Raw genomic sequence first — 56,320 nt, 5'->3', positions numbered from 1 at the left:
ACATCCCCTAAACCACCCCTATGGGAGACCAGCGCTGAATAGGTAGCGCGCATAAAAAGAGCACTGGCCGACAGTCGTGACATAACTGAGCTGCCCGTGCTCACACGACTGGCCACAGTGTAGCACTCTGCAACAGCAGAGTGCTACACTGCGCAGAATGCTACTGAAGCATGTGCGTGCACCGCTGCCGCGCTTCATTTTGGAACGAACAGCTCGAAAAGCCATGGCACCAGTAATACAGTAATACTGCACTGTGGTTTATTTAAATTGGTTTCTCCGAAGGATACTCTCGCATTGAAAGCACTAAAAACGGAGAAAACCCTGCAAAGCAGAATGTGTCTATGCATATAGTATCAAAGGGACATTGCTGTGCTGTGATGGCAGCTCTCGTGTCCTTATTTTCTAGTTGCAAACTGGGTTTTGGGCTAATGCTAGTGCTGGCTGACATGCTCCCATTGATAAGTCAATGCTGCGACGATACCGCACTGCGAACATCTGCAGTAAAACAAAAAAAGCACAGTAAGTGGCAGCTGCGTCAATTTTTGGCATCAATTGTGTGCCCTGTCAGTGGTATATATGCGCAGGGATGCAGTTCAAGCAAACCACCGTGGCAGCATAGCTCTTGTGGTGTCACGCTGCTATCCCCTATGAAAATGGCAACGCCCTGTAAGTGTACTGTATGGTTCCTTGAGGCAACATGAGGACGCAACCTGTATGTTTCCCAACTGTAACGATTTGGCCGCTGCTTTTAGGTTGCCTCGAGGCGTAGTCCTGTATGTGTCTCATCTGTGACCGTACTGTATGTATCCCAAATGTCGTGATTTGACTCCGCTTTAATGTTGCCTCAAGGCGACATCCTGATGTTTCCCATTTGTGACCATCCTGCACGTCTCCCAAAAGTCGTGATTTGGCCGACGCTTTTATGTCGGTTTAATGTGTACGTCCTCTATGTTTCCCATTTGTGACCGTTCTGTATGTCTCCCAGCTGTCATGAGTGGGCCGCCGCTTTTAGGTCGCATATAAGTCTCCGTCCTGGATGTGTCCTGTAAGTAGCCACCTTTTATGCAGACCAGAAATTAGGCCCGTTGCACTGTCTGCATGGTGCGGCATAATACGGCTGCTGTAAATGAAATGTACATGGACATGTATACAAAACTCTGTAAAAGTATTGATTTATTATCGTTTAACTTCAGTTTAGAGCATTTTACAGACAGTATTCAAACAGGTAATGTACATTTGTAGGCGGCAGAAGAAAGATAAGATTAACGGATCAGCCTTAACCCTAATAGGCTTCAGCACATCATTAACATCTTAAAGGTTTTAATTTTTTACCATCTTTCTAGGTAAAAGATACCACATTCATTTCTCAAAAACACACCCTTCACAACAGCAACTTCTCATTACAAGGCATTCAAAACACTATGGATTACTTCAATAGGCTCTGCACACCCAAATTAGCCATTTTATGTACGATATGCAAAGTGTATCACAGTGACTTTTTTGGGATTTACAGGCTAATAACAAATGTTTGCAGCCTTACAGACTATAAAAGAAGGAACAATCATGACTTCTCAACTAACTCACAATTCATGCAACAGTCGTTAAATATTGCAAAAGATCAGGAATGTAATAAACAACAGCAGCACGCACTACCCAGAGCTGCAGAAGAATGCGTGCATGATAAAATAATTACATATTGCAGTAAATCAGCAATGTGACAAACACGACGTCAGAGCACTAGCAGAGATGCTTGGTTGGCACACACCACTCTACTTAACCTGCATCATTGGAAGCAAGACTACAACCCACAACCAGTATACTGTTCGCGTAACCCTCGACTGCAGAACTGAATGAAGGCCACAGAATTGACCCTGGCTGTGGCCACGCCCTCGATCAAAGAAGAAACGGTTGAGACCTGTCTGCTTAGACATAGGTGTATTTTAAGAAACGCCAGGTGGTCAAAATTTCTGAAGCCCTTCACTACGGCGTTCCTGATAAATAAAGACCGGAACATTGGGCGAAATGCCTATTTTTTCTGGAGCCCGTTTCGAGCCTCTTTCACATATAAACACGAACTAAGCGATGGGTAAAATTTTAATCGCATATATATTGTGCCTATAAGTGCCTAATTCAAGCTTCGTTTCTATATGTGCTTTTCAGTGCCTCGAAGTTCTTTTTCATGTTCGTCGCGTGAACGTTTTGCTTAAATGAGCTCTTCATATGAAGAAAAACAAGAAGCACTTGATGTGCTATATTAACGACAACACATGCATAGAGCGCTAGTTTTATTTTTCATTTATGTTTTTAACTACTGGTAAAGTGGGATTATGGTTCGACGTAGGGTCGACGCGCGCATACACTGTGTTATATTAGCGAAAACAGATCATAGGTCGACGCACTGCAACAGCCAACGTGTACCTAGACTCGGCGAATGTGCTCAGACGCATGTGACGTTTGTCAATGCTCAGATATTATCACACTTTCAATGCGCATTTACATGAGCGGGGCTTGTACCCCAGTGAGGAAGAGTGAGGCTAGCACCTATAGTGCTAGCAGGCCGCCCTAAAAGATTGCCGTCGCTTGGTTCGAGAATATTGCGGCACGGCTGCTTGAGCGTGGCTAGAGTGTACTGTTGCGAAGCGAGGAGAGGCTAACGCTAGTATATCCACCGTTCCTTAAAAATCCCAGTCGCTAGGTGCCAGAGTAGTGCAGCTCGGCGGTTGCGCCATGGTTGAATATTTCGCCCCTACAGGTGACCACTTGAACTTGACAGTTTCCGGGGCCTGATCTGCCGTCATCACTTCATTCAGGCTGTCTGACAGATATTTATCATACACAAATGACTTCTTTTTGATCGGCAACACGTAGACTTTGAACGAGCCGATGAAAGTTTGGAAACAGTGCCAACGAAATGCTGCCGTGTTATGCGTGGCAGTTTTATTGGGCGCCAAAGTCTTGAAATTATGGAATGTTATTGACGATCACCCATCACTATACTACTGGATGCATCACAATATTTGAAAACATGAATCTCTTATTTGATCATTGTCACAAAAATCATACCCACAAAATTAAAGCAATTCATGTGTCTGATAAAGAGCCAAAAAACGAAGTTGTTGTGCCATGTGACATTCCTGTAACGTTTAGCCACTTAATTGTTTCTGAGCGGGCCAGGAGTCTGATTTTTTTTCTTTGAATACTTGCACGCACACGTACTCAAAATGTAACGATCGAGTTTCAGGCTGATGGCAAAACTATCAGCTCAAACAACCCCTAAATCTGAATGCGCTAATGGTCTGTGCAATGGGTAAATAATAATTAGCTCAGAAATCTATCGAAGTCTTTGCGAAATATTAAGCACATGTGATCGATATTCTTCAATCAAGGGTAAACTTCATCAGGTGCAGTAGGTTATTCTATTAATAACCTGTAGTGTATACGCGTACGTGCATTAAGTATTTATTTGCAAAAAGAAGCATGCATATCCTCAATCTGTGTAAGCGGCCGGGGCTGGTAACTAGCTCTTTAAAGTATACCTTGCAGTACAACTAAAGCATCATCAAAGCGTACATGCGTTTGCATGTGTGCGGGTCCATACTTTCACATAATGTAACAAGTTTCGAGCCGATGGCAAATGTATAGCGCCTCAAACCACACCTCTCACTGCGTTATACAAGTGGCACTCATTAGCTCAGAAATCCCTTGAAGTCATTGCGAAATATCAACCACCTTTCATCGATATTCACCCATCATGCATCAATTTTATCGTGTTCGGTATCGTATCAAGTCGTTGCGAAATATCTAGCACATGTCATCGATATTCACCGATCACGAATCAATGTCATCGTGTGCAGTACTGTAATAAGTCGTTGCGAAATATCAAGCACATGTCATCGATATTCACCGATCATGCATCATAAGCAGTACCGTATGATGTCGTTGCGAAATATCAAGCACATATCATCGGTAGTCACCGATTATGCATCATAAGCAGTATCGTATGAAGTCGTTTCGAAATATCAAGCACACGTCATCAATATTCACCGATCATGCATCAATTTCATCATGTGCATTATTGTATTTTATAATAACCTGGTGTATACAGATACGTCGTTTACAAAAGAAAAAAAAGCATATATACTATCTGCAGTGTTAGCATGCAATCCGCATGTAACCGTACGTGTAAAAAAATCTGCACCAAACAAAGGCTAGAATGTTGGCAGCGGATAGCTGCATAGCCCAATAAAGAAATGGTGAATGTCTTCAGCGTCACCTCTTTATTGATATTTGAAGAAATAGTACAAATGACAAAATCACGGCCCATTTAAAATAACCCAAACACAAGCTCTAGACTGTATTTGGTGATATGTGTGTGTTATTGTGTCAATTGCACGCTACTTCATTAAATATTAAGGCTCCTCAAGTAGTCAATTGGTATATAATAAAGAATTTATTGGTTCATACGTTTGTCAAAACCACAAAACAACAAAAAAGCACGTTACATCTATGTGGCGGTTGCTGCCACTCAAACAGGGGCTTATATATACCTACACATATCTACTTCTAATTACGTTCGTTTATCTATGTGCCAATTTAAAATTAAACTAGAAGTTCTTTGTGAACCAGTTAGAAAACTGTGTTTTTAACCTAAAACCGTTTTATTGTTGTATAAAACTTTAGCCAAACACCGTACAAACTGTGCGAAGGAAGAGAAGGAAAGAAACTATATATTGTAGCGTCATTAAGGAGCAGCAAGAAAAAACAAAATTTCTGCAGCAGTACCTCTGTGTGCGTTTTATCAAGGTGCTTAACGCAACGCATGCACTTTTTCTATCGTTTGCTAATTACAATTTTTGACAACAGATGGTGCGAAAACTGAATAGTTCTGATTTTTCGCTCCATAGTGCACACACTTTTTATACATAAGATCTACGGGGAGTTTCGCATCTAAAATAATTAAGGAGCCGGCACTTGCGGCAACTGTGTTCTGTGATAACCGTTCGTTATACGACAACATTCGATTGCAAGGTCAATTACGTGTACATAGCTCCGACTGCAAATGCAGTCACTAAAAAGCTTGTGGCTCAAGTTATTGCCTTATTGAATCGGGGCACCCATAACATGCATTTACACGTACTATAGGTTTTTGTGGCCGTCACGTATGTCGTTACGTGATGCATGCAGCAGGCCTGTAGAATAGTAAGTGAATGCGCTACGGATGATCTGCTGAATACCGACGGCAAGCCTCCTACGCTATTGCTGCTACTTGGAACCAGATAAATCGTCGCACAAGGTACTCCGACAGACTGTGTGGAGCCACTGATAGCAACAACCGCCAGCTGCATCAACGGGGAGTTACGCTGCATTTGTTAGCTTATATAAAACGGCGCCACGGTCTTTCTCCGTGTAGTACCCTCATCTTGTGGGCTTGGACTACGCATTGTGTACTGTTATAGTTGGCTTCTCTGCATGTCATTATTGCTAAACGTGTTCGCCACTCATGAAACATCTAGGACGGCAGCAGTTTCTATAAACTGGCACGAAAGTTATGGTTTATTATGGTAATTTGAGTGAGTTGGTAAGCTAATACCATCAGCTGAACGTGCAGCGCCGACGAAGCTGAGCGTGGGGTAAACGTGCACCCAATTATATTTTTGTCCCTCGCCTGTGCCGCGCTGTATGGCCAACTAGTCTCTCGGCTTGGAGGTGTGTACGCGTTTAGAGAGATGGGGGGGGGGGGAGGAGGGTCTCCGGAAATTCCGACAATCCAGTGTTCTTTAGTATGCACTGACAACGCACAGTAAACTGGCCTCTATCATTAGGCATCTACCGAAATGCGACTGAGGTCGAACCCACCACCTTTGGTTCAGCAGCAGAACATCATAACCATTGATTCATCAAGGCGGGTCGTTAGTCTTGCCTTTGGTCATCGTGAAATGCAGAAAATTGCTTTTATAAAGGCGGAATAAACGAGCCACGCAGACTGTACAAGCGACAATTCCAATCTACATGGTGTTGTTCTTCTAGTCTGAAGTGCTTAATCTTGGGCTAGTTGATATAGCAAACACTAATATCAGACACGCACGAAAAATTACGCGCGAAACAACAAACAATTGCGCTTTGTCAAATGAAACGTTGCAAATGACAATTACTGTGGTCTTTGGCTTGTTTATGCAAAACGACTTGCATACTCAGGAAAATTAGTCTATTGATGAAACACCCATTTGCTCATTGTTTTCTCGACAATTTTAATTATGCTGCCTTTGATTAATTCAGACGGTTTCTTCGGTCTCATGAAATTCGAGCCAACGCGCTTATGCTGTAAACACACACATACCAAGCATGTCACCACTGCTTTACACGTTTTATGCTGGGTGAATTGTTGAAGATTTCACGGCATTGTGATTGTAGTGCTAAAAGAGACTGCTTGCATGGTACGACAAAACAAGTGCTTGTTCCGTCAAATCTGTCAGAATTCTTTGTATAAGATTTTTCACCACATGGCCAGTTTAATTTGAGCACCCGCTCATACCAGTTGTGACACTCGTAATTTGTTTGTTTTGTTTATAGGTCTTGCCTGGTTCCATGTATGAGAGAACCAAAACTCGCTGTGCCAGGCTATTGGCTCATTTCTGTATTGTTTTTTATCTTTTGTTTCCCAGCAGACAACCTCCAGTGAGCCATCTCATGACAGTGTCCTGCTTGAAGATGGGCCAGGTTCACAAGATAGCTCCCTTGTTACAGATGACGAGCTTCCCGAAATTTCAAACAATGAATATATTGGTCTGGAAGACAGAATAAGTGCACAGAACAACAATGCAGAGATGGACAGGCAGTTTTCTGACGGCTCAGAGTGTGCCGAAGAATGTCCAGCTGATGGGCCAGACCCAGAAGACCGTGACGTCAACGATCCTTTTGTTGATCTCTCGGAGTTTATTGGGTATAATACATTTGTACATCTTCCTGGCATTTCCACGAGCAGGTTGCAAGCCAAGCTGCTGGTACTAACTTTTGTTGTGGCAGCGGGACTACCATGGATCTGAATAGACGGCTTGTTGAAGTTGCTCAATGCAATACTTGGCCAAGAGGTTTTCCGTCCACTAAGTATGGATTTTGAAAACTCTGGGATTCGCAGAAATCTAAAATTGTTCAGATAACACGTATTGCTCAACGTGAAATTTTCTGACTGAAACCCTAGGCCTCAATGATCAGCTATGTCGGATTTACTCCCAGTTGGTTTCACTATCTGCATTGCTGAAAAAATGGAGTTTTTTATCCTGATGTACCTGAAGATACAGTTGCAGCAGCTTCTCAAAACAACGAGAAACATTGTTGGCAACAACTTGCAAAAGCTCACTTCAACCTCCTCGGACCGAATAAATGATATTAGCGATGGTGCGCTTTACAAGAAGATGCGCCATGTGCTCAAGATGAGGCTGAATTTAACTCTGAACACTGATAGCTCACTATTCTTTAAGTCCAGCAAATGCTCAATATGGCTGATTCAGGTCTCACTGAATGAGTTACTTGTGCTTCTTCACTGGAAGAACATTCTTATTGGAAGACTTTGGATCAGCAAAGAACTTCCATCTGCTAACCTTTTCTTGAAGGTCTTTGTTGACACGTTTCAAGGTCTCGGAAAGAAAACGTGGTCATTTGTGCCGCAAGTGGTTCATTCTGTCGTGAAAATTGCTTGCTGCTGTGTTGACTCGCCCGTACAAGCTTCTTCGCGGAATTCAAAATAGTTTAACGGGTACTAGAGCTGTTCTTGGTGCCTGCAGAAAGGAGCTCTTCTGGAAGATCAAGAATTTTCTACATTGCTTAGTATTGGCGCGTAGCAGTCTTAATATTAACCTCTGCTTATCCACGACCTTGGAAGCAAGAGGTAGAGGGTCTGCATGCATTAGGCAAAATGAAACACACAGCAGCTAGCATCGCGAGCTTCCACTATCCGCTGTGCATATGCATAAACTATATGTGATCAAAAGATCTAAGGCATCTGCAGGCATCAGATGCTTGGAGATGGCCATTTGTGGCTCATTTGAAGCACAGCGCTGCGTGTTATCAGGGTGGTGTTCAGGAATAGCGCATTCTCAGTTGACAAAAATCTATTGAACTGAACTGCTACTTGATTGGAATTGACTGTGACATAACTGCTTTAATACATTTATTTTGCATATTTGTTCATTGCTCAGGTAATAGAGCTCATTTTAATTTGAAAGTATAGTTCCACGGGTTCTGTTTAATGAGTCTGCCTTATAGTAGCAAAAATGTCCGCTATCTCCAAGATTTGATGTCACAAAACTGTCCAAGAACGCCTTGAATACCTTGCGGCTTGAAGGCTAAATTTGTGAGGTTTCTCTTATAAGCAGCATACTAATAAAGCAATATCTTACCAAAACCTATTTTTTTGTAGCGCAATGTTGTTTCTTATACACAAGTGTCTGTTAGAGCAATGTCTCTTATAAAGGCTTCAATGTTATTCAACTAAGTCGAACCAAACTAGGCGGTATTATTTATCCTTCAGAAGCTGTCAAGTACTCTTACGAAAGAGCGGACATGGAAGAGATGTGCCATGATGTGGTGCTATCAACAATGTCTCTTGCTGCAAAAGAGGAACTGAATGATTGATGGCATAAAGGGACCGTTTGTTCTTGCAAAGCTGACATCGCTGGATTTGTCTGGAGTTTACCTCCAGACTACATGCATTGAGTTGTTAGAGGAGTCACCCAGGAGATCATGGAGCTTAGGCTCACTTCCACTTGCAAAGCCTTCTACATTGGGAACAACATTGAGGAGCTCAATGAGCGCATAAAGAAAGTTTGCCCACCAATTTCTTTCACAAGGCTGCAAAGGCTACTTTCAGAAAGGGCCTTCTGGAAGGCAACTGAATAGAAAGTCTGGCTTTTGTATTACAGTGTCCCATGCCTTGATACCATTCTTCCACCGAGGTACATCAGGCCTTTCATCTTGCTTTCTGAAAGTGTTTTCATGCTGTTGAAAAAAACTGTTGAGAAGTCCGAGACCTTTATTGCTCAGAGTTTGTTGCAGGGGTCTGTTCAGGAGGTTTCCGTACTGTATGGTGCAGCTGCTACGACTTTTAATGTCCACCAGCTTCTTCACTTGGCGAAATCTGTTAGGAATGGCTGGACCACTGTGGGTCACTTCAACATTTCCATTTGAATAAGGCATTGAAGAGGTTTTGAAGTTTGTTTCCACAGGAAAAGGTGTGCCTATACAGATAACTGAACGTATATTATGCACGGGGTGATAGAGTCGCCTAAATGCCTGTTAACTCTGTCACCATATTTGATAAGGCAACAGACACTAATTTCAAGAAAGAGTACTGAGGAGAGCCAGACTTGTGTATTAGGTGCTCTTCTGTGTTTGTGTGTTTTGGAGGAAACTGTTCAAGCACTAATAGCGGAACCAGTTGGTATAGGTGTAACCTTTGGAGAATATTTCAGGGCTTGTGTCGGAGGCATCATAGCAGAGTGAAAAATACCCGCGTGCCGAGAAAACATGTTTTAGTTATTCTGAAGACCACAGTGAAAATTTTGTTCAGGTACAGAGTGGCTTTGCCGCAGGGACAACCAAAATATTTTTCTGCCGGGAAGTTATACGGGAGCCGTATTTTTGCCTTTTATGTACACCATCGAGCATCCGCCGGTACATGTAGGGCAGTGTCTTTCGCATGAAAGCAACGTGGCTTCACCATGTGTTCTTGTCTACCAGAAGAAACATTTGTTGTAGCCAGAATTCAAAATATTTTTCAAAGGGACTAAATGTATCGTACTATTTATCTTAATATACAAGATGTCTTTGCCAGTTAAGATGGTGCATTTTACAACAGTGTAAATGTTGAAGAGGTCTTGTCCATATGTGTACAAATAGCTCCTTTTTTTCTTTTTAGTGGAAGAATTGTATGTGCTCTAATTTTAGTTACAGAAGATGAGCACTGTTGGTGTAGTTCTGATGTTGGCCACTAATGTCGTTTGTACTGTGTTGGTCTAAAGTTTTAGTTTGGTTTCGATGTCTTTGCACTCGGAAGTGATCTACAAGAAAACCTTGCATGCTAGCGTGTGGTCACGTGGATGAAATCATTGGTTGGTCTATTTCCTAGCCCTCACTGGCTTTGTATCTCTCATGGCCTAATAGATCAGAAACTGCAGAGTTCTTCTTTCGTTTTTTTATTGTTGAGAGCTTGTGTACCACACACGTCTTTTTTTTTACTCTGAAACTGTTATAATGTAACTGTGTTCATGCCGTGCCACGTACTTTAATGGCGAGGGTCTCGTGACAGCAATTTTTACAATATTGTGAGCCTTTTTTTTGGTAATTCTTGATATTGCATGCCTGAGCTCTATGTGTTATAGCACAATACATATTCTCTCACTAATGCTATACGAATACAAACCACAAAGACAAGGTACAGCTTCAATTGCATCAAATGATCTGCAACAAAGAAACAGCGAAACGTGATATTGATGCGATTTGCTTGGTGCATCGTAGAAAACTTTGTCCAACTTTTTGCAGACATATCTGGCAGTGAACGTTTTTTCTTAGATTTTACCTATTGGAGAGCTCTACAAGATGTTGCTATGTTCTCAATATAGGGCGGGGTGCCTTGGCTTCACCTCTATAAACTTGTGACTTGCCAGTCTTCAAATGCAGCAAAGGTCTTCAAATGCAGCCAGTCTTCAAATGCAGCCAATTCAGGTTTCATTGAAAGTGTGGGCTATGTCTCTTCATTGAAGCAGCATCCTGAATGGAGCAGCTTGGTTAAGCAATGATTGTCCACCTGATAACATTTTCTCAAAAGGTCTTTTTTGAGAAATTCCTAGGTCCGGGGGAACTAACATGTTCATTCGGACAGCAACTTGTTCACTCTGCTGTAAAAATTATGTGTTGCGTTGTCAACTTGCGCGCACAATCTGCTCTGCTGAATACAAAACAGTTGAGCGGATACTATGGCTGTTCTTGGTGTTTTTTTTCACAAAGTAACTAATCTTAAAGGTAGACATTTTTTGCAGGAGTGGCCATGGTCAAGAGGTGCCACGATGTGGTGCTGTTGGCAACGTCTCTTTCCGCAAGGAGGAACCTGAGTAATTGGCATAGAGGGGACATCTGTTACCAAGCAGACATCGTTGAACTTCGTCTGGGATTTGCTGCCAGACTTCATGCATTGCTTTCTTGTAGGCGTCACCCAGCTGATCACGAAACTTTTTCTGACTTCCACTGGCAGAGCCTTCTACATTGGGCACCGAATAGCGGAGTTCAAGGAGCGCATCGATAAGGTTTACCGATCGGCTATTTTCACAAGGCTGCCAAGGTCAAATTTAGAAAGGGCTTTCTCCAAGGCAACTTAACAAAAATTCTGGCTTTTGCCAGATTTTTGTTAATGTAATGTAATGCCATCGAGACGAGTGTCCCTCGTCTCGATGGCATTATTCCACCGAGGTACATCCGGCCTTTCATGTTGTTTTCTGAAAGCATCTATATGCAACTGAAGGAAACAGTCGAGGAGTCTCATACCTTTATTGCTCAGAGATTCTTGCAGGCGTTTGTTCAGGAGGTTTCATACCGTATGCTGAAGCCACTCAGCCTTTCACTTCCCATAAACTTCTTCACTTGGTGAAATCAGACGACTGAACTCACTTTGAATTTTTTATCAGCTTCTTCACTTGGTGAAATCTGTTAGGGTGACTGGACCACTCTTGTCCACAACGACATTTCCATTTAAAGAAGGCAATGGAGAAATCTCGCAAGTTTTTGCGAGATTTCTCCATTGCCTTCTCCAGCAAAAAGGGCAAGGTGTGCCTAGGAACACCTTTTGCTTAGCATATAGCTAGGCATGTGGTGATGCAGTCGCTGAAACGCCTTGTGTCCTTGCCACCGTACTTGAAAAAGCAGCAGGATAATTTCAGAAAAAAGCACTGAGTAGAGATAGGCTTGTATGTTGAGTTTGTTCGGGAAAAATTGTCCGAGCACTAATAACAGAAGGAGTTGGTGCAAGTGTAATCGTCGGAGAGTATTTCGGAATTCATGTGGAAGGCATTGTATTGCACAGTGCGAAATACACGCGTGCTGAGAAAACTAGTTCTAGTTATTTCGAGCCCTAGGGAGAATGTTTTTCAGGTTCGGGATGACTTTGCTGCAGAGACAACCATAACATTGTTATGCTAGGAAGTAATTCATATTCAGCAATTTTTACTTTTCATGTACAGCATTCAGAATCTACCGGCACACGTCCTTTTTTTGCCCTCGTATTGCTTGCCTCACCACCATGTGCTATGGCACTGTACATACTCTTCCACCATAACACTATTCATAAACTAAGCACAAAACAAGGTATTGTTGTAATTCCTTGCAATGATCTAACAATAACAGCTTTTTCCATTCCTGTGTGGGAGGACATTAGCTTTTCTTTGCTTGGTTGCTAGATAGACAAATTATGTCTCGTACTGGCAGCTCGTTTTTCGTGTCTTTTTGTCTCTGCCATACTCAGCAGACAGAGACTACGGAGATCCAGTTCTGAATTGCTTCTCGTCTCAAAAGCTGTTGTGTAATGCATTATATAAAAATTTTCTGGCGTCAGTCGTCCAACAGGTGTATAAAAAGAGGTGTGGATTGTTGAAGTTTTCTACCTTGTAGCCCACGTATATTAGTTTTCGTTGTTGCTTCTTGATGACAACAGTTGATGTGTCTACTGTAATGAAAGAAAAATCCAGCCAGCTCCTCTTAGCGGAAACCGTCAAAACTGCCAAGCTGATATTGGCGTTTCCTCGGGCTATAGTATTTTATGTTTCCAAGTTTTTTTGCTAAGCATACAGCTTTTGTGTCTCTGCATAAACATCGCAGTTGACTCTGCAACCTGTCCATTCCAGCCGATTCTCAGGTCGGGTGACTTCTTCATTGGTGCTCCCCGATCTGAAAGGGCCAACTCGTGAACACTGACACTGGCCTGCCATTTCAAAGTCCACTTACCTCGTCATCACCTGATCCTGGTGCGTGTTTCGAAGGTTCACCTCTGCTTTACCACTCGACTTTGTCTGTCCTGACATTTCCAAGCTATCACAATGCAGTCCTCCCTTTTATACGAAGCTTCACTTTGGCCAAACTACTTTGCTGTTCAAACTTGTTTCATGTCGATGTGTAGATTAAGGAAAAAATATGGCACTCCAACTGTTTTTCTTAAAGGGCCAACCTCCGGTGAGCGATATGAGGACAGTGTCGTGAAAAATGAACCATGTTTACTAGGTAATAGGGGAAGAGCTTACCGAAATTTCAAACAATGAATGTATTGGTGTGAATAACGGGCAGTGCACAAGACAACAATAAAAAAGTAGACAGATAGTTTTCCGATAGCTCAAAATGCGCCAAAGAAACTGCAGAAGATATGCACGACCCAAAAAACTGTGAACTCAACAATCCAGATGTCGATCTCTTGGAGTTCATCGTGGAAAATTCATCCGTACATCTTTCTGGCGTTTCCACAATAAAGCTGCAAACCATGCTGCTCGTTGTGGCAGCTGGACTACCATGGACCCAAGTAGACTGTTTGTTAAAGTGGCTTAATACAATATTAGGCCAAGAGGTTTTTGTGTACACTTAGTATGTGTTTCAAAAACTCTGGGATATGCAGAAATCTAAAATGATTCAGGTCCACAAGCATTGTCAACGTGCGATTTTCTCGCTTAAACCCATGGCCTCAAGAACAGCTCTCGCACATATTCTCCAAGATGTTTGAACTTTCTGCACTGCTGTAGAAAGGAAGTTTTTTATTCTGATGGAACTGAAGATACAGTTGCAGCAGCTTCTGAGAATATTAGGAAACATTGTTGTCATCAACTTCCAAAAGCTCGCTTTGGCCTAAATGCAAGGGTATAACATATGGCGAGCTGTAAAAAATGTGCCATGTGCTCAATATGAGGCGGAATGACGTGACTTTATCGCCAGTCTTGAAATCCCGCAAAGCCTCAGTATGGCTGATTCAGGTCTCTCTGAACAAGTTACCTGTGTTTCTTCTTTGAAGCAACTTTTTCATTGGAGTACTTTCATTCATTTATGAACTTTTACCTGCTAGCATTTATTTCATGGTTTTTGTGGACAAGATCCATTCTGTGAAAGATAACATTGTTTTAGCTACAAAATAGCATCGTATAGAGCCAGACTGGTGTGTGTGTATGTGCGTGTGTGTGTGTGTGTGTGTGTGTTATCATGGGTAAATGAGATTTGTACCGTATCTGACACAGTACAAGGCTTTTTTCTTAAAGTTAAACGATGCACCTGTTCTTTTTTCTCTAGCTGAACCTGTTAATATTTGTATCTTGTCAATGTCTAGGTATTCAGCACTATATGTCTGCTTTTTATTATTCGTATAACTCAAGCACCAAGTATTTATTTATTGTTTGCTAGAGACCATGTTTTCGGTCTTAAATTTATACTCAATATGATCAGTGCACGAAACACAGAAAAACACAAGATGTTGCACGACACAAATGCTGTCTAATAACTGAAGGTAATGGATGAAACATGTCATCCATTTTCAAACATGAAGGCATAAAAACCTTAGTATCAACACGAAGCACATAATCAAGTATGTTGCAGATAGAAATTTTGGCATCTATGAGAGCAATTGAAAATGGCGTGCACTTTTTTGTGCACTGATTATGATAAGTATGCTCAAACTAGCCCAATTTACTGCATGAATGCATCGTTTTTTGTATATTTTCTTGTGCGTATTCGTCCTGCAAAGTGCATGAAATGCAGTTGCAATCTCCTAACTGCAAAGATTTGAAACACTCATTCTTAGTCCCCCATAAAAAATTGTGTTGGGCCTTTTATTTCTTGCGCCTGTCAGTGAATTTATTTTTCTAGTCTTGGTTCTCAGAAGTCTTGTCTGGTATTTTCAGCTGGCTTGTTGTGCTTTTTTGGCCCTGGTCTGCAGCTTTATGACAGAGGTCATCCGAAATATCTCGCAATTTTTAATGAGTTACCTTAGGTTGGTTTTGGCTGCTTTTTATATGGAATGTTTCTTAATGTCGAGCAGTTTTACGTTGCACTGGTATAGGATCTCGAAAATTTCAAACAGACGTCTCTGTTACTTTGAATATTTTGCATTATTTTTATTGGACATTCATGTATGCCTTCACCTTTTTTGTTTTTCAAACAGTACGAAAATTGTGTTCTGCTGATGTGGTAAATAAATCAAAATGTGGCTCTGCCTTCGCCTTTTTATCCTAATCAACTACTGTCTGCTTTCCAGCGAAGTATGTGCAGGTACTAGATATCTATGTCCATGTAGTTGTCTCTTCGTCTTTTGTGTCATAGATAGTACAGTACAAACACAAGTACATTTAAATATATTGTGTTTATGTTTAGATTGTGTAATAGATGCATCTGCTACCAAAGACAACATGGGGACCTACAAACTACTCAAAACACATCTGCCTAAGACATTCCAAATTCGATTTGTGCACCTACTACGACGTTGGGGATATCTTCATTCTTTAAATCATCTGCATGACTTACAATAAGGGCATACTTAATAGCACCCTAAAACAGTGCATAGTTCAGAGTGCATTTATTATATTTCAAACCAATTCCCTAAAAACTTTTTGGTTTCAATAATATATAGTAGTAAGATATGTAACAGTATACAATGTATATATCGCGTCACAAGACGATAGTAACACTTGATGTTCTTACAGGACTGTAGGTTGCATTAGGTATGACGTGTTGCATGTAAACAATGTACACATGCAGCGAATATAATGCAACAGCAAAGTAGGTTGGATCCCAGATGCAGTGTTTGCAAATACAGTACTGCATTGCTATGTCCTCATAAGTTCTTTTACAGGGTTGTCTTGCAGATGCTGGGCGACAAACGTTCAAGATATAATGCACATGTTTCCTGGCTTTAGTGTGTGGAGTGTATACTAACACTAGATGCCGAAGAGGCTAAAGAGCATTGACTCAATGGTTTGAAGAGCTATGTTATAAGTTAACTCACTAATCAGTTCGCTCAGACTGAGTTATGAGTGTGAGTGCGTTGGGCTCAGTATTTTTCGGTGAGTGAGTCTGGCTGAGAAAATTATGAGAGTAGAAGCCAGAGTGTATACCGTTGAAAAAAATCTTAGCCCAAGTAAGCCGCAAGCACTACCAGAACACATCCCAACAGAATACACCACACCAGTGTCGTTTACCCATCAGACACATCCTACCACAACACACCACGCTGGGTCCGCATTCTCACACAGATAAACCAGACTGGGTCAAATTTCACATCAGTACACAACCCAGCAGAAAACATTCACTCCAAAACACAGCACGATGTGATGGCTTTTTTACCAGAACAAATCTCTCTAGATTACAGTCACACCAGGACACGCAACGACGGGTCGGCTTTCCCACCAGAAGCTTGCACACCACGCTTAAGTATTCATCAGATTAAACCACCGCGTTCTGGTGTATACACCAGAGAACATCAGAACACACCAAACACACTCTGGTGGGTTTTTTAACTGGGACTGGTGCCAGCTAGCTGGTGGCGTACTGCTAGCGCTGGTCTGCAGGCAGCAGCTGACAGGCGCTGATCTGCCGGTAACTGCCTGCTGGTGCTATGCCTGTAGGCATTGCATTGGGCTTGCGGACCAGTGTAATCCGCCTTCTCGTCCACCCTTCCACTCGTGAACCATTCTATTGAGCAATTGTAGGTGCTGTTATTAGGTGGTTACTACTGCAACAACAGCAAAAAATACACAAGAAAACGTTACCTAACGCGTAAAATAAAGAAAAATTACAATATCTCAGTGCGCATTCGAGGCACAATGATTTATGTCCGTTTCTTTGCATGTATCGAAGGTTTTTACCCACCTACTTTTTGATGGGCTTCGTATAATCCGCCTTCTCGTCCACCCTTCCACTCGTGGCAGGAGAAATGAATAAAGCTGTGATGAACCATTCTATTGAGCAATTGGAGGTGCTGCTATGAGGTGGTTACTACTGCAACAACAGCAAAAAAATACACAAGAAAACGTTACCTAACGCGTAAAATAAAGAAAAATTACAATATCTCAGTGCGCATTCGAGGCACAATGATTTATGTCCGTTTCTTTGCATGTATCGAAGGTTTTTACCCACCTACTTTTTGATGGGCTTGAATTGTTCGCAGCTTCTTCTGAAGGTGTCTCGCTCGTTTACACATAAAATAAGGCTACACAAAACAAAGCGAATTATTACTATTTTCAATTTATCCTATCAAATTCTTATTGCAAATCCCAGCGTCACTAGATACCAGCGTCCTATGCAAGGCCAAATAAGAGGCCAAGTATAACGCTGGAAACTCAGACGTTGGAGCGGAATATCACTAGGAGGGGCTAAGTACACAATGCAGAACTCGTTTATAGCGTTAAAACTGGTCGCGTAGTCACCATAAAATATTTATTATAAAAGAATTGATACAGGGCACACGGATGCAATAAACGAAAAAAAAACTATAGATCAACCACCTAGAGGATCGCAAATTGCTACCTCCTGATTTCTATCCTCGCTAACTCCTGATTGCTACACCCAACCAGAACCCGTCCAGCTGCTAGTAAAATGATCATTTATTCAATGGACTTGCTGCTTACCTTCATGTTTACAAGTCGAATAGTTAACAAAGGCGCAATGTTCCTTTCCAATTGACAACTGCGTCTTTATTCGATACCAATGACTGGCTGCCGGGAGCCGACATGCGCATATTAGCAGAAACATAAAGTTTAATGAGGAATTCACAACTTAACTCTAAAAAATATCAAATGCTCTGTAGAAGCAGCCTCATAATGCCAGCTGTTAGTGCATATTTTTTTCGATAGCCGTTTCTCACTCTTGCGACTGGTCAAAATATGCAGAATGTTTATGGCATGTCTGATATATATGTGCGTACACAATTGAGTATTACCTAGTGTTCTCGCGCAAAGAGGATTAGACACAATACAGCGGACGTACCAGTGTACCTATTTGCAGTAAAATTGACGCGTACAACTACCCTGCAGGGACGTCTGTGCAAGCAGGCATTTGGTGTGGAGCGACACCATGGACGCAAGCTAACTGGGGTTTTCACCTCTCCCACGTTTAGCCATGTGTGGCTTTTCTGTTTCCGGGGAAAAGGGGATCTTGGAGCTTGAGCCGACACCGCGTTATTGGACCTTTGAGACCTCCCGGCAGAGACAACACACCCTTTTGGCCCCGGCTTCGCAGACGGCGCCCTGGGTTGATCCACCCAGGGGAAACCAGCGGTCAAATTTTCCTCTCTCTCTCTTCCTACATCTCCGACTTTTTTTTTCAATCTTTTCTGTCATCTTCTCATTTTCGCTTACTTGCACCTTCGAGGCGGCAAGCGTCAACCTTGTGCATGTGCCCTCTCTTAGTCACATACTATTGGGTTATAGTGTCTTTGTACAGCTGGCGCTGGCATGCCTTTTTATTTGTGCTGCGGCGTCACCATGGTGGCATGGCTGCCCAATATACATACATTTATGGCCTATTTTCTATTTCCCTAGCTGTCTGATCACCCTCCGTCTTAGATGAGGTGCTCCGAAGGAGTCCTGAATGTCTTCCTAATCCCAAACGAATGTTTCCCCACTTTCACCTGATTCACTGTGAAACAGAAAAGAACGCAAGAGCAATCTCTTCATTTGTCCTATCAAAATGCCTCACCAATAGCCTTGGCACAGGTTATCAGGCTACACGAATGGCTAGTGGCGACCTTTTTCTCGAAGCACAAAACAAGGTTCACTACGAAAATCTCTCAAAACGCACTTCTTTCGGAAACACAACTGTATCTGTCACACCACACCGTTCCCTGAACATTTCCCGAGGCGTACTGTCTGATCAAGACCTAATCGACCTGACAGAGTTTAATTTCCTTGAGGGCTGGATCGAACAGTACCTAACACATGTTCAGGTAACTAGGATCAACCATGACAACAGAGAAACCGACAAAGCGCCGCGTCCTTACATTCTGCACAAGCACACTTCCAGAATAAACCGAAAGAAAAACTTGAAATTGAAGTTCTGACCCTACATCACCAAACCCCGATGTTGTATTAGCTGCCAGCATTTCGACCACAGCTCTCAGAGCTGCCCTGGCCGTCAAACCTGTGCAAACAGTAGTTCGCGCGAACTCGCTTAGGACAACTATGAAGAAGGAACTTTTACTGTGCAAACTGCAACGTTGGACACCCCGCTTACTATCGCACATGTGCTACATATAAACACGAATAAGATATACTTACGTTCAAAGTAAATGAAAACATCTCATTTAGGAAGGTGTCTGCCTTTGCGGGATCCTTCATTTGCAGAGATGGCACGAAAAGGGGCAGTGCCACGCAAATCTGCGGCACCCGCACGTACCACACAGAGTGGATCGGTGACTGCGCCAATCACCCCTCAGCGGAAGTAGCTCAGGTTCTTCCGCCACCAAAAGGCTTGCAGGCTTCCGGACCTGAAATCCCAAGGCCTTCTGTCTCGACAGATATAGCCATAAAGCTTCCATGCCCGCACGCGTAAACCATAAGCAAGCATCGAGCACCTCGTCCGAGCTGATAGGCACAAAAGCAAGTCCTCCGGTGTCTTCGGTGTCGAAAGACAAGCGCGACACTTTGGAGCACGCCAGAAAGTCATAAACCATCATCACGGATCCTGACAATGTCTCCTGACCTAACACAATACTTTTTAGTTCACACAGCATTATTTACACTCATAGTGGTTGCACAAATAATACAATTGAGCGCCTGCGAACTGCTTAAAAACCTCGACGATATCTATAAACTCTTACATAAACATACCCCAAAAGTGTCATGTGTATAAAAGACGCACCTACATTCCAGGAACACCAAATTTCTACGTCAATGTGTAATATTCAGAAAGGACCCTAATGAGGCTGAAGACTCATCTGGTCGTATGGCCATTAAAGATGATCAGGGCGTAGCATTTACAAAACTGCCACTACAAACGTCCATGAGGCAGTGGTTGTTTGAGGAGTTCTTTTCAAACAAAGTTTACACCATCTGCTCTGTTTTAGTACTTTCGCAGTACTGTCTCAAAAAACATGGTTTCCAGTCACTGATATATAAACGACCAGAAGTTTATGTGACCCTTGGGGACTTGACTGTACATAATGGTCTATAAGACAACTCTCGCTGCGATGCACGAGGTCGGCTAATCGAAGAGTTCCTCTTTTCTTCAGGTGAGTGTCTGTTGAATAGGAACAAACCAACATACTTTAACCTCACCAAAAAAACTACTCATGCTAAATCTTAGCAATGTGTCCCCACTGCTTTTATCCATGCTTCAATTGAAAGTGGTCAGCTATCTTCTTGGAAGTGACCACAAAGGTCCTTAACATGTTCCCAGATGTCAGACAGACATCGCGGACTAGGGAAATTTCAGAAAAGCCACTCGCTTAAGTTGGTCGCACCTATGCCAACTTAGTATAGATGCAGCTGTAACACTTGACAGACCTTTTTATTGATGATGCAAAAAAGTGAATCCAACAAATTGAACAGTCCACAAGGCGACATGTCGCTTGTTAGAACAGTGAGTGTCGAAATGAACGCAATAACCAAAATAAAGCAAGGAGGCTGCTTGGAGACTCTCCAGCAGCAAAGAATCTTACAAAATATAAAAACATAAAGTATTAAGGGAGCAGGACGCGCCGACAGGCCAGAAGAAAAAGTTTGCATAACTTTGTATCAGGCGTTAATTCACATACACAGGATGTTCCAGCCTGGAACATGGTTAGGAAAAAAGCAGGAAGACAAGTAAATTCACTTCTTTTCGTAAACACACAAAGTGTCAGCTTGGAAGATCAAGCAAAGTACCTCGGCGCACACTTCGAAAAAGTGTCCAGCTCGTCAAACTATAGTGAATCCTTCCAAAGATACAAAAAAAAGAATTGATAAGCAGATTCTAGAACACAAATGTACGAAACACGAAGCAATCAACCAAGCTTTCCGCTTTGCTGAGCTCTAAATATCACTAAGTTCGTGCAGTCATTCCGCCCAAGGTTTTGATCATGTGGTGCACGGAATGTTGAAAAACCTACCAATCTTAACGCAAAACTCCCTAATTTGCTTGTACAATCCTACCTAGTTTTCTGGCGCTATCACTACTTCCTGAAAAAGCCTAAAATAATTTTCATTTTCAAAGAAGGCAACAATGTTTCCTCAGTTTTGAGTTATAGGCCTAATGCATTTACAAGCTGCTTGTGCAAACGTTTTGAAAAATTAATAAACTGCCAACTTGTTTATTTCCTTGAAACAAACAATCTGCTCGACCTACTTCACTGCGTATTTAGAGAGGGTAGATCCACCAGACCACCTTGTTCATATCAAAGTACCGATCAGAGTCGCTTTCTTCCACAAACAACATTTTCTATCTGTGTTACTCGATATTGAAAAAGCTTACGATAGAACACGGTGCTTTGGTATAAAAACAGACCAGTCCCACCTTGGCGTGCATGGCAGAATATTTACCATAATCGAAAGTTACCTGTCAAGGCGGACAGTTTGTGTCCGAGTGGGCATTGTTTTTCGAAAGAATTTGCCAAGGAAACAAAAGTGATGCAATGTTGTGTACTTAGCTACACACTTTTTATTTTGAAAATGAATTCTTAGCACTTGTTCATTCGTCACAGTATGTTTTACTGTACATTTGTCGATAACGTCCAGCTTGGATTTAGGTCTTGTAATCTTGCCATCTCTGATCGACAGGTTTAACTTGGTTTGAAGAAAGTCTCCACTTAGGCAGAGCAAAGCGGGTCACAACTGAATGCACAGAAAAGCAAGTGTCTACTGTTCTCCTGGAAGAGAGGCATCCATTCCGATACCGATATTCAACTGCTCGGGCAGCGTCTTTCTGTTACTATTGAACACAAATGCTTAGAGCATAATCTTAGACGCCAAGCTCACGGTGCTAAGAATTTATTTTCAAAATTAAAAGTCTGCAGCTAAGTACACAACATTGCCTCTCTTCATACCACACATGTATCTAAAAACAAGTGCATAAAAGCCATGAATGTTTCAAGTGTGTTGTCCCATACTATGTGAAGAAGTGACAAAAAGTGTCTGATCAATTTGTATACAAGTCTCATAAATACACACCTAGACTATGGAGCAATAGCATATCAGTCTGCGACCCCTACTGCCCTTAAAATTCTTGACCCTGTGCATCATCTTTCTTGCATTCTTCGTTATAAAAAATTTGAATATTTCATTAGGGAGCACTATTGTGACAACTGATTGTCTGTAGATTTCTTCCAGGATGCTTATATATGTTTATGGACGCCCTGATTCCTTGGCTTTTTCATGACTCCTGGCGTCTCCAAGGAATGAAATGCCTTCTCTTATTTTATGAATCAAATATTTAGTGGTTGGCTGTATTTTTATCCTTTCTCAAGTAAAGTATATACAATGTGCTATTGCTGCTTCACGTGACTTGAAGTCTAGGGTAGGGAGCAGTGTATTCCGCGCTGCTGTTTTACCACTGCTTCTGGAGCTCTCGCCTCCAGGATTGTTAGCTCTCTAAAGCATACATTGACAGCCCACAGTTGTGCTCTGCCTTCGTAGCAGCACGTTGTTGCTGGCGTTGCCGCTTCACCTTACAGGGGTTGAAGCTCTTTCAAGATCGTTTCCAATCAATACAAAAAGAGTGTGTGGTCTGTAAAGCACTTATTGGTCATCGTCATCACCTTAGTTTATTGTTGGCACATTGCGTGAGCTGCGCCGACTAACGAACAATGCACAGCGGACCTGCATAGACCCTAAGGGGCTACAAACAAAAATTGGCGAGCGTTAGAAATAAATATATCAAAATGGCCAATGCAGAAACCATACTTGTATCTTCGTCTTGCTCACATACCCCAAATGAAGCTCCCCGAAAGGTGATGGGTGGCGCCGGCTTTTTGCGTCATGAGCATTCTTGAAAGAGGACTTTGTGAAGTCAACTCTACATGGTGGATCTTTGTTGTAGCTGTCATATCAAAATAAATAAAATAATAATATTGCCTAACTTGTCACATCCACCCATTACGCGTATTCTTCTAGATGTTTGTCTAACTTGATATGAAGGTTTACAGCATGTGATTTGCACAAAGCTGATTGGGTGAATTCGTCATTCACTAGAAGCGTGCCGATATTTAACATCCGCATGGCACTTTATATCACTTGGAAGCACAGCCACTTTGTTGCTGTTTGTTACACTTTCCTTCGCTTTGGAGTCAGTAATGGTTTATTATTGCGTATACAAGAAAAATACTGGTAGGTACGTCGGGCTGATAAACATATAATATTTTGTGTTGGAGCTGTGTGCGGAGATGTTGAAAATCCGCATACCACATGAATAAGTTCTCTTGCAGAATATGCGCGATGACTACGTTTCAACATTGGACTGAAATATAATTGACGAGAGTATTCCAATTGAAATTGATTTTAGTCTGATATATCTACTGAAGTAATACATCTCTTAGTGCATGCCGTGCACAGGAACTATGCTTGTGGGCACTCATAGCCAAGGTAATAAGCAATGATGCATGTGAGTGGAATTGTATATCGCCTTTGTTTTTCGGTATATCATTACTTTTAAATCAACTATTCCAGCGGCTGGGCAAGCATATTCAGAGAGTGTGTCACTTATCCACATTTATGTCGTTAATTCTCGGCAAGGAGAATTACTTCAAGTTTCTGTGGAAGATTTACACCTCTCTTGTTATTCGAAAGGTTTCCGAATGAAATGAGATCACTCTTGAAGGAGTACACCATCTGTCACTGGATAGATGACTACAGATATCACTTTAGCTCTAGGCGATTTATTTTTGTTATTTATGGATTGATGACTGTGACGCGATGTGAAGTTGAGCAGCCAGCTGCGGCACAGAGTATAGGGAAATCGCATCGTTTTATGGACACTCAACGGAAAGCTTAGTCACCCCTAACAAAGAACTCTCACTAGAGCTCTACTTGAATGACCTTGTTTTGTAGTAAAATTCGAGAATAAATTTTTCCAAGCATCGTTAGTTAATAAAACACATGTTCAACCCCGGCCTGCTCCGGGCTCAAAACACTACGCTTCTAGCTGGCTACTTCTACAAAAAAAACACGCATATAAGCACATCACAAACGAAATTTTCAATTCATTATTGTTTAAATTCACTAGGAAAAACTGCCAATTCTAATATTTAGGGAAGGTAATAAATTGACCAAACTTAGGATGTCGGAGGTACAAAAGTTTCTTTCAGCAAAAAAAAAACACGAGCTACTCAAGTAAACAGTATTGTAAAAAAGCAATGTCTTCCAATATTCCAATATACTCGACGTACTGCGGGCCGATATTTTTCCATCGCCGACATTGTAGAACATCACTTCAATTCATAACTGGTTTCTGGCGCAGCTAAATGAAAAGCACACCCCGCAGGGGCGTCTGCGCAAATAGGCGTTTGGTGTGAAGCGACAACACGGACTCGAGCTAACGGAGGTGAAGTTTTGGCTCCCTCCCACGCTTAGCCGTGCGTGGCATTGTCATGACCGGGCAGAAGGGAATACTTGGGATTGAGCCTACGCCGGGTTATTAGACCGTTAAGGCCGCCCACTTGAGGCAACACACCTCTTTTTCGCTAGATTCACGTAGACGGCACCCTTGGTCTGACAGACCCAGTGAAAATCGGCAGTCACCTTTTACTATCTCTCCTTTTCTTTCTATATCTCAGTCTTTTTCCTCTTTAAATTTATCCTGTCTTCTTTTTTTCAATTTACTTCTACGTTTCCTGGGGGCAAGGATTTACCTTGTGTGTGTGTCCTCTCTAGGGCACATTATAAACGGCTAATGTAGCCGTGTGCAGCTAACGTTGACATGCCTTACTACGAACACAAGAGCTGTCGCGTCCTCATGTTGGGCTTGTTGGTGGGTGCAGGCATGGCTGCCGAAAGAACTCCTAATGGATGGCTTCTACCTCCTTTCCCCTACTTAAAAATCGTCCTCACTCAAAGAGGGGGCGCATCGAATCAACCGAAAGTATTTTTTTCATGAAGCCGCAAGAAACTTTCCCACGATTTCATGTGATTCACTGTGAAACAATCAACAAGAATGCTAGATAAATTTCACAATTTGTAGTAGGTAAAAGTCTTACCTAAACATAAGGCTGGGGTTAAAAGTCTACAACAATGGCTAGCGGAGATTTTCTCCTCAAAGTATACAACAAAGCGCAATCTGAAAAACTTTCTAAACTTCCTTCGATCGAAAATGCACCTGTTTCAGTCGCCCCACACCACTTTCTTAACAGCTCGCGAGGAGTGGTATCTGACTAAGACTTGCTCGACTTGTCAGAGAGTGAACTTCTCGAGAGCTGGAGGGAACAACATGTCGTGAACGTACAACAAATCAAAATCAGACGCGATAATAAAAAAATTCCCACAGAAAACATAGTCCTCACATTTGGTACCAGCACGTTTCCAGAATATGTAGAAACGGGTTATTTGAAGTCGAATGTCCGACTGTATATTCCCCACCCCCGGCGCTGCTTCAAGTGCCAGCGTTTTGGTCACGGCTCTCAGAGATGCTGTGGCCGCAAAACCTGTGCTAAGTACCGTTCGCATGATCATTCTGCAGACAGCTGCAAGGAAACTCCCCGTGTGCAAACTGCGAGGGTGCACACCCAGCCTTCTCTCGCACATGTCTAGCATGGAAATAAGAAAAAGAAATAGTAACACTGAAAGTAACCAAAAAGTTTATTTATGGAGGCAGGAGCGTTTCACTTTTGTGCAGGGTCCTTCATTTGCGGACGTGGCAGGCCCGGGGCAGTGCCACAACAGTTCGCGGCACCACCTCGCACCAGACACAGTGAACGGGCGGTAGTGCCATCCACCCCATCAGTGGAAGCGGCAGCCAGTGCTGCTTCACCACCAAAGGGCAAGCAGTCATTGGGATCTATTGCCCCAGGTCCGTTTTGGCAACAGAAATCCCGAAAAGACAGAACTGCGCACGAAACCCACGAGCGGACATTCAGTGCCTCTACCGAGGCAATGGACGTAGCGGCTAGTCCAACGGCGTCCAAGACGCTGAAGGGTCGGCGCAGCTCATTAAAGCGCGCCAGAAAATTGAAAACTTCCGAAACGGGACCTGGCAAGGACTCTCTGACTTGAAGTAAAAGTCCTTTCATTACCCACAGCACTACAATAAACACATCATGGACACACAAATTCCCCAATAAAACATCAGAGGACTGCTCAGAAATCTCGATAATATCCTGGAACTATTACATGAACATTCACCAACAGTGCTATGTGTACAAAAAGCACAATTAAGACACAAAAACATGAACTTTCTACGACAGTTTGTTATACTTCGAAAGAACAGAAATGATGACATAGCGTGAACTGGTGGCGTAGCCATTATTGTTATTCGAGGAGTAGCATGTACTCATGTGCCGCTACTAACATCTCTAGAGGCAGTGGCTCTTCGAGCAGTTCTATTGAATAACCTCGACACCATCTGCTCTTTATACATACCACCGCAACACCTCCTGGAAAAACACGAATTTCTGTCTTTAACACCTGAGCTACCAGAACCTTCTCTAGTTCTAGGGGACCTAAATGCGCACAGTTGTTTGTGGGTTGACTGCCGATGTGATGCACGAGGTCGTCTCATCGAAGAGTTTCTCTTTTCATCAGGTGCTTGTCTGTAGAATAGGAAAGAGGCAACATATTTTAACCTTGCCAACACATTTTACTGTTTCATTGACCTTAGTATTGCAACCCCTTTACTTGTACCATTACTCCTATAAAAATATAAATAATCCCTGCACAAGTAACCATTTCCTTGTCGTTTTGAGTTCACCAACATGATACGAATGTCCTTCACGAGTTCTTAAATGGCTGACATACAAAGCCGACTGGGAACAGCTTTACAACATTACTCATGTAAGACAGATATCTGTGCATTAAGCATATAAGAAGTTGTGCACAACTTCACAGCTTTCCTTGTTGATGGAGCAGCCAAGTGCATTCCGGAAACATCTTGACTGCCTCGTAAGCGACGCGTCCCATGGTGAAACACTGAGTGTCGTAATGCGCGAAAGGAGCAGAACAAAGCACAGAGGTTGCTTCGGAACTCACCGACAGCTGAAAATGTTGACAGCATTGAGAAAATGAAATCTCAAGGCAGGAGAACGCGTCGGCAGGTCAGCAGAGAAAGCTGGTAGAAGTGCTTATCAGAGATCAATTAATATACACAAGAGGCTAAAGTCTGGAACATGGTTTGTAAGGTAGCAGAAAGAAACGTACATTCACTCCCACTCGTAAACACACAGGGTGACAGCGTGGAAGATCAGGCGAACTTCCTCGCTGCCCCCTACAAGCAGGTGTCTAGCTCATCACACTATACTGAAGTTATCCAAAGATATAAAACATGGATGGAAACACAGAAACTAGAACGCAAGTGTACAAAATACGAGGCATACAATTAACCTTACAACTTAGCTGAGCCAGAAACATCACTAAACTTTTGCAGTAATTCGGTCCCAGGCTACGACCGTGTCGTCTATGAAATGATGAAAAAGCTGCCGCTCAAAAGGCAAAAAACATTACTCCCACTATGCAATGCTATCTGCTTTCTGGCACCATTCCTGCTTCCTGGAAAAAGGTTATAATTATTCCCATTTTTATAAATAGCAAGGTCCCTGCTTTAGACTTGAGGTATAGAACCAATGCACTGACAAGCTGCCGTTGTACACTTTTTGAAACAATGATAAACCACCGGCTTTTACACTTTCTTGAAACACACAATTTGCTCGACCGATTGCTGTGTGGGTTTTGAGAGGGTGGATCCACCACCGACCATCTGGTGCGTATCGAGGCGGAGATCCGAGATGCTTTCGTCCACAAACAATAATTCCTCTACGTGTTCCTCGATATTCAGGCCTACGACACAACATGGCGTTTTGGCATTTCGAGAGTCTTGTCTCACCTGGGTACGTGCGGTAGAATGTTTTGCATATTCGAGAGTTACTTTTCGAATCGTAAATTTCGTGTCCGTGTGGGCAGTGTTCTTTCCCAAATTTTTGTTCAAGAAACGGGAGTACTGCAAGGTGGTGTACTTAGTTGTATACTTTTTATTATCAAACTGGATTTCTTTCACCCTTCCATCTCTCGCAATATGTTCTATTGTACATATGTCGACAACGTTAAGCTTGGTTTCAAGTCATGCAACCTGGCAATATGTGAGCGGCAGGTTCAGCTAGGTTTAAATAAGGTCTCCAAATGGACAGAGGAAAATGGATTCCGACTGAATCCACAAAAAAGCATGTGTGTCTTGTTCTCCCGAAAGAGAGGTATGTACTCAGGACCAGACATTCAACTTAACGGTCAACGTGTGTCTGTCAAAGCCGAGCATAAAATCTTAGGCCTGATATTGTACAAGTTGACCTTCATACCGCACTATAGGTATCTAAAAAACAAGTGCATCAGAGCCATAGATACTCTAAAGGTGTTGTCACGCACTAAATGGGGTAGTGAGAAAAAGTGTCTCATGAACTTGTATAGGATTCTCGTACGCACTCGTTGGAATATTGAGCAATAACCTATCAGTCGATGACACCTACCGCCCTAAAGATGCTTGACACCATTCACCACCTAGGCCTTCCCCTCTTTATGGGTGCCTTTCGCACCAGCCCCTTTGAAAGCCTGCACGTGTAATCAAACGAATAATCCCTCCACCTACAGAGATGCTACATGTCTTTTTTTAAATTACTTCAAAGTGAAGACAGACAAGGACCACCCTTCCAATTTCACAATTGATGGCATGCCTACTTCTGTTCTGTTTGTAAACCGGCCATCTTTGTGCCAAACATATTCACTTCGTGTGAGAAGCCTTTCTAAAGAAACCAGTGTGTCTCTCGAATATCGTCTGATGGCTCCCGCAGCCTGCCTGTCACATTAGCAGTGGCAATTGGTAGATTTTCATGTGTCTTTTTTAGATATTCCAAAGCACGCACCTATCGCACATATGCGCACATACTTCTTATAACTACAACAAAAGTACACAGATTCTGAGTTCTTTACAGATGCCTCAAAGTTCAATACTAGTTTCGTACGCAGTCGTTGACCCATCCTTTTCGGAAGCTGGCGTTCTGCACCCTTATACAAGCATTTTCACTGGCGAAGCGAATGCTATCCTTCAGGCTGTTAAACACATTGCACATATAAAACTACAAATAGCGGTAACTTACACGGACTCTCTGAGTATGATGAAAGCTTTCAAACACTTAAAAAACACAAAAATCTTGTTCTTGCGTTTCTTTATTCAATGCTACGCACAGCCTACTCATCCAAACAGCATGTTGTAGTCTGCAGGGTGCCGGGGAACCTTGAGATGCAGGGAAACGTTTAGGCAGACCAGCTCGCTCCATCCGCCATCAAATGCCGCTAATGCATCTATACCAATCCCTCCACTAGACATGAAACCTTTTTTAAAACAAAAGCTCAGATGTCATTGGCTAAAAAAAAACTTGGGATAGACACACAAGTAATAAACTACATTTTATTAAGCCACAAGCATGTCGTTGGCTGCCACTATCAAAATCACGTCACACAGGAGTAACACTCACAAGGCTAAGGACAGGACTTACGTACTCTACACATTCATATCTTCTGTCTGCCGGTGATCCATCATTGTGTGAGAGATGTGGAGAACCAATTACACTTCTCCACATTCTCTTCCAGTGCAGTCAGTTAGATGCTCTAAGAAATAAGTGTTTTTTACTGTCCTACTGCCAGCCGCTCTGTGCTGCACCCTGGGATGCTTATTGGGAGGAACTCGACTTGTAAAATTGGCTTGAAATATTGATTTTTTGTTTACAATTTCGAAAAATATACGTTTTTTTCACTGCATATTTCAAGCTGATCCGTAGCAGGACCTCAGTACCGAGGCCACCACTGCGTAATTAAAACTCCGCCATGGTTTTATTGTGATCTTCTGACATCCACTTTCACTGCACATATTGCACGCCACTGCCATCATTTTAATACTTATGTTTTTACCCGTGGTAATGCGAAGAATTTTAAGGCCCCTATATAGCCACGCACCATATCATTTTTCACATTTCTAGTCACTGAAATGGTGCTCTTCGGCCATCAATTGTCCCTTGCGCCATAAAGCACTAGACATCACCGTTAAGTGAAAGGCACAAGGTTGAAAAACAAAACAGTCGCAAACATCAGCCATTCTTCAGCATACATAATCAAGACGGGCGCCACGTTAGGAAATACGTAGCGCTGATTGCACGCAGTGAAACACGCCCACTGCTTTCGTTTGAATGCACCATCTTGCTTCGTACAGGAATTTGGTTTGGAACGCACCACCACAGCATTTGCGTTCACGATGCTGTGTTTTCTTACGTGCTCTATGAAACACTGTTCCACTCATCTATAAACCAACGAAAAGAAAGCTGCGTTTTTATGAAGCAGGGAACAATATCGCTTATGCTGCATTGTTATTGATAGTAGAATGTTGAAAAGCCAGCAACGGTGAAGGCCCACCATATGGACAAGACATTCATGCATAAGAGAGCGCACACACTTTCATCAGATAAAAAACTTATTTTCTTGGTAAAAACAAAAGACGGAGTGATTACCGCAGGCACATCCACTAGAGCTGGTAGTCATTGGCCACTCACTCTGGCGGTCACATCTGTTGTAGGTTTGTGTACGAGTGCTAGAGGCGACGTACCGTGGAAGAGTTTTTTCTTGTCGTTGGTATTTTCGTCATCTGATGATCAAATATTATATAGTTGCTTCGTTACTGATGATGGAGACAGAGCTGCATACCGAGGCGACTTTTTCCACTCAGCATGTTTACCTAAAAACTGCTGTAACTAGCGTGCAACTAATAGGAACATTTCGCCTATGCTTCTGCCGAGTTTAGTGTTAATTGAATTGAAAAACTATGAAGGACGTTTATGAAAGTAAATATTGTGTACAGATGTAATTTCTTAGCGTATTCTCAGGCATAGCGCGGTGCCAATTTTTGTGCACCTGTATGCAATTTTTCAAAGATCTCTAGTGGCAAGTATCTTACCGCATGAATGGAAGATTGTGCATGTTGTGCCATTAAATAATTATGATTCAAAAAGAACCTTGGTTACTATAGACCAATATCGCTTACGATTATTAATGTAGAAAACTTGAACACATTTTATATAGACATATAATAAATCGTTGAAACATGCACAAGGAACTCATTGACAAACAGCGTGATTTTTAAAGAGGTGTGTCTTGCACAACACAATCGTTGGAATTTTATCACTATGCGTTATCGGACGTCGATTGTGTAGAATAGGTGAACAGGGTGTTCTTAGATTCTTTTAAAGCCTTTGACACGGTGCGACGTTAAATCTTACTGTTTTTACGTACCAGCTCACACATTGATAAGGCTGTTTTTTATTGGATGCAATGCTGCATTTCTCAAAGAAGACAAACCATAGTAATGAAGGGGAAATGCACTGAAAGCGCACATTTTACCTCAGGGGCACCACAGGGCTCCGTTCAGGGTCTGCTATCATTTTTAATTTATGTCGATGCTATCTCAGCAAGAATTTGATCTTCTATACGGTGGTTTGCTGACTAATGGTTAGTGTGCTGAAAATTTTAAATCACAGTGATGCATGATGACTTCAGCAGTAGATATCACTCATTTATACTTGGCGTATCGAGTGGACAAATATTTTGAACATAATAAATTGTGTATATACTTCATTTGCAAAAAGAGTCAAACCATTTCCGTCATGGTACCACCTGAACAATTTCCAGATAAAACAAGATGATACATACAAGTACCTAGGTATGCTACTATATTCTAAATGTTCTGAGGGGCCGGGGGTGGACACTCTCATAGCCAAAGCTGGCAAGGTATAAATCTCATCCAGAGAAACCTAAGATGGTTGCATGCCAATTTAAATCGTCTGGCGTAAACACTTGCATCGGACCTATCTTGCAATATGGTTGGGTCCTGTGGCATGCCACCGAGGTAACCTTAAATGCTGCTCTAGAGTAAATACAAAAGTGTGTACGCAGGTTTGTCTTGGGACAATATGAAAAGTGGGACAGCTGCACTGCAATCAAAGCTGAGCTCGAATGGGAGTGTGCTGAACCAACAATAAACGAAGTTGAAAGTTTCTTTATAGGATTTACTATAATAAACTGGAATTACCGTAAAGATTTACCTACACAAATGTCATTTTATTTCGAAATGCTTTGATCATAGTTGTAAAATCCTGAAATAACGGATAAAAGTAACATGTACACTCATTTTTCCACAAAAATAAAAATTAAAAATATGCTAACTGAAAGCAAGTTCATAATGGGAGTGAAGATGTATTTTATTCAGTGCTCTAAACGTGCACTGTAACCTGAACGATGGTACATGTTTTTATGAACAGAATGCTAATATGTGTGCAAAAAAGTGTCTATTTCGGTTATTCAAGTATGAACAGAGTTCTATTTGTGTGCGCACAAATATGTAACTCGCTTATTGATGTATACCCCTGCTATAATGTCTTCGGGGGCTGCGTGGTGTCTTATGAATATAAAATAAAGGATCAATAAATCGAAGACCATCATTGAGGAAGCCCTAGTGGAAGTAGGTGACATTGGCGAAGGTACAAGTATGGTGGCCGCGTGATATTTAGTATTCGCTATTCTTACGTACAGAGCACCTTACGCTTTAGTCTGGTGCACTGTGTATTTTATTTATTTATTTATAATACCCTCAGGACCAAATGGCATTACAGAGGGGAGTGGATTACATTGAATAACACATGGTATATGGTTAGTACGAATATAAGCAAAGGTCAGCGTACAAACAAAAAATGCATTAAATAGGTGCTGCGTATACAATGTTAGCTACGGTATCACGAAAAAGATGGTTGTCATTAATAGAAACAATTTCAGGGGGAAGGTGGTTCCACTCGCGAGAAGAACGAGGCAGGAACGACTGCGCAGCTGTGTTAGTACCATAGGTGATAATTCCAACCTTGTGACGGTGATCGACACGGTGGGAAAAATACTGGGGTTGCAAAATAAGTTCGTCGCGCAAGATGGGGTGGTGATACAATTTATGAAAAGTTGATAGGCGGTAAACTTTTCTTCGAAGTGACAGGGTAGGCAGGGACAGATTATTTTTCATTGCAGATATACTGGCGGTGCGATTGTAGTTCGATAATATGAAGCGTGTAGAATTTATTCTGAACATGCTCAAGCGATGTAGTTAAATTATAGTGGCTGGGATCCCAAATCGAAGCAGCATATTCTAGTTTAGGTCGTATTAATGTTTTGTATAGGGCTAATTTCAATGAAGATGGAGCTTTGGAAAAGTTACGGCGTAGGTACCCAAGCGTACGGTTAGCTTTGTTGATTATTTGTTCGACGTACATTGCCTAAGAGAGATTGGATGTTATGTGGACGCCTAAGTACTTGTACGAGTTAGTAGTAGATTCAAGAGGTATGTCGTTTAAGTAGTAAGTAAATTGACTGCAAACACTGCGGGACATGCGCATGACTTTACATTTGTTTATGTTCAATTCCATTAACCATGTATGGCACCAGTTATCAACAGTGTTAAGGTCAGATTGAAGAGTACACGAATCAATTATGTTGTTTACCTCATGAAAAATGACGCAATCATCAGCAAATAAATGAATTCTGGATTTAATGTGGCAGGGGAGGTCATTAATATAATTTAGAAATAAGAGAGGCCCAATAACCGATCCCTGAGGAACGCCAGAGTGTGCTTCAATAAAACAAGAATTATACCCGTTAGCGTAAACAAATTGTGAGCGATTTGTGAGAAAACATTCAATCCATTTAAACACGTTATGATCAAGTTTCAGTTGGCTTAGTTTGTGAAGTAAAAGTTTATGACACACCTTATCAAATGCTTTGGAAAAATCCAAAAAGATGCAATCAGCTTGTGATGATTTGTCCAAAATGCGGTGTAATCTGTTAGTAAATGATACCAGTTGTGTATCACAGGAGTATAATTTACGAAAGCCGTGCTGAGATGACGTGAAGAAGGAATTACTTTCAAGAAAATTTACAAGGTTTGTGAATATGATGTGCTCTAATAGCTTACAGCACGTACTGGTAAGGGAAATGGGACGATAATTAGCAGGGGAACTTTTACTACCAGATTTATGAATAGGAACTATTTTCCCGATTTTCCATTCAGATGGGAGAGTAGAAGTGTCGAGTGATTGTTGGAATATCTTGGCTAATATGATGGAACTAATTTCTACATTCTTCATTACGCGGCGAAGCTCATGCAAAGTGCACACTTCAGGAAATGGCGATGACGCTGAGGAATAAGAGCTTCACAGACCAAGCACTTCATGACTTTCATTCATGACTTTTTTGTCACGAATAAAAGCGATTTTAAAAGAGCTCTCACTACTGAAAGGCGAAGCGGCAATGCTAACAACATCCTGCTACTCCGAAGGCAGGGCGTGGCATACGGTAGTTAATGTACACGTATACAGCAAGCAAGGCCTGAGGCGAGAGCCTAGGAACCAGAGGTGAAACAGCAACGTGCAACAAACTGGCCCCGCGCCAAACTTCAGATCGCGCGAAGCGGTAAGGAACATTGTGTATAGGGTACGGGAGGAATGCTGAGAATACACCCCACCACTATACGTATCGTACATAGTTTTCGAGAAAGCATTTTATTCAGTAGAGATATCAGCTGCCATGCTGACACAGAGGAAACAGGGTGTCGATGAAACACATAGAAACATCTTCTAAAGATCAACAGACATTGAGATGCCACCATAGTGCTCCATATCGAAAGCGACAGCGTACAGGTAAAGAATATTGTAAGACGAGAAGACATGGCTTGCCCGATGGTATTTAACGCGTGGTTAAAAGAGGTTTTCAGAGACATCAAAAAGGCAAGAGCTAGAAGATGGAGGTAATGGAGAGTATCCTAGTAACCGGCGCATCACCGGTGACATTTTATTGCTGAGTAACTCACTCGACGATTAACAATTTATGACCACTGAATTAAACAAGAAGAGTAAAAAGGCAGGTTATAAAATTACTTAGAAGGTATGAAGCGTGGAAGCTTGGGCAAGTTGGTAGGACATAACTGAATGCAGGAACAGCGCTACCTAGAAGTAGTTACTTCTAGTTACTAAACAAGGAACCTTTCTGTCCTTGTTTTTTCGCTTCCGTAGTAACGAAGCTCCTACTTCGAGGTTGCGCTGTTCCTGCATTCAGTTATTTCGAAGAAGCGAAAGTTATATATATTATCCTCGGAAGAGAAGAGCCCTTTAAGATAGGTAGCAGTGCACTTGAAGTTTTAAAAGTATACATCTACAAAGGACAGGTAGTAACATTGCAGCCGAACAATGACATAGAAGTACATAAAAGAATAAGAATGGGTTGCAGCACATTTGTTAAGCATTCTATCACCATGACTGGTAGATTGTCAGTACTCCTTTAGATGGAAGTGTATACCAGCTGCATCTTGCCGATCCTTGACTGCAGAGCAAAAACTTGCAGATTTACAAGGAGGGGTCTGCTCCCACTGAGGGCGACACAGTCAGCGACGAAGAGGAACATGAATTGTGTAATCTCATGAGACAAGATGAAACAAAGTGGGTGAGGGAACTGGGGTTGAGGATATCATAGTTGAAATCTAAAAGAAATGTACATGGCCCAGGCACGTAGCACAGTGGCCTGAAAACAACTGGTCAATAATGTACTGGATTCCCAGAGAAGGGGAAAGGGAGACATAAACTTAAGTGGTCAGAAGATAATATTACATGTGTGGGTACTATGTGTTGCATACTCAGGACCGAGTTGACTGGCGGGACATGGGAGGGGCACTTGTCCTACAGTGAGTGTAGTGAGGTTTAATAATAGACTGATGACGTATTGCGCAATCATTGCCCCCTTCGCACATGTCATAGGTGCTGCCCAGTTGTTCGCGCGATTCTCAAGAATAACTTCATAAGTATGCGCAAATTTATTTCAGCTGATTAGCTTCTGCATTGGGTGTATCTAGATGGTGTTAATACAGGCAATTTGCGTTTTGCCCTATGGAAAGTTTTTTCTCGAAGCAATGTTGCTGAAGCAAATTGTTAAGCTCCTTCATTCGAAAACCCCTTTTTATGCTTTGTGCGCGCGATGACCCTTATCTTTTGAAAGCAAAAATTTATGAAAATAGAATGCTCTCTATTACTTCAGTGTAAAAGGTTCGTTTTTACGGAATAATTTACACTGAATTTGGCCTGCCGAATTTCTTTATGCTGCTAATACCTTTTAGAAGTTGTTCAAATAAAGGACCACTTCATCAAAGTCCAATACACACACAGGCTCAGTTCTGATGTTTAGTCATATGTCGGCCACGTAGAGACATATCCCACGACGTGTCCTTCAAGAATTATTTCCATAAGGAAGAGCGCGAAAATAATGAATTGTCCGGGTGAGCTGTTATAAAAGAATAACAAATGTAACCTAAAGCATGCTTCTCATGCCATAAGTAATGACATACGAAACATTCACCCATCGAACAAGGCTAGAAATAGTACCTTTTCGGTAACCAATTGACGCGGTAATGTCCTCATGTTTCCTCATTGTTGATCCTCTATAGCGCCGTGTATAAATACAAAGGATTGGAGCCCTCAAGCACTCCATCTACCGACTGAACTCGAAGGAAGTCATTATGAAGCGTCTTGTACTCACTTTTACCTTCGTTGCAGTTCTAAGCTACGTTAAGAACGATAAGCCAGTTTGGGCGGATGAAGCGGCAAATGGAGCACACTAAGATGCATTGAAGGTAATATGATTCGCTCTCGTTGCAATATTTTTGCATGAATAAATATAGGAGAATTATATTTTTGTTTCATGTGAGCGTAAAAGCCAGTGAATGTAGTTTTCATTTTTACGACGCATTTAAACTCAATACAGCACCAAATATCCACACAGCGTTTTTTTGTGTGCTTGCAGAAAGTTTACAAACGATCATCAGTAGACTTAGTACTTGAGTTGGTTAAGGTGTAGGCAAGGCCCGTCTATTTCCGACTTCCACAAAGATTGAACTTCTTTCATTGGCCAACGCTTGCTCTTTCAGCGAATTAAACTTTGGGATTTGAGTTGAATATTAAGTATAAAGTGTTTACATGAGTGATAAATGCAGAGGAATGTATTTTATGCACTTATGGCGTAATAATAGGCTTGTGGTTTTTTTTATTTGAGATAACTCCATGTGAAAAGCCGGAGTGAAGTATCCTTTAATATCTGTAACGATTACTACTTCTATATGCATACATTTTATGTTATCGTTCGAGATGTTTTACACTAACATTAAAATATAAACATGATTTACCAACACAACTGATTGGCCGTATGGATGTTGCACTAAAATCTACGCTTCTGTAGGAATTTACGCAAACAATTAGCGTCTGTACGCCTTCGCCTAAAGTGACGTCTTATGGCAAGGCGTCAGCTGCCAGAGTTGTTTTTTGAACAAATTTGTCTGAGTAGTGCTTGATAGTCTGTTTCGGGAAATCCATGCTCTAGACAGCAGACGAATCATGACTGGAGGCTTACACAGTGACGTCGGCTTGTGCTTCCGGGAACAGAGCCTCCGGCAACAGAACAGACGTATTTCATAGGCATGATATTTGTAACATCGTTGTGCACGAAAATTTGAAAAAAACATACTCTTGCATTTGTCTAATGAAACATTTTCAATTATGTCACCTTCTTCTCTGTCTCTTCCATCATTGCACTAGCTTCTGACGCCAAACGATATTTATACTATTTCTGAGAACTGATAATTTTGAAATAGAATATACACGCTCTTATAATTATGTGAAGCCAAAGCATGTAATACCAGAGGGAGGTCATAAGGCATTGAACCACTGCATTATGCATTTGCGCTCGACTCTTTTGCCGCTACCGTGGAGGACGGTGGCCACTACTGAAATTGTATGAGTCAAATATGTATTTGGCCACGCGAACTTCAGGGTAAATTCGCATTCTATATTCTTATCTTGTGACACCAATGGATGAAATGTATGCAGACTCTGCAAAATTAAACCTTTAAAGGCTGCATGACTAATTATCAAGTAACTTGCTAGAAAGAGTAAATTTTCTGTGTAAGCTCCGGAATAATTACGTAAATTCTATTTCAGCATCTCAAAAGTAGTGTTGGGGATATTTACGACATGGTAAAAGCGACCTATAAGAATGACCCAGTGTGGGGAAATAACTTCAGATGTCTGTATGCTGGATTTGACAGCTTCAATGAGAATGAGAAGAGCGTTGACGCATTGTTCAAGTTTTTTAATGATGCTGATGCAATTTAGTAAGTACATCTTTCTTGTTTATTTGTTATGCGAAATATCAACAAACTATTGTCACGTGGTCGTCACGCAGACGAATATAGCAACGTCGATGTTTTGATGAAACTGTTTATTCGGCCATACATGTGGGTGATAAATGGGAAGTTTGATGACAGCCGCACACTGGCACTAATAAAGGCGAACAGAGCGTTAGCCGTCAATAAACTGACAAGCGGCGAAGCGATTCGCTGCTTTTACATATGCCGGTGAAAACTCCAGGCATATAACTTGCATTCGCATAAATGCTAAAATATTATCCAGTGTTTGTGCTTACATTCAATTTCAATATTTCAATATACAGAGATCGCGAACCTTCTCGAAAAATTGAGCGCTGTATAGGCTGAGCATTCGTAAAACTTTGCGGGTGAAAACTGAAAGAAAAGAAAAGGTACAATAAGAAACTGTGTAGAAATATAGAAGATATGGGGAGATTAGTGTCTCGAAACCACCTTATGATTAAGAGAGACTCAGGAGTGAGGAGCTTCGGAAATATCCACCACGTGGGTTTTTTTTACGAGCACCAAAGTGTGAGAATAAGGGCCTACAGCATCTTCGCCTCCTTCGAGAATGCCGCCGATACAGCCAGGTTAGAACCCACGGCCTGCGGGTCAGCAGACAAGTACTTTGGCCTCTAAATCACTGTGGCGGGGCCGGAAATATAGAAGCAAAACAGCCATCAAAGCCTTTAAAAGCATCAATAAATTCAGCCAACAGGGCCACACGCCTTTGCACGGAAGAAGAGGTTAAGAAGTCGGCAACAATGACACGTTGACCAGCGTCAATGATATCAATTTTTTTGCCACTTGGACGAGAGATCAATACAAATCTACTCAAAGATATGACTTAAAAATTTGAAGACACTCTTTGCCTAATGCGAACGTAATCGGTTCGATTCTTTGCCTACGTAATCACTCATACTCTCATTTCTTCCGACTGACCTCAGTAAAGTCGATCGGCGAATTGCAGCACGTATTGTGGCTGTGTCCCCGTTTACGTGACATAAGGAGACACCACGTTATCAAGGCAATATTTTACAAATAGATCTATAGCACTGCATCGATAAATCAAAGAAGGGCCTCTAGAAAGCATACGATGCTATAGGGCCCACTGGTTTCCACCCCTGTCACAAGAAGTCACTCATGGGAATCCTAAGAACCATTCCTAGGAATATATATTTTTTGATATACTTACGTTACTGACTCATTTGAAGAGGGGCACGCTATAGGCTGTATGAAAGTGCAGTCAGAGTGTTGTTTTCGTGACGAATAAAAGTAACCAAATACGTTACTTGTTACACAAATATAAAAGAAACGCGTTACCACCTACATTTTAACAAAAAACTGTAACGCCTTACCGTTACAGTAACCGAAAAAAAGTAACGACCATTACCTCAGCTGGTACTCAGGAATAATAAATATCAATCATTTTTTTTTGCTGCAGGAACTTTCAGTAAGTATATTTCAAAGCTCAAAGTTATTTTTCACACAAAGCTTTTAAGCACTAACGGCGATATTACCCGAATTGTTGATTTAACTGGAATTGTTTGTCCAATTGCACTGAACCTTAACAATGTCATAGAGCTTATAGTTTGCTGCCTCTAAAGGTACATCCGATATCTTCGTACTCTAGCACATAGTGAAGCGCTTTGTCTCAACATCAAGTAATGCACAATATAAGGTTCAATTATCAACACCTTATCATATATTCCCACAAACTACTCAGCTTAACTATTCTCGTAATGATAAACGCTCTCCGCTAAGGACGCATCACTGGAGTTTCAACGAATTTACGGATATTCTTTCAGCTGCTTCTCCGGCAAAATAAATGCGCAAAGTTTGTAGAAGTAAGGAATTGTTTTAACGGCCTATTCGTGTGGGAATATATTTGTGCACAAGCATTTCTCGTTAATTTATCCGGTTTATTTACTGCAAGAATTGGATGGGTTTATGTGAAAGCATTATAGATTAGCCTCGCTCGCTCGGGAGCTTTTTAACTAAAAACGTTAACGATAACGCAGTCTGCCATTGCTTCACGGGCTAAGTTGAACATTCCAACAAATTACATGCTCATCATGCGGTTGGCAAGAAGGTCTGGAATACCATCGGCAACTTTCATGTGACGAGACAGATTGGAGCGCAAGAGTGCTTCGTCAGCTATCTACGCCTCTGCAGCAGAAAAAGGTCTATGAAACCAAGTTTCTTGAAGAAAAGGATCGCTTTCTTTCTAGATTGTTGGGCGGAGCTACAAAAGCAGGCTATCGGCTCTGTGCCGGTAGAAAACTGTGGTGCTATCGAGCACAGGGTGGCAGCCGCAGCGATAACAATGAATAGCCATAAATCCGTCAGTCTTGTTCCAAACATTATTGTTGTTCTCTCGGAATAGAACCATAGAAACGCCTGCCTTTCTGGCCAATGTGGCAGGCTCAACACTACATGGAAACTCTGTAGACTATCCCCACCCCCTTCGCACAAATTCCAGAAACCGATGACGATGCCTTACCTGACATCTAACGTCGTGTCTCGTGAACGGACTGCTCCTCGGTGAGAACGAGGCCAACTTGTGAGGGTCCGAAAAAACTGCATGCACACCAACGCGTCGACCGATCTTTTCAACCTGTGTGCACTGAGAAAGCAGATGCTTGTTAGAAATGGCCTCGACTGTTTTGCATCTGCCCATGCTTTCCTGTACGTCATAATTTGCAGCCCGTTGTACGTGGCCCTGAGCTCTGTAGGTGCTTTCGGCGACAGCAATCAGCAACGTCTTAGGATAGCCAGCCTTTCCAAGACGAGCCACAGTGCTCTATACCGTCTTATGTCCGCGCAGGAAATCGGTGCCTGCTAAAGATACCTCCCCCCACCCCCCGAATTTCTCAAACTACACTCCGTCCACGCTTTATTTGTCGATTTCAGGTAGGCGACAGCGGTCCGACGCTGCAACAAAACAATTCGTCAGGGCAAATTCTGGGAATGTGCCATCTTCTCAATGAAAACGTAACGAGTAACCTGGCACGTCGTGTTACCGAAAAATCTTAACGGCAGGCAGTACGTTACCAGTTACAGTTCCAAAATTGTAATGAGTATGTTACTAAAATACCTAAAACAGTAATGCGTTACCGGTATCGGCGTGACTAGTAAAGTGTTTCCGCAAACACGTATAATGCGGAACAGGTAGCAGCATTGTTCGGAAATTGAGGATTGGAGAGCAGTTTGAGTGCAGAAGTATATACTTACCATCGGCGCATCAGTCGTGAACACAAAGGAGACGGAAGCTTCCCCCTCACCTACCCACCAAACAGAAAATTTTTGAGGGGATTTATCCACCTCCCTTTGGAGAGTGACAGGGGGGGGATGGGGGTGCTGAGCCACCTCATTCTCGGATGCACGCTGGGGAAACCAGCAAGGCAAGCTTTTTCCGTCACAGTAGTAATAACTCACTTATGTTCTTACGCTACATTGGAAATGTTACGAGGCAAAGTTACAACACAGTAAAATTTTGCAAAGATTTCCGCTCGGGTAAAGTTTCTTCTAGGCGCTTTGTGGTGCGGGTCACCTATTCAGCGACTTTGTGTCTTGTGCTGTAGGCATGTGCTGAGCAGGTGCCCTATATTATTGCGTCACTTCTTATGCTTCTTTATAGTATGAAATGTTGATGCACTTATGGATTGGAACAGACAAACTTTTTATCGACCAGTCAAAGTACAAAGTATTTGCTGCTTCCGTAAAATTATTCTTTAAATGATAGACCATTACCGCTGCTCTGTCGAAGCTTTTGGGAGCCGATGAGCTAAACGATCATTTTCGATGTTCTAGTAGTTATTTGTGGTTGCAAATTCATACCGAAGTATGAGCGCGTCATTACCTTTATCTTTCCTGATATATATATATATATATATATATATATATATATATATATATATATATATATATATATATATATATATATATATATATATATATATATATATATATGAGTGTGTGTGTGTGTATGTGTGTATGTGTGTGACGTAAAAAGACAGAGATGGTTAGGAGAAATAGATGAGGAAGAAGTGAGAATGAAGTAAACATGAGGTATGAGCCAGGCCACATCACCCATTCATCATAGATTCACACTAGTCGACAGGATGAAGACCTGTCCGCCGCTCATCAGCCACACATCATTCAGGAAGCCACCGGCAATACGCCTCAACTGAATATGAACACAGAAGAGGTGATCTCAGGCGCAAGCAGTTACCGGCATCATGGCAGAACCATCGACCGACCTTCCCCACCCCAAGTACACCGGAGCAGCCGACGATGGACCTGTACGGGACCAGTTCGACCTGTTCGAGCTCCACGCTACTGCTGCATCTTGGTCGGAACGGGAAATGGTTACGAACTTCAGCGACTACGTCACCGGTGAGGCATTTAAACTTTACCTCACCCACATATTTTAAAACGACGAGTCATGGGAAAAGATCAAAAAAGAAATGCTCGTTTGGTTTAAAAAATACAATGATGACTACGATGAAGATTCGCTTATAACCGACCATCCACAGACAACCGCGCTCGGTCGCCGCAGTCAAAAGCACTGCTCACGCATTGGGCCACAAAAAATGAATCAGTCTTTGAAACAAGAGCAATTAAAGCGCTCTTTCAATGCAAGGCAGCCAGATCTGTTCAGGAAGAGTGTACCCTCCACCGCACCGCGTTTTGCAACTGCCCGACCGAAAACCATCCTTTATGCCATCACTGCACCATAGCACTCACAATAAGGAGCCACCCTGTGCACAATACTTTCAGTCTCGCGCACTTCGACCACCTTCTACATTTCTGACGCTTGGCTCTTCAGTTGCTCACAGCGCTCTCCTCGCATCTCACATGCTTACTACGGTTGATATAGAGGTAAGGAACCCTGCAGATACTCAGCCAGACTCTGGCCTTTCTGTGCAGATGCATGCTTCAGAACAGCTTAACTTGTTAGTTACACAGAAAGACAAACATTTCCGACTGAAATCTGACCAAACTACACCTGCTGCGGTGTCACCATCCAGTGCACGGACACCTGGGAGTCTTAATAACACAGTAGGCTCGGAAGCTTCGAATCGCACACGTTGCCGAGAGCCAGAAGCGTCCATTAAGAACAGCGTCACAAGACCCTCCGAAGAGTCTCCAGTAAATTCGAGCGCACAACCTTCATTACCCGAATGGCAACATAACAGTCCACTGACTACCATCTGCCTATTGGACACCACATGAAGTTGCCCAGAAAATCACTGCCATGGTCAAAAACGGCTGCCACCTCAGCTCCTTCCACATAAACACCATCAATTCCAGCAGAAACAAGCCCAAGAACAACAGAGTCTCGATGGGCTACGCAAGCCAGGACGACTACGAACGAAAACATTTTAGGAAGAACACTCGTGGAATTAACAAAGGCGTCTTCAAGCGGGTCAAGTGAAGCGACGACAAATTAAATATGTCTTGCTTAAGACAAACAAGTCTCCTTATTCAAGACATTTTCGCAAAAAGGATCTTCGCACAAGTTTTCTCCAGAAGAGATCAAGATTCAGTCTACAATCAAAGCTGTTCAAACAACAGGACACAATGTGACGAAGAAGACACAAAACCATAACCCTGTATTACGGAAAGACGCAGAAATCACCGAAGCCGTCTTGGTCAACAAACACACAGACGGGTAGCACTGCGTCTATACCAATCAAAGCAAAGAGCACGACGCCTACACAAATCATGCTGCTTGTTCTCCAAAGCCGTCACACCACGTTCATTCTTTGCAAGTACACAATCAGTTTCATCATCTGCAATTTCCACGTTCTAGGTGTACTTGTGTTTTCCAATACGCAACAGTCAGCCTCCCTCACCAGAACTCCAGCACTTACCGGACTGCTGCACTCTCCTGTAAAGCTGAAGTGTGTTTACGGAAACTTCCTGGGACATGGAACTATCTTCCCTTTTTTGACAGTGTTCACTTTTAAGCCGTGCATGTTCAGTTTTTAATTTCTGTTCGTCTGACGCGACTTCTTACGGGGGGGGGGGAATCTTGTGACGTAAGAAGGCAGAGAAGGTTAGGAGAAGTAGGTGAGAAAGATGTGAGAATGGAATAAACATGCAGTATGAGTCAGGCTACGTCACCCATTCATCATAGCGTCACACACACACACACACGCATATATATATATATATATATATATATATATATATATATATATATATATATATATATATATATATATATATATATATATATATATATACATATTCGTGTGTGTGTGTCTGTGTGTGTGTGCATCGCAGCTTACGATTGAGGTAGGCTAGCCCCCCTCGCAAAAAGAGTTAGTACGTCACTAATACTGACAATATAAAATGAAATGCGAGCAGAGGCGCGTGTGGCTGTTTATCTGCGTAGCCTCAAGACGTTCGATATTGTAGAGGCTGCATGTTGAACTGAAATATGAATTCAGTTTGCACTTCGCCAATCTTTGTTTGCTACCGGCATCACCGTAGCGCTAGAATTGCCTTCTGGATGCCTATATGATACACCTGGTGACAATAAAGAATTATTAAACTTCTACGCGTTAAAATTCAGACAATTAACGCAAGAGATCAGGCGCCCATCGAACTCTATTGTGCTCATTGTCTGAATTTTTTCGCGCTGAGAAGTTTAGTAATCGATTACCAAACAGCCAAATTGCACACTTTACAATAAATAAAGCGCAATCACAAACTGAGCGTACGTATTGCTGTTATGCCCAAAGTACTTTGTATAGAGAAAGATACGTCAAGTACCAGAAATAATTGGAAAGAGGGCATCATATATAGGCAGCATCACCTACCAAATGACAATCCTGCCAACAGCCAATCAGAGCAAGATTCTAACTCAATGACGACCAAAAATGAAAGCACAAATAATCTTAGAGAGAAAGCAAAGCGTATTGAAGATATATGCGCGCCTTAAGGCTAGCTGACTGACGCTAGGTGGCCCATTCTCTGTGGAATGCCACCCATCCCGGTGATGACATTTTTTATGATTCAAATAGTAAATGCTTTGCTTCTTGCAATATGTCATTGATGATATGGTCCTTCTTCGAAATTTTTAACAATACCTTCTAAATTCAAGCAAAAAATACCACATAGTACCTAAGTAGTTTTGCTGCTGTATTTATACTCAAAACAATTTGCAGTTAGTATCATTCTCCCGAGAAATTTTTTTGAGAGCGAGCTTTTCGATTTCTACATTGTGCTCTAAAGTGTACTGGTATAGTCGAAAAAAGAATATATAATGAAAGAAGGTGGTGTCAGTTTAAAAGCAGTTTTACAATTGGTGCAATGATACAATGGTAGTTTATGCGGCGTTCACATTCTCACATTATGTGGCCTACACATTCTCGAACAGTGAGAAGCTACTTCTCAGACTAAAGTCGGGTGTTTACGTGAGCAGGGAATTATTGTAACTGGCTTTAGTGCCGCGATAATGACACAGAAAGAGCACACATACAATAGTATGTGTCCTACGGACTACTAGTAGGGTTTTGTTTTTCAACGAATTCTAGAAAAGTATCACCATGTGTTTGGAAGATCCATATGGAATCTGTGCTGCTGCCTTTCCTAATCTCATCCCAGAGTGTTTAGCGGGCTAAAAGCATAATTCGAGTGAATTATTTATAGGCACTGATGGTAATGCTTAGTATATAGCCGAATACATTAATACCGCTTCTGTTAATAATTGTTAAATAAAGTCGGGTGAAGAAAGAAGGTTTGTAGAAGAAAAATCATCACCTTATGATTCCAAATTTCAGTGCCTGAGTGTTCTCTTGAGCGGTTCTGCAAAACTTGAAGCACAATATAAATATATCTTGTGGTTCTGCGGGGCTTTAATTAGAAATGGTTACGCCTAATGAATGCAGTAAAATATATTTACAGAGCGGAATAAGATAATACCTCCAGAATTGCGTTCCTTTGTAGAAAGCTACAACACAAAGAATCTTGACGCTTAAACACAACTGACAGATTTTTGCACTTCTATGCTTCACTGAGTTAGCATCAGTTAAACCTATATGGTATTTGTTCCGAGTGTAAACTTCTGGGCCCACGGTAGAAACATCGAACAAGCTAAACATGTTGAAAATCTTGCGTCTCGGGCATTCTCGGTTAGGATGCGAGCACAAACTGTGATATCCTAATGCAAAGTGTCCATTTATATACTGCAAATGCATCAAACAAATGAAATACCCTCTCGTCTACATTCATAGCACCGAATAGATGGATTATCAGGGTAAAAACTTTAAATCTCAACATGACTTGTTGGTGCATTTTTAACCTATGTCTCAATTCTTAGAATGCATATATGAATTTCTTGAGAACTTGTCTTGATCAGTTTCCACGCCATGGCTCGGGGTATTATCCTGGGATTATGGTGATTGAAAGGCCGCCTTATGTAAAATGGCACCACTTATATTATAACAGCATTCGGAGATTGGGGCACATCATAGCCGTGAATATTAGAAAAGCAAGAAAAATACTCGGTTAAATATCTCGCAACCCTATGATACTATTACATACCCAGCGTGTTCAAGACGATACAAAAGCGGGCCGTATTGTCAATATTTACGTTTCTGTGACAACGCAGACCCAATTTTCTTCCGCGTTTTAATGAGCAAACTATCCAATGATAACCTGGTTGGCTTTAATGATACGGTTTACTATACTATCTTTGTAAGAAAACCGTTTCAGGATATTGTGTCTCTTAAATATTGTTGCATGAACCTGAGCCTGCAGATACACCTGCACACTTTTTCTACAAAACTTCCAGCCAAACTTCTCAAGAAAAGGCAACTGCTGTTAAATTGTACGGCTACAGTAAAGAAAACGCCATCACTTACGTGACAAAAGGTAAGTTTTTCTGTTATGCCTTCTGTATCAGTGCATGTTAATTTTGGATGCACAAAGCGTAAATCCAAAATGTTAAAGGGCCACTCACCAGTCCCCATACCGAATTTTAGTTAGACAGTGAAAGTTGTTGGGTGTCTGATGAGGAACATTTTGCCACAAAAATTTTCGAATCGGTTCATCACGAGTGGAGAAAACAGGTTATGTGAAGCGGCGCGAATCGAGCTCCAAACCCTTGCCGCTCCTCCGCGTAGCATTCGCAAGCCAAAGCTCTTTCGCACCCTTTCCGGCATCTGACCAAGAGGTGACGTGCGCATGACGTGTCCAAACAAGTCCATCCCCCAAGCACGCGAGCAGCGTTGCTTTGTTGACCAGCATTATTTTGTGGTCTTCTGCCTGTTTCTGCCGGATGATTTGGAAACACTGGCTTAGACGTGGTAGATTAAATGAGCACAATGAGCGCGCGAACGCGTAAGAGTTCCACGGCGGTCGTCTGCTCAATGCTCTGAGCACGGGGACACGAACGCATTCGAAACGCTGTCACCTTAGCCCCGCATCTCGTAGCGTTTCCGAACGGGAAATAATGAAAGAAAAACGCGCACAGTTTTTAGTCGTCTCATTATTTATTTCAAGTTTTATTATTCTCTTGAAGTAACAAATACATAAGCTACGCATGTTGTGTTACATAATTTTTGCCATGTCACGTGGTATACTGCTGACAACGTCAGAGCAGAGTCATCTACGTAGATGACCAACGTCACTGCAATGCTGTGTACGTAGGGCCATTCACACGTCCACGTAACGCCCGCATTCTCTAAGCGTGCGCCGGCAGAGGGGAAGAAGAGCAGCGTTCATTTTGAATTTTGATTCATTTCCGCGGCGCGTAGCGTTGCAAATTTTGCAGACGTTATCCTGAACGCCTCATCTGCGCATTGCGCGTGTCAGCTCAAACTTGTCAAACCTGGTGAGTGGCCCTTTCAACACATACCGTTGACTAGATAAAGCAGCAAGATCTTAGGCGTGCGTTTTGTGTGGGCGGAATTTTTATGCCAGCACTAGCTGTAAGAACACTGTGACTTCCTCTGAAATAATATGTACTTGCTCTTTTTTCGTGATATGTGAAAAGGAGGTGACCAGTGAAATTTATTCAGTGAAGTAGATATTTATTGAAGTGCTTGGTAGACTCAGTGAGGTGCGTCGCTCAACCATAAAAAGAAATCACGAGCGCTTTTAGGATTAATAGCGGCCTGAAGGCACAATTACTGATATTTGCAGTAAAAACAGCTGTAAAAACACCCATGTAAAAGTACAGCAAGCTAAATTTATTATGCGAAAACATTTTATTTACGCGCTGTTTTATTACAGCCGAAGAGCGCAAAAATTTTCTCTTATAATAGCTGCAACTTACTGAGGTTTGTCTGACTTTTGCCCTCAAGAACACCAACAATGGTAACAGAAATGCCCTGCTAGTGCACTAAGTCAAAAATAAATATTTCTCCAACAAAGAAACGCAATCTAAAATCCATCTTGTTTATCATCATAGAAGTCTGTATTGGTTTTCACCTTGTTGTGTGGAGTTTCAAATAGTGTAGCGCATTTTTCCTGGTCTCTCGCTACTTGACGCATCTAGCACGTGATTTCCTTGTGAACGCGTCATATAATCAAGATAATCGTTCGGCTTTAAGTCAGTTCCCTGGGGTAAGCTGAATGGCGTTGTATTATTTTTTTTCTTTTTTCAAATCTCTTTTCATGTTTGACAATCACTCAAGATTACACGAACTGCACACTTTGTCCCCGAGTATAGAAATCTCTTCTGTATGTTTTGAAGCAATAAGTCTTTTCCCACCATACCAGCGAGGTTCACATTTCCAGCGACTCGACACTTTAAGCCTTGTTGTATATATCATTGGTTAGTTTTTGGCTCATAACTCTATCTCGTGCTACTTAACCACAAAAGACAGCATTCAGAGCATCGCACACTCATCGTAATGTTTTAAAGTGACCTTGCTCAGCACTTCATGGGTTTCACAAAAGAAAGAGCTAATCAAATAAAGCGTTGAACCCGAACTTCTGTGGTTCAACTGCACAAAAAAAATCAGATGCATAGTCCCAAGGTTGAAGGTTGGAGCCACCGTAATCATATAAAATAGGTAGGTGCGATAAGACACTTTCCGAATGTTTATATGCATCTACTCCTAAACACTTTCACACACTTACTGAAGTCATGCACTATGCATAATTTTTATGTTCGCTCGTAGATGGACAAGTTTTCACAGACTTCCTCGCATACTCTGACGATAATTGCTACGTGGTCTACGCTCTTGGCGCAGACGGAACTGAGGGAGGTACGTAATTTTAGTGACTTCCATTCCTGCCAGAAATTGTAGCACAGTGCTCTCGCAAAGGTATAGTGCATTTTTGCTGAAGTATTCACTCGGAGTGTTTCGAAAATTGAGTAACTAGATAACTGAATGAGCTGCCTGTTATCTTTTTTCTCTTTGCTTAACCTAGAGCACAGTTCACGAGTTTCTTATTTGCGACGAAAGTAGATAAACAATATTCTTTATTGTAATTTCGTGCAAGTGTTGTAGACGCCATCTAAAAGAAGTGCACATAAAAATAGTTCATGTAATTCTTCCTTTGTCATGCGAAGCTTTGTCCAACCTTTATTCATGGGCCCATATCATTGATGACAACACAAATGTTTCTGCAGCTAAAACATTTAGCTTATACAAGAATATGTAAGATAAGCTCTGCGAGCAAGTGTGATCGAAATGTCGTTCTTCAATGTCGTTCTTCATCGTCGTTTTGGGCTTTACCTCAGGCATCGCTGAAAAAAACACCAGCCTTATATATAAAGAAGCTTCGTTGGCTGAATAAAGCTCTTACTCTAATCAACTAAAACTGCACTCTGCCATCCGTTTATCACTACAGGGGCATCGAAGTACAAATATTTTGTTTACGAACCTAAAGAAAAACATATTTAGTAGAAAAAAATGAATGCAATCCACCCGCTAATGATTGTTAAAATCTGCAACATTTATGCGTGCATATACAGGTTTTTACTGATAATTCCTATCTTAAACAGTAACACGGCATTGTTTGTAGCGATAACACGCCGAACGCTATACATTTAACGCAAAAGCTTTACTGTACCTGCTCCTCAAACTTGGTGGCATAATAAACTAATAAAAATATAGGCGATCCCAAAACTGGCGGTTGTACAGAGCCTCAGTATGAATAATGAGCACCAGCTGGCAACATAACCTTTGGATATAGTGCTAACAGCCAAAGCAACGGACAACGATCGAAACAATTGTACAATGCAGCGAGAACACACCGGACACATTGCGTCATGTGCATACCTGGTTCTTGTAAGGCGTGTTTTATAATATTGGAAACTTCATTTAGCATATCAGGTCTTTATACACTTTGGAGTATTTATTACTCTGTTTCTGAAATTGCGCAAATTATTCTGAGATGAATTGATAAATATGCTTGAGTTTTTATCACTGTGTATGCTAAAGAGTATGAACAACTGGTAGTTTACAACAAAAACGCAACCGCGAAGAATACTTTTTTTCACTTGTTTCATAACCATGCATCGTTGCACGTTGTGTTTAGCATTGATTTTGGCTTAAGAAACATGTTTGTCGTATTCTGTAGCAATATTCTGTACATTGCATTCTATTTCAGGTTTGAACTGTGGGCCAAAGATTTCAAGAAAGTTCCAAACAGTTGTCTGGAAAAGTTCAATGAGTACGCAGCCGGTCTACCGGTACGGGGTGTATTCACAAGTGATTGCCCTTCAGCGAGAGAAGAATAACTTGGGAGTTTCGTGCATTGAACGTCAACTGTAGTATTGGCAACTCATGCCTATATTTTTGAAGCAGTGCGTTCGACGACATTCAACACTTAGGTTTCTTGTGTTTTGTACCTTCTAGTCACTGCTGCCACCTAGCAGGAGTATTCCGAAATAAAATATTCTGTAGGCGGAATGCAGCGTTCAATTTTCAATTATCAGATGCTTGTATAGTGTTCAACTCGGCTGTCTGTAACGACGGAGCGTTGTGTGCGAAACAGCATGGGTGACACCTGCTGTCGCCAATTGGCGACATCTGACCATGCGTGGCGCCAGTGATGTGCCTGTCTCGCAATGCTAATCCCTGATTTTCACCACTGATGCAACAATCGCTCTGGCCATCAAAAGCGCTCACAGCCATTTCGCGAAAAAGAAAAAAAAACAAGAAAGAAAGACAAAATAGAACCATTGTCGCTGTGAAATGACATCACGAAGCGCGACAATTTTTCTTTTTTGTTGTTGTTTTGTTTAGATTTTGTAATGTTGGCAGCAATTCGACAGCCAAAGCCGCTATCACGGCTGCAGAGATAAGGAACGGTAGAAACTGCTGGGCAGGCACATAATTAGCGCCGAGCATGCTCAGATGTGGCGTATTTGAGACTGCACATATCGCTCGTGCTGTTTCGCGCGCGACGCTCCGTCCTTATAGACACCCTAGTGTAGCACTGTAAGCTCTAGCACAAGCCGTACCCACACAACTTCTTTTGAATGCACGATGTATATGTGAATTGTGTGTTGAATTTGTAGTAACAAGAAAGCTTCAACCAGGACATATCTTGCTGGAAGTTGGCCACAAAGAAACCACTTGTTGATTTGATTTGATACTAGGGGTTTAACATCCCAAAACCACTATATGTTTATAAGAGATGCCGTAGTAAAACACCCCGAAAATTTTGACCCCCTCGAGTTGTTTAACGTGAGACAACAAGCTTTTCTCCATTCGTTCCATGGTTACTTGAAAAAGTGTTTCAGGGCCTCTTTATTGCAATTTGTTCGACCGGTGTCATGACGAAAATGAGCCCACTCGACAATATTACCACGAGATGGTCCAATCTTCTTTGTGCGTGTTTGTGTGCGTGCGTGTGCATGTAACAGAACATATGAATAAATATGCACTTTGAGGTTGAAGGGTGCACTAGGGGACAGATTTCGCTATCGCGTTCATCTTTTAAAGGCGAAGCTTAAGGGTCCGCCAGTTTTCTTCACATCTTACTACATATATTGTGCGCATATAACCCGAATCTACACACCTCCTAGATTCGCTTGTTCACATATGTGTTCCTGAAGACTTGAACAGGGTGGGCACCTCTGGTCTTAGCTCACCAGATCCAGTGGCGGGCAGCGAGTAGCCTCCATGCCTGTGAAGTTGTGGCTTAGCTCATGAGCAAGTTTGCCAGACTTTCCACACTTCGAAAGGCAGCCAATTTGGAGCAGCCTTTCCCAATTTTTCGAAGCGAACTTTTCTTTATCAGTTACAATTAAACAAAATTGAACTGTAGCTCCGAGTGCAGCTGTGATCCGATGCCGAATCTCAACAGAAAAAAAATTACAGTAATGCTAAGAGAAAAAAACACAAACACCACAACCTAAGCAAATACAACAGGATAAAAAAAGAAGCAGGAAGAGGTAACAGATTTGATTCCAAAAATAGCAAGTCTTTTTTTGTCAGATTATTATTACACAAGTATGGTTTTTATTTATTTTCATTTACGAAATACTGCAGGCCATGTGGCCCATGCAGGAGGGGCAGGGTACAACATAAATACATCTACAAAGCACAATTGATTATCATAAACAAGTCAGGTAACAATAAAAAAGCAACTCTAAATAAAATATAATTAGGAAATAGTAAAGAAGTAATTCCGTATTGATTCAGTTGAGTCCAGATGATGAGTAGGTATTAGGTTCCATTTCTCTATGGTGCGGGGAAAAAAGAATGTTTAAAGAGTTTAGATCTGGCAACATAAGGGGAGAAGTGAGGGGATGACAATGGCGGGTTTTCTTAGTCTCAGAAAGGGTTATGTAAGGACTGGAATCTATGAAAAAGTACGATTTATTAAAGAATGGAGGAACTTCAGTCCGGATATTTTGCGCCTCATTTAAAGTATGTGAAAACCGTTAGAACGTATAAGATCCGTTACAGAATCCTCACGGCTGTATTTAGAAAAAATGAATCGCATGGCTTTTCCCGGTATTCTTTCAAGACAAATGATATTGGTTTTGGTGAAAGAATCCCTAATATTGAAGGCGTATTCTAACTCGGGTCTTATAAAAGTTGTATAGTCTAAAGTTTTCACATCATGGGATGCATGTTTAGGCTTGTGTCGAAGTAGACATAATTTTCTGAAAGCAGAAGAGGCGGTGTTAGAAATATGGGTGCTCCAGTTGAGGTTGCTAGTAATGGTAACTCCAAGATATTTGTACTCCTTAACTTAAGTCAACGGGTCTTGGGCAATTGAGTATGAAAACATCAGGGGTACTGCTTTTTTAGTTATGCGCAGGAGCACGTACTTAGAAGAATTTAGCTTCATGCCCCATTTAATGCTCCATTATAAATACTGTTTAAGGCTGCACTAAGCGAGAATTGGTCTTCAACACTATTGAATTCGTTAAAAATAACGCAGTCGTCCATGAGAAGACGAATATTCACTGGGGCTTGTATGACATCTGTTATGTCATTGCAATAAATAAAGAATAATAGTGGGCCAAGTACACTTCCCTAAGGGACCCCTGAGGTTACCGGGAAAGAGTCAGATTGTTGTTCGTCAATGATAACACACTGTTTCCGATGCATTAAATAAGCAAATAACCATGACAGGATGAAGCCAGAAAAACCAAGGAACTGTAATTTGCAGAATAAATTGTCATGAGGAACTACACCGAGCCTTTTGAAAATCTAGGAAGATGACGTCCAATTGTCCACCTCTGTCAAGAACAGAAGTGAAAAAATGTATGACCGTACTTAATTGGGTGATTGTCGAAAGACTCTTCCTAAAGCCATGTTGAAAAGAAGTTAGAGTGTCATGCTCATTTAACAAGTTAATAATGTGACCCGAATTTATATGTTAAATCATTTTGCAAGAAGATGATAAAATAGAAACCGGACGGTAATTTAAAACTGACGATGGGTCGCCCTTTTTTTAAAATTGGTACAATGCGTGAAATCTTTCAGTCGGGTGGAAATATCGCGGATTCTAGAGAGACCTGAAAGATTGCGACGAGAAATTTGCTTAGTGGTTCAGCGTAACGCCAGAGGAAGGAGTTAGGATTGCCATCAGGACCGAAGGAAGATTTCGTCTGCAATCATAGAAGCATGTTAAGCACACCTTGTTGAGAAATATATATATCCAAAAAGGGGGACCGTGAAATTTGAAAAGAAGGGTGAGTAGGCTGGGAAAATACACTGTGAAAGTGGGCATTTAAAAGGTTAGCAATGATTTTGGGGTCAGTAATTGCAGTACCGTCGTGGGTAATGCTCGTTATCGAATTCTTTCGCTCCCTAATAAAGTTCCAGAACTTCTGTGGTTCTTCCCTTATAAAGTTAGGTAAAGTGTTGCTGATATAAAAGTTATTTGCCTCTGTAATAGATTCCGACAAAGCTGTACGAACAGTGGTTAAATTTACGGCAGCACCTCCTTTTTTTCGTAATCGTTTGGCTTACGTTTTAGCTGAATGGTACGCCTGTTCACCCAAGGTGTGTGTTTAGTTGGTTTTACACGTTTGTTTGGTATGAACTGATCTATGCAGAATAAGCACTAGGCTTTAAACTTGGTCCAAAGCTCGAGGACGTCACTTGCGGGAAATTCACAAAAGCAAGATTTAAGATTATTCATTACACTGATATCGTAAGCCCGTGCAAAATCTTTCACAAACACAGGTGCATGCGTGTCAGGCGTATGTTTAACATTCAACGAAAGGTATACAGCACCAATATTATGGTCAGATAGGCCAGGCTCTACAGATACATGGTAGTTAGAAAAGGAACGATCAAGAAAGATGAGATCAAGGAGCGAGTCGATACCGGTTCCATGTCTAGTAGGCTCGCGGACTACTTGTACAAGATTGTGTTTATCATCAAATCAAAAAGATCGTTTGCGTAACGTACAAGACCAGCCCCGATTTGATACGATCCCAGTCAATGCCCGGTAGGTTAAAATCACGAACCACCAGAAGTTTACCTTTATTAAATTGTGAATTGTTGTCCCTAATTTTTAATAAGTAATCAGGGACTGAGTCAGGTGGCCTGTAATTGGCACATAAAACAAAGACATGACCATAAATGTTTAAATTACCACAGAGGCTTCCAGTGTCCTTCGATTGAATCAACGGAATTACCTGAACAGACGACTCAGCAACAATGGCCACACCACCACCCCTTGAGATTCACTCTCTTCGAATTATTTGATGCCACACCCAGTACGATATTATCTGTTGATAATATAAACAATATTGAAATTTGTGCAGGGGTTGAAGCACTCCTAACACTGATATCACAGATGGCCCCAAGCTGCTAGTTTCCTCCTAAGAGCACGAATTTTAAGTGCAAACAACCACCTCAAAATGAAAAGATCTCTCTACATGTCAGTGAAATTCGAGCAAAGATGGTGAAAAAAGAAATCTTCCACATGAGGAACCTATGTACAATTCCGTTTGCATTACTTCTTCTGCACTGTCACAAGGTTATTTGCACATCATTTTGCCAAAACTTTTATGCCCATACTTTTCCAAAAACATATAACTACGGCAAATACTGCATTCTCTACATGGTGGTTAAATTTGCGCCGAAGTATGTATCAAAGTATGACATTAAAAATAAAATTTTACGCTACCTGTTTGCGCGAGCCTGTCAAGCAGGTGCTCCTGCAGCCTCATGTTTAGCATCCTAAGCTTGCCATTTTCTGCCTGGAGCCTCTGCACCTCCCACTAAAAGTGCCGGCAGCTGTGGCACTGCTCCAGGTATGCAGTGGCAGCACTCTTCCCTGCCATTCTTAATTTTTTTATGTTTAGCGAGACCTGGAATTAGCGTAACCAATGAATCGAAAGTATTAGCCTTCAATATATTAGCACTATCACAACAACATATTCCTGTAAAAAAATATTAGAGAGTATGACAAGAACACATACACAGGTGCATGCACT

The 56,320-nt window shown here is 41.7% G+C and overlaps 1 pseudogene; it reads left to right on the top strand.

The window, feature by feature from the left end:
• The first annotated feature begins 5,834 nt into the window (after positions 1–5,834).
• On the top strand, positions 5,835–51,145 carry LOC142768273 (female-specific histamine-binding protein 1-like; annotated as a pseudogene).
• The last annotated feature ends 5,175 nt before the right edge of the window (positions 51,146–56,320 follow it).

The sequence above is a fragment of the Rhipicephalus microplus genome, chromosome 8, assembly GCF_043290135.1.
Source record: "Rhipicephalus microplus isolate Deutch F79 chromosome 8, USDA_Rmic, whole genome shotgun sequence".
Taxonomy (NCBI): Eukaryota; Metazoa; Arthropoda; class Arachnida; order Ixodida; family Ixodidae; genus Rhipicephalus; species Rhipicephalus microplus.
The sequence above is the reverse complement of the archived record's forward strand: the minus strand, read 5'-3'. Positions and strand labels throughout refer to the sequence as shown.